This window comes from Stegostoma tigrinum, chromosome 6 (assembly GCF_030684315.1).
Source record: "Stegostoma tigrinum isolate sSteTig4 chromosome 6, sSteTig4.hap1, whole genome shotgun sequence".
NCBI lineage: Eukaryota > Metazoa > Chordata > Chondrichthyes > Orectolobiformes > Stegostomatidae > Stegostoma > Stegostoma tigrinum.
In genome coordinates this window covers 11911563-11970976 of record NC_081359.1, presented here as the reverse complement: position 1 = coordinate 11970976, position 59414 = coordinate 11911563, and the positions used below count along the sequence as shown (strand labels likewise).

The 59414-nt window shown below is 41.4% G+C and overlaps 1 protein-coding gene and 1 long non-coding RNA gene across 3 annotated transcripts; one reads left to right on the top strand and one right to left on the bottom strand.

The window, feature by feature from the left end:
* Positions 1-6338: 6338 nt before the first annotated feature.
* LOC125453354 (palmitoyl-protein thioesterase ABHD10, mitochondrial-like) lies at positions 6339-32691 on the bottom strand. Of its 2 annotated transcripts, XM_048532808.2 has the most exons (5): positions 32557-32691; positions 25242-25422; positions 20421-20532; positions 11269-11406; positions 6538-7775 (listed from the first exon to the last, which is right to left on the bottom strand). In XM_048532808.2, the coding sequence occupies exons 1-5, from the start codon at positions 32687-32689 to the stop codon at positions 7434-7436; spliced, it is 906 nt and encodes a 301-aa protein (XP_048388765.1). In that variant the 5' UTR covers positions 32690-32691; the 3' UTR covers positions 6538-7433. The 2 variants fall into 2 exon arrangements, with proteins under 2 accessions (XP_059502409.1, XP_048388765.1); XM_059646426.1 differs by lacking the exon at positions 11269-11406 and having other exon boundaries at positions 6339-7775.
* Positions 32692-33164: 473 nt separating this feature from the next.
* LOC125453356 (uncharacterized) lies at positions 33165-49090 on the top strand. The gene is made up of 2 exons (XR_007247756.1): positions 33165-33622; positions 47326-49090. It is a non-coding gene; the product is annotated as an uncharacterized LOC125453356 (long non-coding RNA).
* The last annotated feature ends 10324 nt before the right edge of the window (positions 49091-59414 follow it).

Here is a 59414-nt window from a genome sequence, read left to right as displayed (position 1 = left end):
ATTTATCAGCATTTGATCATATCCCTCTAAACCCTTCCTATTCATGTACCCATCCAGATGCCTTTTAAATGTAATTTTACCAGCTTTTGCTACATCCTCTGGCAGCTCATTCCATACATGCACCATCCTCTACATGAAAAAAAATTTGGTCCATTTAATGAAGAATCTGGAGAGTATATGGAAAAAAAATCCTATTTAATAAAAGGACCAAGAGCCAATGAACACAGAATTAAGGTAATTGGCAAAAGAAGTAATGAAAACAGGATGGAAAGCATTTTCATGGAGGCAAAGCTAGGATCTGCAGAGTCTAGCGGTGCAGTAGAAGCAAATTCATTCAAGCTATTCAACAGGGGATTGGATTATTATATGAAGCAGAGGAATGTACAAGGATGAAGAGAAAGTTGCAGAGTGACACTAGTTGACTGTTCCTTCAGAGACAGCATAGACATGTTGGAATGAATGGTTTTCTTTTGTGATGTGGCCATTCTGTGATTCTTGTTACTGCACAAATTCCTGAAGGACTCCATTACTAGGACCCGGCCAAATGGAGGACACACTCATTCTGTGTTTCCTACTCCCTAATGACTTCCTTCTTCATGTAAAAAAATTGTAGATGGCCTTTCATAGGTTAGGTGAATGGATGAAATTGCAGCACATGGCAAAATACAAGGCAATGCACTTCAGTCAGAATATTTTCTGATTACAGATACTAGGAAAGAGCAGAAAGACTGAGCGGTTGATGTGCCAAAGTTAATGGGCTGGTATAAGCTCATAATAATAATTAGAAGTCAGAGGATATTTGGGGAAGGCTAAAAGACATGTAGGACTCTCAAAAAAAAAGTTGCAACAAGGATCCTATAAAGTATTAATGAAATATTAGTTTCAACCTCTGAGCCAGGAGTTCAAAGAAGAGAAAGAGATAAATTATTTCCTTTCAGTGTGGGAGACCAGAACAAGATGGGGTAACCTTAAAATTAGAGTCAGGTTCTTTAGGGGTACTTCTCACAAAAAAGTGAAATTCTGGAACATTTCTTCCAAAAACATGCTTGAAGTTATGTCATTTGAGACAAATGAGATTCACAGACGAGCATTAAGAGAAATGAACTACAAGTGGGTCAAGAGGTTAATATCCAAACCATTTAGTTGAATGATGGAAGTCAATAGAGTAGAGCAGTGGTCTTTCTTGGATCAATGTTCTTACAATTGTCCTAAAAAATGTCTCTGCATTTAATTACCCATCAAACATAAGGTAACTCAGATAGCTGACTGAGGAATAAATTAAAACATTGCAAAGCAATTTTCAAACATATTTATTGAGAGTCATCTGGTCCTGTTGTTCTCTTCATTTGTTTAAAATTGTGACCTTTTCTTACTCTTCCCTCCTTTAAAAGAATTAGTTACTGCAGCTTGCACCATGATATTCTGGATGAGATCAGTTACACAACTATGTATCATTATATTTTCTAACCAACCTGTTCAGAGGTAGAACAAAGAACAAAGAAAATTACAGCACAGGAACAGGCCCTTCGGCCCTCCAAGCCTGTACTGACATGTTGATCGTCACAACCAAAACCCCCTACCCTTCCGGGGACCGTATCCCTGTATTCCCATCCTATTCATGTATCTGTTAAGACAACCTTTAAAAGTCACTACAGTATCTACTTCCATTAACTTCCCCAGCAGTGAGGTCCAGGCACCCACCACTCTTCTGTAAAAAAAAACCTGCTTCATACATCACCTTTAAATTTTTCCCCTCACATCTTTGTTATTATACATGTCTGAAGCAAGTGAGACTTTAACCCAAGTGTCTTGGCTCAGAGGTAGCGACATAGCAACTGCACCACAAAAGGCTTTTTGCACTATTGTATTCCGCGATAAAGTTACCTATTTCAGCTCACACATAATGCTGTGTCCTCCCCGAAATGAACTAATTTATTGAAGGATAACAAATTCAAACATTGGCAGAAGTCCGAATGAACATGCTCCTAACTCGTTTAACGCACAAGATATTTGTGGCCTTCTAAGTTTCTCAAGAGGTTGTATAATCAAGGATTTGCCCTTTCAGCCTTTCCCAGGTACCTTCTCGCTTCTTTTGTAACACCCGTCTTCCAGACAAACATGACGTAGAAAACCTGATTATGCTCAGCCAGAGTCTCCTTCATCCCCGCTCAGAGACAAAAGTCGTAATTATGAGTGCTGAGTTCATGTTCCCCTTTTGTCCAGCCAGATCCAGCAGCAATGCTATGTATTTAGAAGTGAAAAGCAACTCATTCCAGTTAGATAGGAAACTATGAGAATAAAGGGAGAGATAACAGCCTAGTGGTTCTATCAGTGGACTGCTAATCGAGGCCCAGAAAATGTGGGGATCCAGGTACGAAACCTGCCACAATTGATGGTGGAATTTCAATTTAATAGATATTCAGAAATAAGAGTCTAATAATAACCATGATTCCATTACTGATTTTTGGAATAAAAATATACATCTGGGTTCACTAAACAAAAAGCCACAGAACTGCAAATATTGGAAATTCTTTTGAAGGGTCATGGGACCAGAAAAGTTAACTGTTTTCTCTGCCAGACTTGCAGGGATTTTCCAACAATTTCTGATTTTGTTCTATCTGCTTCGTTAATCTCCTTTAGGGAAGGAAACTACCTGATCTGGCCTACACATGATTACAGACTCACAGCAATGTAGTCGACTCTTAACCATCCTCTGGGCAATTAGAGATGGGCAACAAATGCTGGTCTCGCCAGCAATGCCTTCATCTCATGAATTAATTTTTTTTAAAAAGTGGACTTCCCCAAGGCGTTGTAAATTGTTGCACACCCATTTTTTGCCTTGTTAAACACAGGCATTGTTTTATTTATATGATCTTTGATGGTGCTGGCCTGTTGGCAGTTCTATGCTTTTACAGTTCTTTGTGCTTGACTTTGAATAAGATGAGAGGTTGCTTCCATCAATGTAAACATTGAAACTCCAAAGTGCTGTCTGTGGGAAGATCAGCAAATATCTTTATTTTCCTTAACTGCTTGTTTGACTTAGTTTGTGTCCAAGTATTAATGTTTGATATACAAAAGTAACTCCTAATTGCCTGCTCTCCATCGTCCATCAGTGCACAGCAAGGAGGATGCTTTAATAAGAGAAAATGCTGAAAATATTCAGGTCAGATAGTACGTGTGGAAGGTGAGCTTACATTTCAGCACAATGGCCTATGGTCAGGACATTGTAATGTCAGTTGACGACATCAGGCATAAATGGACTCTTAATTGGCAGTCATTGGATTGTGATATTTTGACTATTTTGCTGACTCATCATGAGCATTTCAGTCGACTGATGATATGGATGATGATGGCAAGTTTGTTGGGAATCTAGAGTTCAATGAAAGAACGTCTGACAATAGTGAACTGTCATTATAACTTCAACAGTTCCATAGGAGGAGGATTTCTGCATGAAGCCACGATGTGTCTTAATTGGGAAAACTTGCTCAGAACACAAAAGAAAAGACATTTTTCCAAGTTGTCACTTGCCCATATAAATTAAACTCTGGTATACACCAGATGGCATTGAGCAGGAAATCTTCCTCTGGTCATGAAAAAGAGCAGAGACAAAAGGCTTTAATTTACTGGGTCTCAAATTAGGCATCTGTTTCTCCTCCAGCTGCTTTTATTCATTAAAGTGCATCCTTGGGTGTTTTTCATGCATATTTATTCATGCATGCTGCCTGCTCATTTTCTGATGCGAGTTGTAAACACAGGAAATGTTGATTTAGGTTCAATAATGCACTTTTATTGGGATCTAAAATGGTGATCTTGGTAAGCATGCATACTTCTGATGTGAGGTATGTTGGACACTGTTTTGGAGAAATCTTTAGCGTGTGTGATTAGCATCCATGAGTAGTATGCAGAATGTGCAGATTGCGATCTTAGTCAGCTTGCAAATTTCCCTCAATGTGAGCACTATTACTTTGGAGTTCTGCTGATACTCTCTTTTATGGTCACTGCAGTTGAAAATGTGCTAAAAAGCATAGAGGGCATTCTTTCACAACGTATACTCACCCGTAAGCAGCTTGCTGATGCTTGTTTAGGTTCCACATTGGCCACTCCGCTCTTGGCCTCACTGCGGCCTTAGTTCACACACAGCTAAAACACTGAATCCCAGAAGCAAAGAGAGAGTAACAGTCCTTGATATCAAGGCTGCATGTGACAACGTGTAACATCAAGGAGCCCTAGCAAAGCTGGAATCAATGATATCAGGATGATTTGTGAAGAGTTGAGACAGTAGGCATCATGGCTGTTACAGCAGATATCAGTATTGGTGTTGCAAGTTGAACAGTTGATTTTGAGATTCTGGACATTGTCTTTGGTCTTTTTGACAATGGCAAGTTGGCAGCACCTTGTGTAAAAACAATACAGGGGTCACAGGGGTGACTCCTAAGTGGTTCTTTGATTGTGATCTTCACAGCAAATTAGTGCTCACACCAGAACTCGTAATCATGATTAGCTTAGCTACTACCCTAATTCATCCCAAGCACGCCTTTTTATAAAACTGTTTATGGGATTTGGGGGTTACTAGTTAGGCCAACATTCATTGCCTATCGCTAATGGCTGAGAAGACATTTAAGTGTCGACAACTTTGCTGTGGATCTTAACTGAATTTTAACGCCTGGTTATATATTCTTAAAAAAAACACAGAATATGTCTCTAATTCAGACTTCTCACTGATCACGTTCACAGTTTGAGATAAGTCCTAGGAAAATACTCATCATTTTGCAGAGCATTTTCTTCTCGAAGTCCATACCCTCGCTGCTTATTTGACCCATTAGCTGGTATGAGACTTGAGTCTCTCGCTCTCCCTCCACACAGCAACTCAAGTTATACCTTATTTGCCTGTGTCCATGCACTTAAGAAAAGCACATGTTGCAATTCCAGATTGATATATCAATAATAGGCGATCCAGGGTTAGGAGCATTGATTTATGACAACTATCATTTTTTTTGTGCCAGGTATGACAACTGCTTGTGGACCGATTTCTCTTCTAGTCCCACAGGCATTTGTCATGCTCGGGTTCCTTGAGGCCACAGTCAACCAAATCCTGCCTTGATGCCAAGAATTAATATTCTCAACTCAGCCCATTAAGGCAAACTCCAACAAAATCCACACCTGCCATACTTGGGGACTTTTCATCTTCTGTTCTCTAAGGCACAAGACTATAAGGCCTGTTGGAAAACTTCGGCTCTCATCTTTGAACCTATCCTAAATTTCAAGAGCTACAGCACAGCCAGGAAGGGGCAATGCTATACACTGTTGGGTAATGGCACGGTTTGGAGCATAGGGCCATGGTTAGAATGCAAAAATGTTACCTATTTTGATATGCCCTTGTCCAACATGTTTGACCCACTTGCATGGTCTTAATGATGGTTTCACGAACAGGATCAATATTACAGGGATGCAAATAGGTAAAGGCCATTGAATATGTAACTCAATGCATGAAATGTTCACTTTCAATTAGAAGAATTTCAAATAGAAAGTGCTGTCAATATTAAAATTATCCAAATATGTTCTTGCATTGCACAATGGTAGACAATAGGAATCAAAAGTTGAACAGAAACAATGCTGCTGGAAAAGCTCAGCAGGTCTGGCAACTCTGTTTCTTCCCACATCACAGCTGCTAACATTTCGGGTCTGGTGACCCTTCCTCAGAACCCGAAATGTTAACTGTTTTTTCCTTCACAGATGCTGCCAGACCTGCTGAGATTTTCTAGCAATTTTGTTTTTGTTCCTGATTTACAGCATTTTTTTTTTTAAGTTTAGGAATCAAACGTTACTGAATTAACATTTCAAGTACAGAACACTTCATTGCAGGATAGTTTCTATTCATTTGGTAAAATGGAATTCTGATGTTATCGTTGGATCCTGTGAAACGAATTTAGCTTTGTTTTCTATTTCTCTTCTCTGCATAACTAAAAGTACAGTTGTTGACTTTTCCTCTGTAGTTAATCCAAATGTAATCCTGCTTTAAAACATTTTAAAATAAATCACAACTTGGGTCTCACATTGGTCATTCATGAACAGAAAATAGTACAGACCAAAAACAGGCTCTTTGGCCCATCATGTCTGTGCTGACCACATGATGGCATGTTACATTTATGAACTAATCAAAATTCAATCTCGTACAAGGCAAACTGACAACAATAGAAAACAAAAAAACTAGCAGTGTAATCTCAGTTTTTTCTCGGTTTAATTATTTGAGATTGGTAGTAGAAAGTTGCAATTTCCAGGGAGATGGAATAATAAACATGTTAAATCTAAACTATTATTATATAAACAAACTGAGCTATTCTGACAATGTGCTTGAAATTGCATAGGTTACTATCTGTAAAGTTATTAAGAGGTATTTTGAAAACAAATAAAAAAATCCCTTTCACGCAGGGCTGGCCTTCCAGTTTACACAGCAGACATTTTCATGGTTTCCTCTTATCAATTATCTAACCGAGAGTTGTTTATTTACTATGAAATCAAACTGCATCTAAGTCTCAGAAGGCAGGTGATATGTTATGCTGCAATATTTGATGTAACTCTGTAGTTTTCCTAAAAATATTGAAAAATTTTAGCAAATCCATTATAGCTGTTCAGGACAAAATATTTTATCTCAATATCTCCTCAATGCAACATTCTTGATGAGACACCAATCTTGAAGTTAATATGAAAGTATGGACAAAGTTCCAATGATTTATGAAATAGCATGTTTTTATATTACTTCTACAACCAGTTTTATAAAATATCAACATTAGCAATTTATTTTTTCCAGGGATGTTCCCAGCATATAGTAGTAGAAAACACAACTATTATACAATGCAAGTTTTGAGACTCAAAGCACAGATATTATAGAAATCAGTCACATTATCAAAAGTAATGCATAATATGTACACAGGAACAGAGAAAAAAAAACTGAATTGTAGTTAGCAAATATGTCTGGCAATAGTATTAGATTCTTTTGATTGAGACTGCTAGCATACCTATGTACAAATGCAGCAATTTGAGACGCATCTTATTAATCACGTATGGGATATTATTTCCATTTAAATGACCAATGGGAAAGTAAAATCAGTCCACCAGCTGTAGCATTACAAAGTAACAGGTATAGCTACATATCTTTAGGAATTAGATTACACAAGCAATGCTCACTGCTCAAATGGCGTGCGATCAGATATTGCCTCATGTTGGCCATTTACCAAAATGTGGGCATCATTTTCAGTTGCTGAGAACAAACTTTTTCTCTAAGGTACATTGCTCACAACAGATGTTGTGAGCAGTTTAAAAATGTTTTGCATAGAGTATTGACTTCACAGGAACCAACAATGAAAATGGCTTCCATTCATTCAGAGTACAGTTAACTATTTACATGTGTGGTACTAATTTCTAAACCTTCACAGTTATGCCATTGTTCTAAGTTTGTCTATTACATCATCAATTATGTTTACTATCAATTTGACATCGTCTTTTTCAGCCATTCGATGCTGACCATGTTTGCGAAGAATAAGATCAACATCCGAAGAAAGAACATTTTGTGCCACGTTCAGTGAGATCTGCCAAGGAATATGATCATCCTTCATACCATGTATAAGCCTCACAGGACAAGTTATTGGAATGGTACTATGCAACACACGGTGATTTTCAGCATCTTTAAGAAAGGTGTAAGGAATCTTGTGGAATTCTGAACCCTTTTGGAGGTTTGGCAAGTACCATTCTCCTTTTGCTTCTATTTCTTTCTGTGTCTATGAGAAACAACACGGAATTAGAAAACATTGGAAAATATCACACCAGATTATTACAACACATTGTGATTGCTCACGATCAGCATTACCTGATAATTGACTACATCACTTCACTATCCAGGGTCTATGTATAACCACTTATACTTAAACAGCTGCAGAACAAAAAAAAATCACTATCTGCTCACTAGGATTAACTAATGATGCCAGTGCTACTGTGTATTCTATGCACGTCTACATGGATTTGTCTCTTAAATGGTATTTCTAGTCAGACAAAATCCAAAGCATAGTATCTAATGCACACAAAACATTCATGTTGTTAATTAGCTTTTGCTAGTTTTCTAGGCTAGCAGTTATGGATTAGGGACATTGCCAACTTTAACATTCCATGTTGAACACAGGCATTAAAAGCCTTGTACAATTGTATTTCCTCTCTCAAATAATACTGTATATTCCAAAGACACCTTCAGACTTAATGAATTAAGTTTAGACATTTTTTTAGAGCCGACATTCCCTTCCGTAAATTGTTGCTTATCAGAAGAAGTAGTGAGCATAACTTTATTCCTCTCTCCACAGATGCTGTCTGACCTGCTGAGTATTTCCAATATTTTTAGTTTTTAATTTTAGATACAGATTCTTGTTCAGATTTTTAAAACAATTACACAATGTATTTCACTGCTTTGGAATGTACTATAGAACAGGAATATCAGAATTCACTCTTGATCCTTGTGTATTTACAGTATGCTTTGTACTGAAAATGTTAATAAATGTTGTTTCACTTGATTTTTCAAAAAAAAACAATATTTTATATCAGTAAGTGCTGACAACAACTTGAACTGCCTCGAAGTCTGATATGCCCAGTGGAAAGAAACTCAATCGAACAAAACTTTGTAAGATTTTATATTAATCTATTTATTTCAGCTGTACATTGTGTTGAAACCGTCTACAAAAGCATATATTAAACCAGCTGGTTTGTTGCATTTGCATTTTGGAACTTGTGTTTGAGACTAGCCAGTTAGGCAACAGAATAAGCTTCAGGTAGCTTTACACAAATAAATTTCACATAGTTCATAATCTCTGCAATCCAGCTTCCATTATGTCGACATTCTCACTTTTTAAAGTCCATAAAATAGTTAACAAAAAGGTAAAATTAAGTTTTCAAAGACTTTTAAAAAAAAAGACGTGGCCAATCAACTCTGAAAGTAAGATTAAATTATTTATTTCTATGTATATACAATAGCTAAACTTGCTACTCACACTAAGACAGCTAAGGAACTAAGTAGACAAAAAGAAGGTAGTGAGTCTGCAAAGGGATATAGATAGGTTACCGATCTTAGCAGATGGAGTATAACGTTAGAAAGTGATGTCCACTTTGGCAGAAGAAAAGAAGCATTTAAATATTTATTTCAGGACTTGGAGCTCACAGAATCATTAAATTATTATAACATAGATGACCATTCGGCCCACTGTATCTGCACTGGCTCTCCAAACAAGCATCTCACTTAGTGCTTAGTCCTCTGATGAAGGGTCTAGGCCCGAAATGTCAGCTTTTGTGCTCCTGAGATGCTGCTTGGCCTGCTGTGTTCATCCAGCTCCACACTTTGTTATCTTGGATTCTCCAGCATCTGCAGTTCCCATTATCACTCTCACTTAGTGCGATTCTCCCGTCTCCGCCCTGTAACCCTACATATTCTTCCCTTTCCAATATCTGTCTAATTCTACTTTGAATGCTTCAAAAGGATCTGCCTCCACTCCAGACCCTAACTACTTGTGTGAAAGCCTTTTCTCCTCATTTGATTTTTGTTAGAATCCTCGCGGATGTTTTATTTTTATTCTTTTGATCAATTTTGAACTGACAGCTGGAAGTGACTTGTGGACTTTGGAACTGTTTGTGACAAAAAGAAAAGAACAGACCAAACACGCCTTTCTGAGACGCCAAGCCTGGCAGCTGATTGCGAGTTGATTTCTGATTAAAAGGGATTCCAACAGACACACTGACCACAGGAAAGGCACTGTGTTCAAACTGGTAGCAGGAGATGGCTATTAATGAGGTCAGTAGCTGGGAATTGGTTTTAGCAAGTCTGGAAGAGACACAAGCATGTGACAGTTGTGGAATGGTAATTGAGTCTTTGTAAAGAGTTGATCAGCCTATCAGGTTGGAAACAGAATTAAAGTTTTTTTTTTAAAAACTTTGTTTTCTGAGAGATGGCTTTTGGACTGCTAATGGGGCAACATGAAGATTTGGAAGATCCCTGCCTAATCAGCACCAGCTTCCAGAAGTCCAAACAATAGAGAGCGGAGTTAGAAATATTAGAGATAATGGGAACTGCAGATGCTGGAGATTCCAAGATAATAAAATGTGAGGCTGGATGAACACAGCAGGCCAAGCAGCATCTCAGGAGCACAAAAGCTGGCCAAGCAGCATCTCAGGAGCACAAAAGGAGTTAGAAATATTGCTGCCTTTCCCTGGGTGAACTAAGGTAAGTCTAATTAACAGTTCAGAAAAGCACCATGAGTCCACATCTATGCCTGGGAAACAATGCATTGTGAAAGCCATTTAAGTAATTTGACCAGTTCTCTATTTTGTTTCATTTAACACTTAACTCTGTTTACGTGAAAGGGGCTGAAAACAAATGTTGAGTTGAAAGCACAGACATTTTTCAGCTTACCATTCAATTTAATTTTCTCTGCTAAAGTTTAGTGCATTTAACAAATAGTTAAGCCCTGTGTTTAAAATACAAACCAATGTCTGGAAATTAATTATTTGCAGAGCTGAGGATTGGCTATTTAAAAGTTTTGTTAGGAACCACAGGAGTCACTATTTGAGGGTCTTTGAAGGTTTAATTTTACTGTATAGCAAATGCTGAGGCAGAATGCCTGATATAGTTTGGCTAAATGTATATTTTAGACTGATTTAGTCTGTCTCTGTGTCATAACACTGTTGGTTCTTTTACTAATGAATTTAAATCCGTTCTCACTTGTTTTCAATCCAGTCACTGGTGGCAACATTTCCTCCCTATCTATTCCCTATCTGGTAAGATTCCACATGAATTTGAATCTTTCTGTCAGATCAGAGGATCAGAGAAGCGGAGCAATCTGCATATCCTAGTAGATGAATCACAAAAGGTTATTTTGAAGGTACAGTGAATAATTTGGAAGTAAAATGAAACATTAGCATTTATTGAAAAAGGAAGTGGAATACGAGAGTAGGTGAAAGAAGCTGAAAGTAGCTGAAGGCAACCTTGGTGAGTTAGCCACATTGGCAATTATTTTTTATTTTGGAAAAATGACTGTTTTAGTTGAAAGATGCGATTATTCTGACTTTACCATGTTCAAAAGCCATTAGTTCAGTTGGATGAGGTGTGATAGTGTGGAGGAGGAGAAAGGACAAAGATGAACCGTTAAGGGTAAAACATATTACGAGTTTATGGATTTCGAATAAACATATTGAGCAAAAATAATTAGAGAGTCCAAGTTAAAAATGCACTGCACTTACCTCCAAAGGAAGCTGTTTGAAAGCATTTATCAAATAATCAGCCCCTGTAGCTATGCCAATGAGTGCAGCTATTTTATCAGGGCGGGCTATTGCAGCTAGCAGCATCAGCCATCCACCCATACTGGAACCTACCAGAACCTAAATATTTAAAAAAAAAATGCATTTACTATTCCGGATGAATGAGATACATTCATATTTCTCTCCCAACTGTCTAATTATCAAAGAGAGAGTTTTAAGAGGGTTATTTTAGGAAATGAATGAAAAGAGACACTGGGGGGGTTACTACGTTAATAACATACGTTGTTTAATATTTGATTTTTGCTTGCAATTTGTAAACTAATTGGCAACTTCTACATTTTAGACTTGCCTAGAAGAGGTAAAATGGACAAGATGATTAGGAACAATTTTCATGTAGGAGTGGGACATTCACATTTCCTCTAAAGGTGTGAAGTGTATCAGCTTAGAGACAATGGTAAGTTTCAGGATAGCTCAAGGTCTGAAGGAGTGCTCACAGGTTACTGGATGTGGCACTGAAGCCCCTAGTGGAAGGAGTACAAAGGACGGAGAATGCTCTGTAATCACAGAATGTGCAAATAACATTGCATATCATGTGGGAGGAGATTGCTGAGATGCTGGCAGTTAGGAGCTCTGCACCACTAGAGTGTTGTAGAAAAATTGAACTATTTGACACAAATGGCAAACATGCTTCTCAATAATTGCACCACAATCTCAACATGCCTTTACCATTTAAGATTACAAAAATATTCAAAGAACCAACAATAATAGATTCTTTTTAGGCTTTACTCATACTAGACATACGCTATGATTCTTTACACACGAGACATCCCAGAAGACACGCACACAAACACCCATCAATACTCATTCATAATCTTCAGTTTTTAATCTACTGTGGCAATCACAAGACATAAAACATTTACCATTGTTACAGAGACAAAAATATAAAGGAGGATAGTGAAAGCTTTTTTAAATATGTGAAAAGAAAAAAAAGGTTAAGACGAAAATTGGGCCCTTGAGGTCAGAAACGGGTGAATTTATTATGGGGAACAAGGAAATGGCAGAAGAGTTGAATAGGTACTTTGGATCTGTCTTCAGTAGGGAAGACATAATCAATCTCCCAGATGTAATAGTGGCTGAAGGACCTAGGGTAATGCATGAACTGAAGGGAATTTGTATTAGGCAGGAAATGGTGTTAGATAGACTATTAGGTCTGAAGGCTGATAAGTCCCCAGGACCTGATAATCTGCATCCCGGGGTACGTAAGGAGGTGGCTCTAGAAATCGTGGATGCGTTGGTAATCATTTTCAAATGTTCTGTAGATTCAGGATCAGTTCCTGCAGATTGGAGGGTGGCTAATGTTGTCCCACTTTTCAAGAATGGAGGGAGAGAGAAAACAGGAAATTATAGACAGGTTAGCCTGACGTCAGTGGTGGGAAAGATGCTGGAGTCAATGATAAAAGATGAAATTACGACTCGTTTGGATAGCAGTAACAGGATAGGTCAGAGTCAGCACGGATTTACGAAGGGGAAATCGTGCTTGACTAATCTTCTGTAATTTTTTGAGGATGTATCGATGAAGATGGACAAGGGGGAACCAGTGGATGTAGTGTACCTGGACTTTCAGAAAGCCTTTGATAAAGTCCCACATAGGACATTGGTGAGCAAAATTAGGGGACATGGTATTGGGGGCAAAATACTGACTTGGATTGAAAATTGCCTGGCTGACAGGAAGCAAAGAGTAGTGATAAATGCGTCCCTTTCAAAATGGCAGGCGGTGACCAGTGGTGTACCACAAGGTTTGGTGCTGGGACTGCAGCTATTTACAATATACATTAATGATACAGACGAAGGCATTAGAAGTAATATGAGCAAATTTGCTGATGACACAAAGCTGGGTGGCAGTGTGAAATGTGAGGAGGATGTTATGAGAATACAGGGTGACTTGGACAGGCTAGGTGAGTGGGCGGAAGCATGGCAGATGCAGTTTAATGTGGATAACTGTGTGGTTATCTACTTTGGTGGCAAAAACAGGAAGGCAGGTTACTATCTCAATGGAGTCAAGTTAGGTAAAGGGGAAGTACAACGAGATCTAGGTGTTCTTGTACCCCAGTCAATGAAAGCAAGCGTGTAGGTACAGCAGGCAGTGAAGAAAGCTAGTGGCATGCTGGCCTTCATAACAAGAGGAATTGAGTATAGGAGCAAAGAGGTCCTGCTGCAGCTGTATAGGGCCCTGGTGAGACCGCACCTGGAGTATTGTGTGCAGTTTTGGTCTCCAAATTTGAGGAAGGACATTCTTGCTATTGAGGGAGTGCAGCATAGGTTCACGAGGTCAATTCCCAGAATGGCGGGATTATCATATGTTGAAAGATTGGAGCGACTGGGCTTGTATATATTTGAGTTTAGAAGGATGAGAGGGGATCTGATTGAGACGTATAAGATTATAAAGGGATCGGACACTCTGGAGGCAGGAAGCATGTTTCCGCCGATGGGTGAGTCCAGAACCAGAGGACACAGTTTAAAAATAAGGGGTAGGCCATTTAGAACTGAGTTGAGGAAAAACTTCTTCACCCAGAGAGTGGTGGATATATGGGATGCTCTGCCCCAGAAGGCAATGGAGGCCAAGTCTCTGGATACTTTCAAGAAAGAGATGGATAGAGCTCTTAAAGATAGTGGAATCAAGGGTTATGGGGATAAGGCAGGAACAGGATACTGATTGTGGAATGATCAGCCATGATCATAATGAATGGTGGTGCTGGCTCAAAAGGGCCGAATGGCCTAATCCAGCACCTATTGTCTATTGGGACATTTTACCAAGAGGTATGTGGTCACTCCTTTTCTTATTCATATTTATTCCTGAATCCTAATTCCCAAACAATCCTTACTTGCAAGCATCAGGTCATCCTATCAGAAACATGGTCCTACAGTGGCCAGACACACTGCACCCTAACTCTTCCAGATGCAGATTTTCAGAAGCAATATCCACTTTGATTCCTCCCGAAGGAAATGGAAAAGGAGGTACAGCCACACACCACAGAACAGGAAGTCAACAAGATAGTAAGTACTGTGTCAATTACTACCAGTGTCATAAGGAACAGCTCGAAGACCAGAACAGTGCATAAACTGGATAATATAGTGCATACAGGATCAAATGGAACCCCCTGGGTGCCAGCAGCCATCTAAGTGGAAGGCAAACCAAGCTGTCAGCTTGCCAAGAGGAAGAGTCATATATTAGCTCTGATGAACAGCTCACATGGGTAAGCCATAGAAGAAGGGTGATGTCCTATCAACTAGAACTCTTAGAGTAATGGACAGCTCATATGGTATCTTAGTAAGACTTTAGAGGTTAACAGTGGCTTCTATAAATGAGTCTGTCTCCAGCTATGACCTATGGTTCAATAGACAGCCTTGGACCCATTCTCTTCAGTGTCAAGAAATAATGGGAGCAGCAGTTCTGTCATGATGGATCAGATTGCAGAAGGAATCTGTGAAGCTACAGTTGAACAGGGACTGAAAGTAAGCAAATCCTAATCTCTGGGATCTTTTGGCTTACATCCTTGAGTTTTAAAGAAGTGACTACATGAATAACTGATGTCAATTTTGGAAGATCACAATAAATACTAGTATCTGTAATAATCCTACTGAGCAAATTAGAAGACAGCAAATGGAACAAATGAATGAGCATGCCGTGTGAGCAGTGGACGAGAGCAGTTCAGAGTTCATTAAACCAGCTAGGTCTGGCAGGGCAACTGATAAACGATTAGTGAGACAGTATTTTGCTCATTTATCTTTTGAAACACAGATAGTTTATTAGTAATTGCAGGAGCCCACCTAACAAAGAAGCAGTGCTTCTGAAAACTTGTGATTTCAAATAAGCCTCTTGGACTATCACCTGGTGTTATGTGATTTCTGACCTTGTGCAGCCCAATCCAACATTGTCACCTCCACATCATCTTAAACCTTGCATTACATGTTCGTAAAAAGGCTTTATTGCGAGATCTCTTCAGTTAGGTCCTCTCTCTCCTTTCAGGAACCACTAAGTAAAGATGATCACTTCAGATTGCACTGCAGGCTTAGATTGTGATTTTGGGGGAGGTGGTCAGCAAATTCTGATTGGAGGGATAAGGAGATCATGCAGTTTCCAGTTACTGACTTGGAGTTAATAAATGAGTTAATAAATGAATAGTGTAACAGGAATGATATATAACCGATACTAGGAAAGTTGCAACAGACCAAATGGACTGCAGAGGTTCAAGACGACAGTTCATCATCAACTACTCAAGAGTAATTAGGGATGGATAATAAACGTTGAGCCAGCCAGTGACGTCCAAATCCTGTGGGTGAATGTAAAGGACCGTTTATGAGCATATTGGCATACTGGTAATATTATTGAACTAGTAATCCAAAAACCTGACTTGACTTACGATCTACAGCCACCAAGTCAAATCAGGGAATTTCAAATGTATTAACTAAACCTGGAAGGATTGCTGAAAAATTCATTTGGTTTATTGGTCTCTTTCAGGGAAGGGAATGTGCCTCTATCAGGTCCGGTCTACATGTGCCTCAGACTTGCATTGATGTGGTTCTTTCTTAATTGTTTCAAAAATAGTTAAGCATGCCATCGATTACATCAAACCACAACAAATGTTGAATAAGAGTAAAATTGCACGGCACACCTAGCAGACTTTGGCACCAGGTCTGAGGTTCAGTGTCCAGTCGAGTCTGCAAAGTCCTTCTTATTAACATTTGAGAATGGGCTCGAATTAAAAGGCCTGTGCCTGATGGCCTCCTTCTGTACTATTAAAATTCAGTGATGCCAGGTAGTGAATGTGTAACATTATGGACAAAGTGGTAGATTGCAGTAGGAGTGAACTACACTTGTTAATTTTCCTCAATCTTTTTCACAAGAGGGAAAAATGACAGGGCACCTGCAATATATGCTTCTATTAATGACAACACTTACAGGAGTGACCATTGCCCACAGTCTCTATGGACATGTTGTCCCTTCTTCACACTGAGCACACTCACCATGTTGTGTGGCGCTAATACAGTGTTAGACGAAGTTCAGATCCAGCTGCTCATCAGAAATGGCAGAACTGTATTCAATCACAATCTGTAATTCCATGCCCTGGCATATCCTTCATGTTATAATTACAGTCAAAATATGGAAACTACACAATTTCACTAAGTGTGGGAAGACATGACAGGAGCAATACCATACATACCAAAGATTGTACTAACTGGATGAAACTACAAGACACGAGTACTTGCATGCTGAACAGTGGAAACAGCACGTCATGGTCATACTAAGCCAGGCAGGAATGAATTAAGTCAAAACTCTGCAGTCCTGTCACATAGTTATGAATGATGGTGAACAATTAAACAAATAACTGGACCAAGCTCCATAAACAACCACATCAGTGTTTAGCATGTTAAGGATTAAGGGACAAGGCTAAAGCTTTTGTGACATCTCAACCAGGTGTGATATTATAGATATCAGAACTTTAATAAGTGCTCATGGATTGAATGAACAAGAAGCAGCAGTAACCATGTCTGGGATAAAGTAATAAAGGACAAGGACAAACTTATACAGGAATTGAAAGCAATTAGCCATGTCTGGGGAAAGAGGGAGTTAAAACTGCATGAACAAAACTATTTTGACATCTGCTTGATTACGAACTGCTTTATACTACAAGGAGAACGGAATGCCAGAATTTAAAGAGTTAGTTTCAGGAAAATGGTGTCTTCAAACAGACAATAAAGGCCAAATGTGATAAGGAACAAATAAACTGCTTCTGTTGATAAGATAAACTGCAGACTTAGAGTAACTTGGATGAAAGGACTTAAAAAAAATCAATAATATCACACCTAGACCTGGAGGATTAAAATCTGTTTAAGAATTAAACACCAGATTCTCCTTTTAGCAGAACTTCAAAGAATAACACTGCACAGGGATCAAACCTTGGACACTTCCAGAGACAAACACTGTTGGCTGGAATCGTGGTCAAGTTCCACCATTAATCGGATAATAGCCAAGCTGAGTTGCAAGGCTTACCTTGCTTTCTTGAGGGGTCTTATTTTGGTTGCTAAAGGCAATGACGTTTACTCCAGTTTCAGTATTTGATTGACTGTAAGATTTCTTAATAAGTAGCAGAATTAAAAGTGACTTGTGGTTATTTACCCACAACACATGGATGCATAACCGAAGATCCATCTCAGCATCACAGATGTCTTCAACCAATTTGATTATTCTACACAATATCAAGAAACAGCTGAAGGCAGTGGATCTGGCAACGGGGCTACTTTGGGCCCCAACAACATCTCAGCTGTAATACTGAAGACCTGCAGTACAGACTTAGCTGCATTCCTAACCAAGCTGTTCCAACACTGACAACAATCCAATAAAGTGGAAGATTGCCCTAGAATGTCCCTTCCACAAAAAGCATGACAATCTAATCTAACCAATGAGTGCCCTTTCAGTTTGTTAATCAACAGCAAAGCGATGTAAGATATAATAGTATTATCACGTGACACTTTCACAGCTAATAATCTTCTTACAGATGCTCATTTTAGACCCTGCTAGGGCTACTCAGCTCCTGATCCCATCACAACTTTGGTCTAAACAAAGACAAAAAAAAAGTGAATTCAAGAGGCAAATCAAAACTGACTGCCCTGAACTCAAGGCAGTATCCAGGACCCTTCATAAAATTGCATTTAATTCCAATCAGGTCAAAATTCTTCACTAACTGGAGTTACATTAACACAAAGATGATGATTGTGTGGGTTGAAGACCCAACTATTTTCACCTACTTCAAATGATGTTCACTTCACATTAGGATAGGAAATGGAATGCTCTTTATTGAATATAAAGTACAGCATTCTATTCATAACTCCTCAGATGATGACTCAGTTCATACCTACCTGACAATAATAGGTTGGCAAATAAATTGGGGGGAGGGGAATAATATGTGCTGCTCAATTACTAAAGTCACCATCTCGAAAAAGAGAGAATCTAATCAATGTCCCTTTGACAATCAATGGCACTATTACTGCTTAAATTAATTTACATTCTAGATTTTACTGTTGATCAACTGGAAACTCTGGAGTAACTAACACACCACTTGATTCCCATAAGCATGCCCATGATTTTCAGCTCATGTCAATGGTCATAGTGTCAGAGATATAGAGCATGGAAAGAGGCCCTTCAGTCCCACTCATCCCTGACAACCAAATATCTTATATAAATCTGATCCCTTTTCACCCATATCCCTCCAAACACTTCCTATTCATAAACCCATCCAGATGCCTTTTAAATGTCATAATTGTACCAACCTCCAGCACCTCCTCTGGTAGCTCTATCCATACACACACCATCCTCTGTGTGAAAAGGTTGCCCCTTAGGTCCCTTCTATATCTTTCCCCTCTCAACGTAAACCAACGTCACCTAGTTTTAGACTCCCGTGTGATGGAATACTCTTCAATTGGCCGGATAAGTGCACCATTAGAAATACCTAACAAGCTCAATACAATCCAGGACAGTGCAATCCACTTGAATGGAATCCTATCCATCATGTTGAAATGTTTACTCCCCTCACCACAGGCACAACTGCAGCAATATGCACCATCTTCAAACTGCACTTCAATGTGGTCCATTGGTTGCACCTTCCAAACCTGTGACTTCTACCACTTGGAAGAAAATGGCAGTACCACATGCAAAGTTTCCCTCCAAGCCACCCATTATTCTGACTTGAAACTCTATGGCAGGCCTTTTACTGTGGTCTGGATTCCTAACATTACTGGCATGTAGCCATATCACGTGGACTGCAGTGTTTCAAGAATATTGCTCTCCTAACCCTCCCCTGAGAAATGAGGAATGAACAATATATGCTGGCTTCACCAGAGATGCCTACATTACATGACTGAATTAAAAGAAAATGGATGCAGGACTAAAGGAGGTAAAATTAGAAGCAGTGATTAAACATTTGGCCAGAAGGGGCTTCTCAGGATGATTTCAAAAGGAGAGAAACAGGGCGGTAGCAGGTACATTCTAGATCATAAAATATTGAAGCAGAGCGGTTTTCACAATGTTACAGTCAGAAGAATGGACAGTATTTTGAGATATAGGGCAACAAGACCATGAGGAACTGTGATCACAAGGATGAGAACTTTAATTTAAAGGCAATGCTGGGTGTGAGCCAATTGCAGTCAGCAAGACAGAGTGAAGGCTAAGTGAGGCTTTGTCTCGGATGCAATGTATTCATGGGTCAGTTTATAGCATTCTCACCTCAGTCAGGTTCTACATCAGGACTTGGAAGTAATGATCCAAACTGACACTCCAGCGCAATGCTTGGACATTTCAGGTCTGTGAGCATTCATCAAAACTCCTAATCCTGAGTTATGCCATGTGTCCTGGCCAATAATTCTTCGATCAACATCACAAAGCTAGATGATCTGGATGGAATCATACTCTTGTTTGAGAGAGAGTTCACGGTATACAACTCACCCTTGTGTTGCCTAGATTACAACAGTAGCTACAGCTCAAAAGTAATTCACTGGTTGAAAAGTGCTTTGGGGCATCTGGTGGTCACAAGTAGTGTGATAGAAAATGAAAACTCTTTCTTTACAAGAAAGAAAACTTTAGATGACTGAAAACAACAACTTGGGAGATATGCCATAAAGGCATTAGAACAGACAATTCAGAGATGAAGAGGGATGAGAGTTTCATCAGCAAATATACCAAGGAAGAAATGTGCAATCTTTGTGATGGACAAGATACATGGGCCAAAAATTCATCTCGGGATTGAAAACAATATCAAGTTGCAAACAGTCGAGTTCCAAAACATGCTGGGCACATGTGATACAGAAATGTCACATTTATGAATCACAGTGATGGGGTAAAGCAACAATTTGTCAGACAGCCAATTTTTCCTGACATGGATAACATTCTTACAGTTTGCTAGTCATCATCTCATAAAATACAAGTTGACCCTTATTGTTTTCTACATACCCAAATATACAGCAGTTGGCAATACAACCACTTGCCTTTTACAGTTACAGTCAATGGAAATTCTCGTCATGTACCTTTGAATCTACTGCAAAACAAGTCTGTTCCTAATAGTTTGGCATTAAAATCTTACTTGTGGTCCTTCTGACAGTTCATCAAGCACAGCCAAAACATCCTTCTTCCACTGTCCTATTGTACTCTCGCTGAACTTTCCTTCGGACGCACCACATCCTGAATAGTCAAACCTTGTAAGGATAAAACCAAAATGTTGTAAAACACAAGACAAATTTTCAGGTTTTTAAAATCACTTTAAAAGACAAAATTATGGAATATTATATCCGGAGAGATGTCTAAACTACTGCTACATAGCTGATAAGCAAAACACTTAAAAATCAAAAGATTTATGAATTGCTTCACACCCCAAAAACAAAATGAAGACTAACTATTGATTTCTAAATGGTAACAGCAACTTAGTTAATTCTTAATAAGGCCAGAACTCGTTACAAAATTTGTATTAATGCAAATCAAAATGCTTCACAAAAATAAAATCGACCAAGGCCCACTTGTTTTAATCAGTTTTTGAACCAGTCCCGAGAGGAGGGGATCGGTGTCATGTTTTCTTGTTAGAGGCCAATGAACCAGAAACAAAATACACTGGATGCTAGGAGAGGACAGGAATAAAACAGAAAGTGTTGGAAATAATCAGCAGATCTGGCAGCACTGTGGAGACAGGAACAAAAATAATGTTTCAAGTCTGTAATCATTCATCAGAAGTTGTGGTGCAAGGTCACAGACTGAGATGGCAACTCTCTTCCAGTTTCCACTAAGTGTCAATACTGTTAATGCATCCTGAATGTTCTGCTTTTATTTTAGAGTTCCAGCAGTGTCAGCGTTTTGCTCTTAAAAACAAGGGAGGGGAGGGGAGGGGAGTTTTTTTTTAAATCATGCTCATGTATTCATTTGTATTATTCTATTAGTTAGATCACTGTTTTTGTAATCATATGAATTGGACTATAAATCTTAATTTTGGCCACAATTGTAAGTATTTCCACCAGTTAACAATGTTCTTATATTTGCATTGCCTGTAGGTGTATGTATGCATTTATTTATCTGATTTTACTTCCATGCATATTGTATGCAAGTTAATCATAGCATTTATGTATCTCTGTCAATTGTACTTAAAACTTAATTTTCTAGTCATGTACAATTTAAACAACTCTCACGATTTGTGTACTGACCTATTTTCTATCTTTTCTTCCCAACATATTTCATCTATTCCTACCCGTTAGCTTGTTGAAATTGCCCCAAGTAAAATATATTTATTATTGACTGTGCTCATTACATTTCAACTTTTATTTAAGCCTAATAAAGGTTCAGCCATTGCGTCCCAGACTGCACTCTTGCAGAAGTAAATTCTTACTTCTCAAAGAAATTTAGCATCAATACTATGTATAATAAGTCACCGAGTTTTTAAACATGTAAAGTCTGGAAGCACAACACCCTGCCCACACAGCACTGAATCCCAGATTGTAATATTCCCAATGTTCACATGGCCGCATTCAGCCCATCAACAGTAACCCGTCCTTCAGCTTTTTTTATTCCTGAAGACTACGGGCTCTGACAATATTCTGGCCATCATAGTAAAAATGTGTGCTTCAGATCTTTATAATTTTCACGCTAAGCTGTTCAAATATAGTAGAATACTGGCCCCTGAAAGGGTGACTTTAACCCTTTGATTCCTCCGACTAGACTCCATTATCCAATCACATTTGAACTAATACACATGACTATATTAAACAATTACCCAGACGTTCACATCTTCTAGTAGTTAGTACATCTAATTGTTGGTACATAATTTGCGATTACAGAAAACCTACAGTTTATTTTCCCCCCTGTCCAATACTATTTATTTCCCATTTCAGTCCCTCCTATTGCCTATTTTCTCTTTTAGCATCTACCAGACACTGGAAAATTGCTCAGCTATATCCCATCCACAAACAGTATGCCAAATGCAAGTGACCTGTGAGAGACATTTTTTCTCCTTTTGCTTCATCTCTTGGCTGTCTACAGCAAAATTTACTTTACTAGTTTTTTTTAATATTGTCACTTTAAGGACTGACATAAACAAGCTGTCAAAATTAAACAAAAGAAAAAAAAAGGTTTACTTTACATAACACCCAAAATGTAAATGTAATGAAAATTCTCTCCCTCAAAACACAGATGCAGGAACTCCAGAGTTCTGGAGATGACACTTGAACAGAGATTAATAACTAAATAATCAGAAACAAATCTCACATCTTACAAGATGAACATGCTGCAAGCCTGAAGGATTTCCCACTGTTTCTTGGAAGATAACTGGAGGTTTGAAGCTTCTGTATTTTCATGCAAAGTGTCACCGAGCATGTATTTGAAGTGATGTAATATTGTAGTTGAAAACAAATGAGCCCTCTGTTCACTGTTTGAACTGACTGTACATTCAGACAAGACTGCTGGGAGTTAATTACCAGACTTTGGAATGGTACAAATTGATATCTCATGTCAGGTTTGATTGTGTGACTATAGTATCAATATTACTATTGTTCACACAAATGATTCTGTCATGAGCCATCCTGATGCAATAAACCATTAAATGTCAACAAGACAGTTGCCTGTGATAAAACAGTTTCTCCGAACTTCACTACTGATCCTGAAAAGTTCTCAGTTTACCTCAACCCTGGAAGAGTTAGTTAATCTCAAAAGTTTGAGTAGCAGGTAAAGTCAGATGTTTCACACTGTCTGTATGTAATTGCAACATGAGGGGTGCTCAACACTAACAGGATGCTGCAGTTAAGCTGAAAAGACATTCTGCCTTTTGCACAAATGAGAATTGCAGAATATGAATTTCAGTTTGGTGTGATGATAGGTATGGAGGCCATACATTTCAAAGATGGTGACCATCTCAAATAAAATATCCTTTCAACTGTTTGCCGTAAGGAAGCTGTTGACTACAGTCAACCAGCTCACGCTTGCAGAAATCATTTTGGCCATTATTCTGATGACACGATTGGGTATTATCTGCTAAAGAAGCCAGAGTGTGAGAAAAATTATACTGACAACCAATTTAGGTTGAGCTAGGGTCAGAGATATTATACTTGCATGCACTGGGAAGCTACATATATTAGTATAAAAAGGGCCCTGCTCTTTACAAATAGAAAGAAAACGCACGCTATGCCAATTTCAACTCAATCAAATAGGTTTTGGCTTTTCTCTGGTCAAGACTTTGCCCAGAGAAATGAATCAAAGATGACCTGCCTGATTTCAAATTTAAACAAAGCTTGGCAGTTAATTATCTGTCACCATTAACTAGTGCATCCTCCATAGCAACGGCTCAACCAATCACAGTCATCTTGCCAACCGATCAGCACTCTCCTCTCAGAGTATGAAACATTGCTTTCCTTTCACTTTGATATTTCTTGTGAACTGTCAAGATGAGTGCAAGGTGAAATGCTTTGACAAAATATATCTTTTTGCAGCAATATCCAAGCTTTGTACTGCTAAATGACAATTTCTAAACGTCTCTGTTAGGTTTTGAGTTTGCAGACTCCATGTATGCCGTGACGACTGTATTTGAGTTTCCATAAATACTTAAAAGTGCCGTAAACTCCACAAGTAATCTTGGACCCTGAATGTCTTTTCAACGGGGAGTCATTCATTTAGACATTTGTTTTAATGATTTTCTAGGAAAAAAGTTCATTCCAGTCTATACAGAAATCACAAAATGTAACCAAATCTCTTGGACTCAATCTTGGATCAAAGCTAATTGTCCAGATTCCATACTACTTTAAAACATAAAATAAAATAGCCATTGTCTTTATAGGCTCAGGCTTAAATGATGTGAGCTTAATAAACCCAATCAATCTACTCTCAATCAAACTGATGGAAGTGATCATTGACAGTGCTGTCAAGTAGCATTTACATAGTAATAAACTGTTTCCTGATGCTCAGCTTGGGTAATACCAGGGCTACTCTGATCCTGATCTGTCTTGCTCCAAAAAATGGACAAGGTGAGAGTGACTTGTGATTAAGGTAGCCTTTGACCAATGATGACTTTAAACAGTCAAAGTCAATGAGAACCACAAAAAAAGGTCTCAGACAGTTGGAGAAATATCCAATACAAAAGGAAGACGGTGGGTTGTTGGAAGTTAAATCATTTCAGTCCCAGGAGATTGTTTCAGGAGCTCCTTGGGTGGTGCCCTAGACCTAATCATCCTTAGTTGCTTCAGGAATAATGTGCGCTCCATCATTAAGTTAGAAGCAGGAATGGTTGCTGAGAATTGAACAATACCCAGCGTTCACAATACGTGCAACTTTTCAGATGTGTAAGCATTCATGCTTAGGCTGATGTGACAAATAAAGATACATTTGCACAATACACGGGCCAGATAATGACCTCAAACAAGGGAGATAATCTGACCATCACCCTTTCATATTCAATGGCATTACCATTCCTGAATTCAGTCGCTACCCTTAACAAAAGAAGAAAATACATGTCATTACATTTTAGGCATATATTAGAAATTGTCTTGCATATACTTAATTCCAATAACCAACTGATTTTTTTTGGAACAGGATTGCAAAAGAAAAAAAACACTCCCAATTATTCAGAAAAGAAAAATGGAACAGATCACAATTTGCTGCCTTTCCACTGTTCGGGCCACAGTTGAGTTCAGAAAATAAACTGAAATGAAATCAGAACTGTATTGTACAACATCGACTTCATTTCACATGAGACGTTAGTTTTAATTTAAATCACGGCAGCAGAGAACAGAGAAAAGATGGGAAACTATACTGCACCTGAACAGTAAATCGAGATTGGTCATTCCTTTCGAATAAAATACATTTAATGTAACAAAACATTGCCGTTGCTTTTCTTAAGAGCAATATGTGATTCTATTGTAACTATTTCTATACAGACCTGATAAATGAATGCCCAAGTGATTTGCAGAAATCCTCAAGCTCCAATCCTTTCTGTGCCTTCATAGTTGAGGCAAAACCAGGCAGGAAAATGACTCCTGGGCTTCTACCTTTTATTTTCTTATATGCTAACTTAGGTTGATCTGGACGAGCTAGGTATTTGGTGGATTTCTTACAGCACCCTAGAACACCAAAACATGGATCAACATTGACAGTCAATCTTTACAGTGGTTAAATAAAAGTCTGCTCAAATGCACTGATAAAGAACAAAGGATTGAATTTAACTGGAAGACTGTGTCCCCACTTCCAGCTAAAATGTTGAGGGTGAACTCGCTCCAGCTCTGGTAGGTACGTAGCTAGAGTGGACAGTCAGGAGGGGAAGGTAACCTGGGAGTCTCGCCTATGGACTCAGAGCTATTTAAATAGGCACGCAGGGAATCTGCTACCTGCAACAGCCCTTACAAAATAGTCATTATTTACCCATGAGATAATGGGAACTGCAGATGCTGGAGATTCCAAGATAATAAAATGTGAGGCTGGATGAACACAGCAGGCCAAGCAGCATCTCAGGAGCACAAAAGCTGACGTTTCGGGCCTAGACCCTTCATCAGAGAGGGGGATGGGGGGAGGGAACTGGAATAAATAGGGAGAGAGGGGGAGGCGGACCGAAGATGGAGAGTAAAGAAGATAGGTGGAGAGGTCCGCCTCCCCCTCTCTCCCTATTTATTCCAGTTCCCTCCCCCCATCCCCCTCTCTGATGAAGGGTCTAGGCCCGAAACGTCAGCTTTTGTGCTCCTGAGATGCTGCTTGGCCTGCTGTGTTCATCCAGCCTCACATTTTATTATCTTGGAATCTCCAGCATCTGCAGTTCCCATTATCTCTCACCCCCAACCTGTCTCTGCCTCCCTAACCGGTTCTTCCTCTCACCCATCCCTTCCTCCCACCCCAAGCCGCACCCCCCGCTACCTACTAACCTCATCCCACCTCCTTGACCTGTCCGTCTTCCCTGGACTGACCTATCCCCTCCCTACCTCCCCACCTACACTCTCTCCACCTATCTTCTTTACTCTCCATCTTCGGTCCGCCTCCCCCTCTCTCCCTATTTATTCCAGTTCCCTCCCCCCATCCCCCTCTCTGATGAAGGGTCTCGGCCCGAAACGTCAGCTTTTGTGCTCCCGAGATGCTGCTTGGCCTGCTGTGTTCATCCAGCCTCACATTTTATTATTATTTACCCATGGATGGGTGGGCTTCCTGATGCCTTCCCCATCAGTGAAGAACTTTATACATTTATTGTTACCTGAAAGCTCATGATATTGGAAATAGATATTTTTACCTCCATGTTGTCCATCTTCTCATAACATTTCCTTTTCACTTAGTTTTTGTTTAGATCTAAGTTTCACTTCTTCCTGTTTTTATCATACTTTTTCTCATTGCTCTTAGTGTGCCCATCTCCAACTCCTAATACATGCTTTCTCCCTTTCAACAACCAACTAAACGTTGTTTCTTCTTTTACACAAAGGCTTAAATTTTAGAGTCAGCTGACAAAGGACAGTGCACAACACAAAATTCAAAAAGTTCCATTTAAATTTTTAAATGGGTTCTAACATGTAAATTTCTTCTACTCCAAAATGCCACTGAATTTGGCATTACCTTCAGCATCTAGCAATAAGGAAAGAAGCCAGCAGGCTGTTGAGTCAATCAGATTGAAGGGAGGGAGTGCATACAGAAGGCTTTAAAGTAAAGCACAGGGGCAAGGGATCATATTTGGGATGGCGTGTTAAATTGAATAGACATGATAAAGTAAGAGAGCTAGATGATAAGAGCATGCGAGGTGGTGATCTATTACCATAGGTAAAGATCATGACAATGCTACTCGCACTTTTCCCAGTACTGGTAATGTGTCAGTATTGAATCAACAATTGCCTAAAGGTGGGAGCTAGGTATTACGCCCCAAACCAGAAACTGTGACAACAAAGTCTTCATTATTGCGTTGAAATGTCACACTATATTATGTTCTCAGCTGTTCAGCGAGATATCAATTGCAAAGTTGCAGATTCCAAGGGAAGATATCAGAAAAGAAGAACAATATTCTTCAGAGCAACAAGATTACATTCTTGGCAACTAACACGTTATTTATGACACAGTGCAACCTTTAGTATTTGTACAATTAATGGGCCTGCTTGACAGTTATTGAAAATTGGCTGGGTCACAAGAGCCTCAATCATCTGATCTTGGTCATGCAGCACAGAAGTGCATGAAGCAAAGCAAAGCAACAGGGCCTATGAAATACAAACAATAATAAAACATATGCAACTTGTTCAACATTTTCAGTGGAATTTTAGATAAAACAGAATAATGCATTAAACTTTTGAGAGAATGGCAAACATGTACGTGAATTAAAATTCTGATGGATAAATGCTTTGATGAACAAGCAACATTTAAAAATAACACAATTACTCCCTCATAAAAACAGCAAAACAGACAGCTGAATAGCTATGTTGGCAGTCAACATAGATATTTCACAGTTTGTTCAAGAACGTAAATTATGATTAATTTTGCAGCTCTAGAAATCCCTGTTCTGACGTGAGGGAGAATACGGGCTTCCACTCACATCAATGATGCATCATTTATATTCCCCTTACCTCTCCAACGCTCTCTCAACACTGCCGACATGCTCTGCACACCATTCTCTGCTCTGGAAACGTTCAAGAAGGGCATGGTCTATGAAGATGCCTATATTACGTTGGCAGAAAGGCGAGTCATAGAAACATACAGCATGGAAAGAGACTCTTTGTGGAGGGAGAAAACTATTATTGAGGCTAATTTTATACTGCTGCACAGAGCCACAATCCAGATAAATGACAACGTTAGCTAAAGCTGTGAATATTTCTGAAGAAGGGTCTCGACCCAAAACGTCAAGTTTTCCTGCTGCTCTGATGCTGCTTGGCCTGCTGTGTTCATCCAACTTCACACCGTGTTATCTCAGATCCTCCAACATCAGCAGTTCCTACTATCTCTGTAATTATTTTTGTATTGCCCAGTTTCTGAATTTGGTCGTTTCCATACAAATCTTCCACAATCAACTACCAGAGAATTGGCCTTCTAATTTACAAGAAACTGCTCTTTTGTGAGGTTCAACTAAGTTAAATGGGACTGGTGAAAATTTTCAGGATGATGTCATCAGACCTGGCTAGACTAACATCTTTCAACGATGTTTTCATGAAAAAAATAGATTCGGGAAGTGGGGTAAAAGCAGTGATCCAACATATCCTTAGCTAGGTGACATCATAACCGTATCAACCCACATAAGAAAGCTGAGCCACGTCCAAGGATAGGAATTTCAGCCCCCAATAAAAATACCGATGCTCACAAATCTGTTTTACTTAAACAACTTTCATGACTTTATATTGTCACTATAGCTCACCACCATCTGTCTCTTCAACTTCTATCTCTGCAACCCCCCCCATTTATTCCAGAGCCCCCTTCCCCCTCCCCCATTTCTGAAGAAGGGCCTAGTCCTGAAACGTCAGCTTTCCTGCTCCTATGATGCTGCTTGGCCTGCTGTGTTCGTCCAGCTCTACATCTTGTTATCTCACTTTGGCACCTCTCCTTTTTTCATGCTTCATGTAGTATTCAAAACTATCAGTTTATTGTTTTCCAATGCTAACTTCTTTCCCAAAATATTCTTCATCCACTCTTTCTTCAGCCTCTCTTCCTCATTGATTTAAACCTACACTTGAATTCTCAAAAGCAACTCTCCTCAGATTTCACTACTGTCATGTTCTTCTCAATCTTATCCTTCATGTTCACTCTCCAAGCATACCCCTGCTAAGTTTTAGATAACAAGGTGTGGAGCTGGATGAACAGAGCAGGCCAGGCAGCATCAGAGGGACAGGAAAGCTGACGTTCTGGGTCTGGACCCTTCTTCAGAGGGGGAGGGGGAAGGGGGCTCTGGAATAAATAGAGACGGGGGAGGCGGAGATTGAAGATGGTATGCACGAAGGTGTCAGTTTGTTTTGTTTCATCTCGTCTGAGGGGGCCTGGTATACTTTGTGATCTATGGGAGGTCATTCTGGAAGGCACTTGTTTGATCAGGCTTCTGCAGATTCATTGGTGACATAGATTTAGCAACAAATTACTGTACATATGCAGCTCATGCAGTGAACAAACATTACACATTATAAATGTTGGTCACAAGTAATCACCTCTCACCACCTGCCCCTCTCTCCTTTCTATTTCTGAGCCCCCCTTCCCCTCCCCCATTTCTGAACTAGGGTCCGGACCTGAAACATCAGCTTCCCTGCTCCTCTGATGCTGCCAGGCCTGCTGTATTTATCCAGCTCCACACCTTGTTCACTCAGACTCCAGAATCAGCAGTTCCTACTATCCCTGATAAGTTTTAGTTGTCTTTCAGATGCCGCTGGATCTTCAATCAGTGACAAAGTCATTTCTGACTTCATTATTTCCTTATCTAATATTAATCCTCTCCTTCCTTTATTCAGATTTCCCTCACCTCAATAAAGCATGTTAGTTATCTCAAACGCTTTCTTTAATTATAGATTTTCATTCCTTTGGCTCTCCAACCACCATGATAGCTCTGGTGTTGTTACCCTGCTTAAATGCTCTGTCACCTCAATTATTGATACCATTAATCCAAATCTAACAAAATCATTGTCCCTCATCTGTGTGCCCTACAACACAGCTTTATCAAGATCTAAGAGCACAAAAATTGTTTTAACTTTTCGACAGAGCTTGGGATTCAGTCTCAGGAGTGCAGTCTCAATACCTTCCATTTTCTCCAAGTCTCAGCTGCACAATTATAAGATGAAAAGGGGCTTTGAGCATGCACGAGGGTGGTGTCAGTTTGTTTTATTTCATCTCATGAGGGGGCCAGGTATACTTTGTGGGCAATGGGAAGCACTTGCATTGATCAGGCTTCCATAGGTTCAATGATGACGTACATTTAGCGTCAAATTACCGTGCACGTGCAGCTCATGGAGTGAACTATTAAACATCACAAATGTCAGTCACAAGTAATCATGCAAATGTCAATCATGACAAATTCATCCAATTTAGCTTTGTGAAGCGGAAATGATTGAAAACCATCTTAAGGGTCGCTTGCACTCTAATTCATAAATACCTTCCAAACATCCCACTGCTGCAGGAACATGGGGGCTCCTCTCCTCTCAAATGAAGCGCAAGAATGTAAGAACATGGATCCTTATTTGAAATGTTGCTTTGTGTGCCTGATGGGCACGGAGGAAAGCATAGGTGGGGGGAAGCAAGTGGCACCACTATCACCATCACAATATCCAAATGAATTGGTGCCACAACACATATGATACATTATCTGCATAAAAGGTAAAATCCCAGAGATTCATTTGAAGGTAATTTCATGGCCGTACTAAGAGGTCCCCATGTCCTTCTGTGTGGCAGCCTGTGTTAAAGTCTCATTTGAGTTTGATACAACTGCTCAGAAAATCATATCACTGTTAAGATACTATATTGCTGATGTTCCCTACAAAGGTTCATTGAGCCATTCTGAATGGGTCCAGCAACGTGGATGGATATCATCATGTCACTGTCATTCAAAGACAGTATTGATTTACAGAAGGGAATCAAAGGCATCAGCAATTGCAGGAGTAAAGCAAGCTTCACTGGATGCTGAACACATTACAAAAGAAAAAGCAACAACATAAGTCCCCCTTAGGATGGGGAGGAGGTTTAAAAGGCCAAGAGCTTACAGTCTAGCTGTCATTTCCTCCAGACGACAAAATTTCAGTGCAGCAACAGACTAAGGATGTCTTAAGAACCCACAGGAGAACTGAGCTATCACTTGGAGCAGGACTTGTAGTTGTGTATACCATACCATCCCAGAGACTGATTATTAACATGTGTGACTGGCTTGCCCCAAGTTTTCATTGGGAAGCTGCACGGAATCTCCCAGACCTCATCTCACAAAAAAACAATCAAGGATATTATCAATTCAATTTGTGCAAGATCTCATCACTTCATCTCTTTTCCCCTGCAGGATTTGCAAACATCACTGGTTTTACCTCAGTGAAGGCTCTTAAAACTATCACGGAGCACCATTTATAATAGACCTCAATTCATAGGCAGAAAAAGGTTTGCTCAATCAAGATCTACTTCACCAGTGATCAGTATTACTGCATCTTAGAGATCTGCACCAGGTATCTTGGCAGTCTTGTCCCTCTCCCACTAACTCAAAATTATGTCCTGCTTATGCTGGCTGAGGAGATGAATGTCAGTCACCCAGCCACCTGTCTTTGCCCTTTTGGCCCTATTATAAGGAAGCATGTCTTGAATGAGGTAATCAGGACAGATGCAGGGTGGGGATGCACAAAAGAGAGCTGTTACTGATGGTGCAGTTTCAGGAAAGGTGGGATGGTTCTCAAACAAATGCATAGGATAGGAAGATTTCATACTTTAGCAGAATGATGTGGGTGAGAGTCATTGAACTTAAGATGCTGCCTAGTGACAACTGCAGACCAGCAGCCTTTGTGAGAAGTGTGCAACGGCTGACTTAGATTGAGTACAAGGTAGCAGAGAAAATGGTGTCACGTACTCTTGCAAAGCACAAACTTGGCTAGCCACTTTGCAGCACTGCTCTGGGTCATGCACACTACACTGACCCAGCCTATTATTCCAATTATGTTCACAGGATATGGCACCTAAGGGAAAAAAAAGGCATCATTCTCCACCAACCTATTTACAAAGCAAGGTGCCAACTTTCAATACTTGGCCATCTACTTCCAAGAAGTGATGCGAGCAGCAGAAAGCACAGACAGCAGTGGCACTAACATCTCAGCCAGTGCAAGATTCAACAAGAAGGTGCCATGGGGGCTGGTTGCATAATTAACAAGGGGGAATGGCACAGGATTGGCAGGGAAAAAGCCACCAGGGCTCACAGAGAAAATCTTTCCATGAAACACTGATACTGACACTTAGCTAAAATATGGAAAGATGCAGATATCATGGTTCTCCAAGGATTAGTATGGGCCTGACTGATCACAGAACTTTCTCCACTTAGGGGCTAGGGTCTATCTGTTGGATACTGATTTTCCCATGACGATTAGGCAGTACTACGTTAAGAAAGCAGGAGGACTCAGGTCATCATACGCTCCCCAACCCAGCTCGAATTCCCAATGCGAACTGAAGGGCTTTTACCCTGGACACCCTAACCCCGCCCCCCCAACACCCCCAAGACCAGGGGCCACCTGCTCAGGCTTTAAATCAAACGTGTCCATTTCTCACAGTCGGATTTGCCCCGACCACAGGAACCTTCATCAACTCACCCACAGCATGAGGCCAGGGTACCGGCCGCCACAAGGCGCTGCTTCCTACAGCGATCAGGCCCGGCAACCGACGCAGTACTGCAGCCGCCATAACACCAAGAGGGGCGAATGGGAAGGGACACTGAATATTCATGAGAGGATAGGCGGGGTCTCGTAAATATTCGTCAGTTGGAGGGCGGTGCTTCGTGGGTATTAACATGAGGGTGGAGCCTTTTGGTTTCGCCTTTGAGAGAGCGGTGCTTCGTGGTTGTACATAAAGGGGCGGTCACTGAATATTAATTCAGGGGGCGTGGAAATCAACTGAATATTAATAAATGGGCGGCCACTTTTATGAATATTAAACAGAGGAGCCTGTCAGTGTGTGGGTAATCAAAAACAAAAATAAACAAAGAACTTCCCATACCAGAAATCAGAAACTAAAAGCTAGAAAAACACAGCAGGTAGAGGGAAACAAAATTAACATTTCAGATCTCCTGACCGTGCTGAAGAATTTCAGATTGAGAGTCACCGGGCTCGAAACGTTAACCCGGTTTCACACCTCCGGAAATGCTGCCTGACCTGCTGAGATTTTCCAGCAACTTTTTTTATTTTTGAAGGATTAACGAAAGTGGACGCCCCACGACGTGGTCCCGGCATCAGTTTTGCAATAACATCCGGGAATGGGCAGTCGACCGTTGACCTTTGTGGGGTGGGGGGGTGCGACCCCAAAGAAACACGTAGTGCGGGCGGCGGTCTCCATGGATACCGTTTCGGGCTGAAACCCGGGTCCTAATGAAGGGTTTCTGTCTGTAATGTTGACTTCGCTGCTCCCCGAGCAAGTACCGTGCTTTTCCCCAGCTCCGCATTTATTGACTCTAGCTTCCAGCGTCTGCAGCTCTTCCTGTCTCCATGGATACCGGCTCGCTGGGCGGGCCGTGGCGGCGGCGGGGAAAGTGGAGCCGCCCCGGATCGGGACAGAAGAGTGCGGTCACCATTTGGACTGGGTCAGTGAGTTTGGCCCAACCTTCAATCAGCAGGAAACCGGTCCGGTGATGGTACTGACCGCGTGAATTCTCCAAATGTCGGGGTGAGTGGGCCGGTGGGGTAGTTACTCATGGTCCGAGGAATATGAACAACTTTGAAAGTCCTGTGGATGCTGGAGGCCTGACGTTTCAAACAAAATGTGTTGGAGGACCCCCACCCCAGCGGCGAGGGGAATAGGGTGAAAGTTCCGATTCTGGAGATTACTTCCCCGCTGCAGATGCCGGGCATCTGAGCTAAAAGAGAAAGTGCTGGAGAAACTGTCACAGTTCTGAAGATAAATCGTATCGGACTGAAACATTAACCCTATGCTAAATTAAAGACGGGAAGAACTGCGGATGCCGTAAATCAGGAAGAAAAAGAGTTGTTGGAAAAACTCAGCAGGTCTGGCAACATCTGTGTAGGAGTAAACAACGTTAACGTTGCGGGCCGGTGACCCGTCCTCCCAGCTGAGCAAGGGTCACCAGATTCGAAACGTTAACTCTGTTTTCTCCTTCACAGATGCTGCCAGACCTGCTGAGCTTTTCCAGCAACTTTGTTTTTGTTATTAACCCTGTGCTGTCAGACCTGTTGAGTTTCTCCGGCCATTTCTGTTTTGACTCCGTCAACGATTAATGCTAACTTACCAATAACTACAAAGGTTTAATGTCTATTATAAGTATACAATAACTCACTGAAATACTGAATGATAATTGCACAAATATCTGACTTGTATCTGAATAATATACTGATATTCGATCAAAACCATAGCCACAAGTTCCTTTGATAACAAAGTGTGTAGCTGGATGAACACAGCAGGCCAAGCAGCATCTCAGGAGCACAAAAGCTGACGTTTTGGGCCTAGACCCTTCATCAGAGAAGGGGATGGGGAGAGGGTTCTGAAATAAATAGGGAGACAGGGGGAGGTGGATGGATAGAAGAGAAGATAGTTGGAGAGGAGAGTATATGTGGGGAGGCAGGGAGGGGATAGGTCAGTCCGGAGAGGACGGACAGGTCAACGAGGCGGGATGACTTTGTTATCTCGGATTCTCCAGCATCTGCAGTTCCCATTATCTCTGGCCACAAGTTCCTCTCACTGCATAGTTTGATCAGTCTTCTTAGTTAATATTACTTTTAATTGGCTGTCTACATAGCATCATGGTGTTGGTTTACATTCTGATTTTGTGTAAAGGTGCCGACTTTGAACTGATCTCCGTCAGTGAGAGCTGACCTGAACCTGAACTTGTCCAATCGAAGCTGGCTGATACAGGCTGACTTAAACCAAATTGAGAAAATTTAGCAGCAGTGGGTTCGCTTGCTGGGGAACTTTAATTAATTCATTCACTGGATATTTGTGTCTTTGGCTAGGCAAATATTTATTGCCCATTTCTAATTGCCAAAGAGGTGTTAGTAGTGAGCTGTCGTTTTGAACTACTACAATACATGTGATGCAGGTATGAGTACAGTGCTGTTATGGAGGGAATTCCAAGATGATGTCCCAGTGATTGAAGGAATCATGAAATAATTCCAAGTTGTTGCAGGGATACTTGACAAATGATAGAGCACTCCAGGAGAACAGTTAATGACAGTTGGAGAGAAGCTTTAATCTGGATCAAAGCTCAGTCTCTACGTGAAATAGAGCATCCAGGATTGTTTATCAGTTTGTCAACTACCTTTATGATAGCCTAGTACAGTTGGCCAAATCTTGTGTTATTCCTCCAGGACAGCATTCGGGTGAGTATACTTTAATTCACTAGCCGTGGTTAGATCAGAGAGCTGTACTGGACAGAGGTGGGCATAATCCAAAGAATCTGAAGGAGGGAGGGAGGGAGAGAGAGAGATAATGGGAACTGCAGATGCTGGAGAATTCCAAGATAATAAAATGTGAGGCTGGATGAACATAGCAGGCCAAGCAGCATCTCAGGAGCACAAAAGCTGACGTTTCGGGCCTAGACCCTTCATCAGAGAGGGGGATGGGGAGAGGGAACTGGAATAAATAGGGAGAGAGGGGGAGGCGGACCGAAGATGGAGAGTAAAGAAGATAGGTGGAGAGAGTATAGGTGAGGAGGTAGGGAGGGGATAGGCCAGTCCAGGGAAGACGGACAGGTCAAGGATGTGGGATGAGGTTAGTAGGTAGATGGGGGTGCGGCTTGGGGTGGGAGGAAGGGATGGGTGAGAGGAAGAACCGGTTAGGGAGGCAGAGACAGGTTGGACTGGTTTTGGGATGCAGTGGGTGGCGGGGGGAAGAGCTGGGCTGGTTGTGTGGTGCAGTGGGGGGGAGGGGACGAACTGGGCTGGTTTAGGGATGCAGTAGGGGAAGGGGAGATTTTGAAACTGGTGAAGTCCACATTGATACCATTAGGCTGCAGGGTTCCCAGGCGGAATATGAGTTGCTGTTCCTGCAACCTTCGGGTATCACCTGAAGGAGGACTTGGGACGATAGGCACTGGGTTAGGAAGCAGAGCTGCACTGTCAGGATAGGAGAATGTTAAATGAGTGGCCAGAATTCCACATAGAGAGGTCAGACCCCTCAAGGTTTACTAATGGAGAAATAGCCATCCAGTCACAGGGATCCACAGCACACAAAAATGTCCTTCAGCAAATTGTGTCTGTACTGGTCAAGAACTACCAACCAACTATTCTAATCCCATTTCCCAGCACTTGGCCCATAACCTTGTATGATTTGGGATTGTGAGTGGGCATCTAAATTCTTTTTAAATGTTACGAGTGTTTCTATCTCTACCATCCTTACAGGGCAGTGAATTCCATATTCCCACCAGCTTCTTGATGTTAATGTTCTTGCTCACATCTCCTTGAAACCTTCTACTTCTTGCCTTAAATCTATGCCCCTGGTTATTGATCACTTCAAGGGGGTAAGTTTCTTCCTGTTACCCTATCTAAGCCCATACTTGTGCAAAAGGGAACTTAAAAGAAAGATTGAACGAGTTTATAGGAGATATGAGAGGGTACTGGCAGGTAAAGGAAAATCTTTAGTTATTTTAAGTCCAAGAATGCCCTGTGCACAAAATGCAGGACAAATCCAAAGAACAGGTCCTTCAGCCCTCCAACTGACAATTATAGTTTATTGATCTTAATTATCAGCTGCAATGGAAGGGGTGGGGATAGTGCTAACAAGAAACACTTGCAAAGAAAATCTGCCCACTGATATTCAGTTTGGTTCCACCTGGGGCACTCTGCTCCTGACCTAATTAAAACCTTAGTCTAAACGTAGACAAAAACAACTCAGCATCAGAGTGAATTGACGTCCAGCCTGCACTTGACCAAGTGTGGCATTAAGAAACTCTTGCATCCCGTGTATGAGTGCAAATAAAAACCCAGTGAATTTGCAGGTGATGCCACACATCTAGAGAAGTGTCTGGACATTTGTGGCTGAAACATAGAGCTAATTCCTTTGACTAATAGACTTAATGGGAGGGTGGTCAATGATTTTGTCGGGAAGTGGTTTGAATGCTGTTTGGATGAGACATTAATTCCTGTCTCTCTGTCTGTCTGACTCTTTCTGTTTCTGCTTGATAAAACAGATTTAAAGATCCCATGAAAAGTATTTGAAAAGAGGTGAGCTTGCCTACTACCTTGGCCGTCACTCAGATTAATTGGATTTTCATCTTATTTCCTGATATGAAACTGTATATATGCAAAATGGCCTCCCCGCATTGTAGTGGAGCTGGAGGCCTCTTGGTTCACCGTGTTGGTGCCAGCTCCCTGATAACTATCTATTTCATTGTGTTTCCCTGAACTCTCCCCACATCTTGCTAAATCTGACTTAATAAGTAGCTTAAGAATTTCAACTATGAGGCTTGTGAGGATGGGCCAAAGCAGGCAAACTCTTTAAAATGGAAATCTCCAGTTGTTCTCATCGCTAAAGTCTCTCAACTCTGGTAGTGAATACTTTCTGTAGCTTGCATCCTTTTAAAGTAATTTCCTGTGTCAAGTGTTAGAAACAGTTTTGAAAATGGCAATCCAGAAGTCACTCAGCAACTTATAGGGTGACTCTAATACAGCAAACATATTTACATGTTCATCCACAAGATGTTGTAACCATTTCAAAAGCAAAAATCACTTTTTAATGCACAATTGCTGTCATGTGGAAAACATTGGCTGATAACTTATGCATAAAGAGTAAACTAGGTGTAATCGGGACTGCTTGAATATTTTTAACTTTGCTTCAAATCTAAAAATAAATAAGCAGCCCTTTACCCTTGATGTTAGCAGCACAATGGAGAGAAACTGAACTGTATTTGTAGCTGTGAAGAACAGGCAGTTTGGGAACTCAAATACAGAGAATACGTAGACTGTTGGTTGCTAAGAGACCTTCATATTGAAGAGGCTGGGAAACTGAGAATTAAAAGCTGGAAGTGAGGTTAGTAATCTAATAACAAGCTCTGACATTCCTGAGAGGAACAAATGGGTCATACCATTATTCCGAGGATGAAACAACTACAGTACATGGCCCCTGTGAAGTGAACTAACATAGTCAATGTGGGATAAACAAGACACAACAATGGTAACCAAATAATACTAACCTAAATATGAAATACTGAAGATGCTGGAAATCTGTAATTAAAATTCAAAAGTGCTAGAAATAGCAGAGATATACAAGGTGTAGAGCTGGATGAACACAGCAGGCCAAGCAGCATCAGAGGAGCAGGAAGGCTGACATTTCAGGCCTAGACCCTTCTTCATCTAGGCCTGAAATGTCAGCCTTCCTTGCTCCTCAGATGCTGCTTGGCCTGCTGTGTTCATCCAGCTGAACACCTTGAATATCTCAGGTTCTCCAGCATCTGCAGGTCCTACTATCTCTGCTAGAATTGACAAGTCAGGCAACATCCATAGAGAGACAGAGTTAATGTTTCAGGTCAGTACTATGATCTTGAAATTGCTGGATTGTCATATTAAAAGAAAGGTTCACTCATGTCCTGCATGGGAAGAAACTGCTGTCTCCAACTGGTCTGACATGCATGGGACTTTACACACTGCAATTTATGTGGTTGACCCTTAAATGCCTCTGCTTTGGGCAAACAAGCCAGTCAGTCGTATCAAACTACTGCAGAAAAATCAATTCAATTCACCAAAAATGACAAAAGCACATCTTGCCCATTTGACTCAGCCGGGTTTTCCTCATAGTATTTGAGGACTTGTGTAAATTAATTGGGAGAGGTGTCCCACGGACTAGCAACTTGATACAGTCATTCTCATGATATCTAATCAACAACCAAAGCTCAATACACCTCTGCCACCATCCCTTGGTATGCCCTGTCCTATCCGACCAGCAGAAGGGATGGGAGAGTGAAATAGAAACGCAAGTTAATGCCCCAAAGAATCCTCAGCATTGACTCCAAACCCCATGATGTCTCAACAATAAAACCTGATTATCGACTGTTTTCCCACGTTAACTGATGGATCAGACTTTTTATATTGAACACCATTTGGGAGAAGCACCAAGTATAGCAAGAAGTCGGAATATGCTTTGGGGGATTTCACTGACCAAAAGTAACTTGATACTCTATTACTGGCAAGTAAGTCCTGAAGAACACATCTGTCAGACAACAGATATCTGATGTCAGGTCCTTGTGAGAAAAGCAGCAAATGAGGAAATCCCCTTCTTCTCCAGTATACCTGTTGCTGATGGATCTGTCCAAAACAAATCAAGTAGTCTGAATGCTTAACATCCACCACTACTGCACAACAGCAGACACTTGTAATGTTTATTAGATACTTTGCAGGTCTTCACCAAAGTTCCTTAGACAGAACCTTCAAAACCCAAAACCACTCCCATCTGGAGGGACAAGGGCAGCAGCTGCATGGGGACACCTACCACTTGCAAGTTCCCCTCCAAGCCGCTCACCATCCTGACTTGAAAATATACTCCCATTCTTCAGTTTCTTGGGGTCAAAATCCTGGAATCTTTCCCTAACAATGTTGTAGCTGTACCTATAACAAATGACCTGCAGCATTTCAAGAAGGCAGCTTATAACCTTCTCAAGAACAAACAGGGATGGACAATAAATACTAGCGAAGTCAGTGAAGCCTGCATTCCTGAATGAATAAATAAAATGAAGTACAATGGTATTGAAGGGATCGTCACTCTACAGTCCTTGGGTGATCAAGTCCTGGCTGCATGGCACAAAGATTGTGCTGTGTGGGATAGATTCAGAACTCATCAAAACTGGGTATCCATGGTGCACTGTCAGTGGCAGCAGAATTACACAAAATCACAATCTAGCCTCTTGGCCTGACACATCTTTCGATTTGAGATAACAAGGTGTAGAGCTGGATGACCACCGCAGGCCAAGCAGCATCAGATGGGCAGGAAAGCTGGTGTTCCGGGCCTAGATCCTTCTTCGTTTTCTGAAGAAGGGTCCAGGCTCAAAACTTTAGCATTCTTCCTCCTCTGATGCTGCCTGGCCTGCTGTGCTCATTCGGCTCTATACCCTGTTATCTCCGAAATATCTTTCTATTTGTCCATTTCATCAAGTTCAGGGATCAACTCCGTCAGAAGTACAGGAGAGCATGCTAAAAGCAACACCAGGTATCCCTGATGTCTCAGATTGGTAAAGTTACAACACAGGATTGTCTTCCTCCTAGGCAGCACAAGCCACATGAAATGGACAGAACTAAGCAATTCCATAACCAACGAATTAGATCAAAGCTGTGCAGTATTATTTCATGCAGTTATAGATGGTGGTGGACAATTAAACAACTAACAGAGAAGGAGTCTTCACACACATCCCAATTCCCAACCAAAAGGAAAGCCCCACACTAATGTAAAAAAAGGCTGAAGCATTTGCAACTGCTTCAACTAGAAGTGCTGTGAATAATCCATTGTGACCTTCTCTGAGATTCCTAGCATTACACATGCCAGTCTTCAGTCAACTCAATTCATTCTACCAGGTATAAGTAATGACTGAATGCACTGGATGTTGTTTTATAATTCCTCATAGACCAATAATAATGGAAGGAAATCCCCACAATGGCAATATAAAGAAAACTGCCAATATTTCACCTTTTCTAAAACTTTTCCGGTAACAATCAAACAAAATCAGCATTAAAAGTATTTACCGGGTAAACAAAACTTCAAACAAAATGTAAATTTCACTAGTCATTACATCACAAGCACTTCTCTCATGGTTACTTGCATCACTTCTCACACAATTGAAGCACCATGTACAATTTCACCACTTCTTGCTTTGGCCCCTAGCAGCAGTATTTTACCTGATGTTCCTAACCGGGTACACTTTTAGGAACCCTCTCGTCCTTGGGTCACAAACACCCTGATGGTTTAGTCTTCCAGAGTTTCTTTTCAGTCAAGAAGCAACCTGCAACCCGGGTCACAGTCTGGTTTTCCAATCCAAATACTACCTTGCTCACAAGTTGTTTCGCCAAAAAAGCTTGAAGTTGTTTCCTTTTACTTTGAAACAGGAAACTGCTTCATTCGCAGAGGCTCAGTTGTTAGCACAACCACCTCACAGCACCAGGGACCCAGGTTCAATTCTACCCTTGGGTGACTGTGTGGAGTTTGCACATTCTCCCCGTGTTTGCGTGGGTTTTCTCTGTGTGCTACGGTTTCCTCCCACAGTCCAAAGATGTGCAGGCTAGGTGGATTGGCCATACTAAATTGCCCGCAGTGTTCAGGGATGAGTGAGTAGGGGGATGGGCCTGGATTCGATGATCTGAGGTTAGGTGTGGACTTGTTGGGCCAAAGAGCCTGTTTCCACACTGTAGGGATTCAATGGACTATGAACATATTTGCTTCCCCTCATGTGAATTCTGTATTCTGAAATATAGGTTCAGATACCAGCTGCAATTCCATTGGATTATCTCTCTGTTGACTATTGTTTGAGCTTTATGGCAACCTAGATCACATGAGCACTTCCAAAAAGTTTAAAAACACATTGGTAAATTTAGCTTCACATGCACGATGAAGGTAAAACATTTACAGATGCTGGAGTATCTCTGAAGAGAAGAGCAGTGTTGACATTTCAGGTCCAGTTACCCTTAATCAGAACTGAAAGTTAAAGATAGGGTTGGTGGCAGGGGAGGGAGAACAAGTGAGATGAGATGGGGATGGTGCAGAGAGAGAGAGAGAGAGAGTGAGAAATGGGCCTCTTTCACTGAACATCATCTCCAGCTATCTCACTTCACCCAATCTTGTTATTGGTACAAATACCACTATTTCCTAGCTACTTTCAGTTCTGACCAAGGGTCACTGTACTCAAAAAGTTAACACCATTTTTCTTTCCAAAGGTATTGCCAGACCTGCAGAGTTTCTTTGGAAATTTCTGTTTTTGATTTGATGCAACATGATGACACAGGCTTTTCCCCAAAGCACAAAGGTCAACTCAACTTCAAACCCTTAGCTCTGACAACATCCCAGCTGTACTCCATGACTCACCAGTTTCTGTTTTTAAGCTAAATTTCTAACCATCCTGACATTATTCATCTTATTCCATGAGCCTCAATTTGCAAACCAACATTTATCTGTTTTACAGTGTCAGATGCTTTCTTAAGAGCATATGGACAACAACCATTGCACTCTTTTCGTGAACATTCTGTTACTTCATCAAAAATCTCCTTTAGATAGGCTGAACACAACCTGGTTTCTAGAAATCAGTGCTGACGCTCCTGAATGAACTCAAGCCTCCTGGTCCTGAACCAAGGTGTCACATTTGCCTGATAATAATCCTCTGGCACCAATCCCTTAGCAAGATTGGAAGTTTATGGCATGTCTTTCTGCTATAATAACTTTGCTGTTCTTCAAAACGTTGCGATGGAACTTTTGTTGCCATCTAAGCAGGCAGATGGGCCCTGTGGTTTTAACACTTCATTGAAAGATGACACCCCTTATATTGAGGTGTTTCCTCATTACAGCACTAGAGGTTCAGCTCTGATTTTTATATCCAAGGCCTGGAATGGAACTTTAGAAACAGTGTGATTCAGACTTGAGACTGAACCAACTACTAAATAAGCGAAATAAATAAGTATTTGAGGTGAGAACCAGAGGCATAATAAGGTAGCAGTTTTTTTTCTACATCAAGTAATTGATCTGTAATGTGGTGGAAGTACATTTAATAGGAGCATTCTAAAAAAAATAAATAAAATACTTGAAGGGGAAACATGACCAGGCACATGAAAAGCGCAAGAGACTGGGATTAATTAGATAGCTATTAAAGAGTTGGCACAAGAACGCTGATCAAAAATGGCTTCCTTCCTGTATCATTCTATGATTTAGATGGGATGCAACATGACAGATGGATTTTGATGTGAGTAAATCTAGATTGATATGCTTAGGAATAAGTAGGAGTAAAAATATGTGGAACATGAAAGGTCCTTTGGCAGAAAATGAATAGGAGAGCAAATTTTGGAAGTAATGATTAACCATACTCAAAACACCTGGTCAGTTTGACATAATTGGTAATAAAACGGGTGGAGTCGTGAGATACACCTGTAAAGTATTAGATTGGAAGTCAGAACAAATTGTACTAACACTCTACAGATCCATGGTGAGACCGATGTGGTGTACAGTTTCAATCATTATTAGAGAAAGATGCAATAACAAAGAAAAGATCCAGTTAATAAGCCTACTTTCAGGATAAAGAACTGAGGACAGACATAATGCAGATTATTAAAGTAATGAAAATTTGGAATTCTCAGATGGTTACAACTGATGGAATGAATAGTAACATGCTAGAATAGAATTGAGCAGAAGTGATATTTTCGATCGCAAGTACTCTTATATCTAAAGAGTTTACTTAAATGTAATAGGGCTGGAGTGACAATTACTTTTTCTTCTGCTACTCATTATCTTTTTTTTAAACAGACGTTGTAATTGAAAGAAGTAGAGGGAGGCTTTTTGGAAGAGGTTACTAAGGAAACTAATGAAATCATCCAATGAAAGTGACATAACATTGATGAGTCAAGGATAATGAGGTTAATAAGTTAGTCTCTTGATGTTGAAGTTAGGATGGCAGAGTTGGCCAAGGTTTACCAGGCAAGGGGATTAAACCAGTAGGAATTTAAATAAAATAAAACCTGGTGAATTTAAGGAGTACTTTGGTCTGTTAAGGTGACAGCAGCATCAGCAGTGATCCAACAGCTGAACCAGAGTTGGTTTATGAAAGTTCATTAGTAATTAACTAAAGGAGAAAAGGAGGGCTAATTTGCAGAATCTGCCTTTCAGTGTTATTGTGTAACTTTCAAATCAAAGATGTCTACAATAGAGAACCAATTTCAATGTGTGGGATATGCGAAAGTTTGGAACAATTAGAGAGAAGAGATAAAAAGCAGATTATAAACAAGCCAACTTATTGCATTTACACAGCAGTGTGAGACCACCTAGGTGAAAAGAGTGAGAAGAAGGACATAAACTTTGGTGTTAAATGAGGTAACAGTTAAGAGGTTTCAGAGCTGCCAAGTTGCCCATGATAGATGATTGGCCTATTCCACAAAAATTTCAGCAATAATGTGTCAAAATAAAATAGCAAGGACTTGAGGTAATAGGCTGCAAGAAGAGACCTGCTGAATTTGACACTTTCTATGAATTAAAGAACAGGAGCAGCAAGGCATACAGCTGGTGAGAAATCCTGACCCTCCAACAAAGGGGGATAACAATGAGGAAAGGTATAAAAGAATGAGCTTCCACTAAGAAGGTGTCAAAACCATCTCTTTTTAGACCTCAGGTGGAACTGTTTCTGGACATAACGCCTGTCAGTCACAGTGTATCACGCTAGATAATGTCCTCAAAATGATAGTTAGCAAAATAATTCTTCCTTTATAAAATGCCTTGTTTATGTTAATGTTTGAATTTTGTAATAAAAAGAATTTACATTTGATTAATATGTTTTAGTTGCGCCCACTTCAACCCTGAATCCAAATTATTTTCAGGGGTATGGTATAAAGCGAGGTGTTCCCAAACTTTAATTGGAGACTGCCACAAGCCTGACAGCATTGTCACAGTGGTGACGTTGAGAGATGTGTTAGAAAGAGAGAGCTAAGTGTTGTCTATGGATGTTTGTATGGAAATTGACTGCATCTTTTGATTCTGCAGCCAATGAGAAGCGGAAGAGACCAATTGTAAATCCATCGCAGACTCCAGAGGTAACAGTGCACAATGGAATGAGAAGTCACTTTTCTGGAGGTAGTCTGATAATAGCTAGAGAGGTTTGGAAAGGATGGTGATTGAATGTGTTCAAGCTTGCTGAGAAGATGAGAAAGTCAAGAAATTAAAATGTGTCAAGCTCATACTCATCGAGGTTATCTTTTCCAACAACTATTATGTTGTTTAAATGCAGTGGCAAATGTTTGATTTCAAAGATATAAATAAGATATTGCGCTCCCCCATCTTTTTTTTTATAGCCATGTAACCTCCCAGGAGATGTGGAAAAGTACAAGACCATTAAGAAGAGGGAGAAAATGCTGTAAAAGCATCACAGTGTCAAATAAGGCTCACAGATCATGTTCCAGGCACAAACTGGTCCAGTTTTCTCTTCAAGTATTCAGGGAGTGCTCACCCACTACATCAGCCAGCAACATATTCCAGTGGCCCACAATTCTTTGGGAAAAGAAGAAACAAAACTTGTGTTTTATACAGAGCCTTTGTTAAAGGGCAACACGGTAGATGGCTAAAATGTCCCAATGTTCTTCACAGGAGCATTATAGTGCAAAATTTGACAGTCGGCTACAAAAAAGACTTCTTAGGTTGTTTAGGCAAATACGCAGGTTTTAAGGAGCATCTTAAAGGATAAAACAGGTAGAAAGATTTAGGTAGGGGATTCCATCGCTTGAGGTTGGTATAAGAAGGCAGGGCCACCAATGGTGGAGTGATGAAAATTGGAGAATGCTGAAGAAATCTGAACTAGAGAACGGCTTGCGCCTTAGAGGGCTGTGAGACTGACGGAGATGATAAGATGAGAACTGAGGTCTTGGAGGAGTTTGAAAATGAAGATAAGAATTTTAAAATTGAGCATCTGCTTTACTGCAACCCAGTGTAAATCATTGAACAAATGCATGATGAGTGAATGGAACTTGGTGCCCTGAATGGTATGGGCAGCAAAATTTGGATTACATTATGTTGGCTGAGGATAGAATGAGGAATGCTGCCCAGGAATATGCTGTCAAGTCTTGAGGTAACAAAAGGCATGGCTGAGGGTTTAAGCAGCAGGTAAACTAGAATTAACCTTTGTTACCAAGGCAGATTTAGTTGGTGTTAGAGATGATGTGGATGCAGTCAATGGCAAGATTTTGAAGAACCTGGGTCAAACTCGGACAATTGTCATGAAGACAGATGTTTGTCACGTGGACCAAAGACCCGGAGCTTCAGTGTACCTGATACTTAATTGTAGAAAATTTTTGCTTATCTACTACAAGATGTTGAACAAGCAGTCTGGCAATTTAAAGACGGTGAAGGAGTTTGGAGAGGTGGTGTGGAAGTAGAACAACGTGTTATCTCCTTATCTGCAAACTGATGCTTTGTTTTTGCTGAGGGACGGCCTAATCTGTTCCTACTCTTGCACAATTTGAATGTCTGCTCCCTGATTCTCCTTCACAATCAGTTAAACTGGAATAATATCTAAATAGGGGTACCATTTAATGGACCTCTAAGACGACCCCTAAATCTCTGCTACTTTAATTTAAATTGATTTAACATCTGCTTCCTACCTGCCATTTTAAGAGGCCCCCAGATTTGGCCTGATACCAGAAAAATCAGCCTGGTTATTTGGAACTATTTTCAAAAGAAAGTTCTACTCCACACTCCCCTCCAGCTCCACCACACCCAGCACTTTCCCCTGCAACCGCAGGAAGTGCTACACTTGCACCCACACCTCCTCCCTCACCCCATCCCAGGCCCCAAGAAGACTTTCTACATCAAGCAGATGCTGACCTGTCCATCTGCCAATTTGTTATGCTGCATCCACTGTACCCGTTGTGGCTGCCTGTACATCGGAGAAACCAAGCAGAGGCTTGGGGACCGCTTTGCAGAACACCTACACTTGACTCGCAACAAACAACTGCACCTCCCAGTCGTGAACCATTTTAACTCCCCCTCCCATTCCTCAGACAACATGCCCATCCTGGGCCTCCTGCAGTGCCACAACGATGCCACCTGAAGGTTGCAGGAACAGCAACTCATATTCCGCTTGGGAACCCTGCAGCCCAATGATATCAATGTGGATTTCACAAGCTTCAAAATCTCCCCTCCCTCCACTGCATCCCAAAACCAGCACAGCTCGTCCCTGCCTCCATAACCTGTTCTTCCTCTCACCTATCCCCTCCCCCCACCTCAAGCCGCACCTCCATTTCCTACCTACTAACCTCATCCCGCCTCCTTAATCTGTCCGTCCTCCCCGGACTGACCTATCCCCTCCCTACCTCCCCACTTATACTCACCTTCCCAGGCTCCATCCCCACCCCTTTAACTTATCTATCTCCTTTCCACTTATCTTCTCCTCAATCCATCTTCGATCCACCTCTCCCTCTCTCCTTATTTATTTTAGAACCCTCGCCCGAAACATCAGCTTTTGTGCTCCTAAGATGCTGCTTGGCCTGCTGTGTTCATCCAGCTCCACACTTTGTTATCTTGGATCTTAAAAGAACTGACTGGTGAGATGCTGATGCATTGGATTTAATTTTCCAAATCTCAACTCTGATGCTGCTTGGCCTGCTGTGTTCATCCAGCTTCACACCGTGTTATCTCAATTCGGTGAAGCTTCCTTTTGATTGGAGAAATGCTAACGCAACTCTTTTATTTTGGAGGTCCATCGGTGTTTTTGCTCATCTGGCAGAGCCCTCTGGCAGAGTCCAAGGGAGCAGTGGTATGAAGTTTAGCAGAATTGACAAGCTCCAGAAGGAAAGTGAATAGTACAATCAGGCAGAAGAGCAATGTTGGGTGAGGACAAGGATTGAAAAGGAAGGTCGCTGAAAGGAAAGGATGGCCAGAGGAGCGTCCCTGGCAAGAAGAACATACAAACATATAAATAAGGAGCAAGGGTACACCACCTGGTCCCTTGTGCTTGCTCTACATTTCAATAGGAGCATGGCTAATCTGTTTACTTCACATTCATGTAAACTCTGATAACCTTTCACTCCTTGTTTGTTAAGAATCTTTCTTCCTCTGTCATAAAAAGTATTCATTGACTCTGCATTCACTGCATTCTGTGAAAGATCATTTCAAAGACCATGACCCTCCTGAAAAACCATTTCTCCTTATCTCTGTCTTGAGTGGGCGACCCCTTTATTTTTAAACAGAGACTCCTAGTTCTAGATTCTCTGTCAAGAGGAAACATACATTCCACATCCACCCAGCAAAGACCCTTCAGAATTTTGCACACTTTAATTAAGTCACCACTTACATTTCTAAACTCCACCACACATCCAAGCTTAGCCCTATCAACCTTTCGTCATTGCACAACCCTTTGCACAATGTAGCCAATCTTCTCTGAAATGCTTTCAACACAGTAACATTTTTTTTAAGTAGGAAAACTGAGATTGCATAGTACTTCACATTTGTTCTCCTCAATGCCCTATATAACTAAAGGATAGAGAACGACTTTGATATTCAATGTCTCTTGCAGTAAGCAACAATGTTCTATACACTTTCCTAATTATTTGATGTAGTACATACCAGCCTTTTGCAATTCAGGTACGAGTAAACCTAGATCTTCCTGTACCTTCACGCTCTGCAGTTCTCTTGCCATTTGGAAATTCTGCATAATTTTTATTCTCAGCTAAAATAGACAATGTCGCATGTTTGCACATTATATTCCATATTCGAGATCATTGATGGTTCACCTGACCTAGTTCTATCCTTTTGTAGCTTCCTCATGTCCTCTTCAAAACTTACATGCCTATCTACTTTTATGTCATCAACAAATTCAACAACCATACTTCTGATTTCTTCTTCCAAGCCATTTATATAAATTGTAAAATCGTAAGGTTTAGCACTGATCCCTGTGACACACCATTCATAACATCTTGCCTTCAACTTATAACTACTCTGATTCCTGTTACTGAGCCAATCCTCTATTCATGTTAGTATGTTATCCCTTACAGCAAGAGTTGTTTTGTTGCAGTAGTGGCATCATATCAAGTGAGGAGATAGGAAAAAAGGGCTCAAGGCAAGGTGATTTTGGTATTTTGTAAGAAACTACCAGCACACTCGCTGAAACTTTGTGCCCATTTAAATGATTGACACCTGCAGCATCTCTGCCTGCTTATAGCACAAGATCACGGAGATTCTATTTGCTTTTGTACCAATTTTAAATGGAATAAATTAACATCATGTGTGAGTGCTGTAAATGCAGAATGAAGCGTAATGTTCCACTTTTATTGATGGTCACCACAGTTAACGAGCTAAGCCACGCCTTCTAATATACACATTAAAAGTAATAACTCTCAAGAGGATTGGGCAAAAGTTGCCACCTGCCTAATTAAAAAAAAGCAATCTCATGATCACTATAATGTACAAATATGTGTCTGCATTATACTTCACATGTAAAACAAATAAACCCTCCAAATGTCAGAGTGTATATAAGTTTATAATATTTTGAGATTACCGTGTCATCTATTGGTGATCGAGAGATTAATAGTTAATATTTAAATCAGCTCAAAACGTTATATGGAATAAAAATGGTACTGGCACCAAGCAAGAAAGCATGTGGAATGTTGGCACTTATTTTGAACGAAATGGAGTGTTAAAGTAGGCAGATTTTGCTACATTCTTTCGTGATTAAACTTGCAGGTTATTAATACATTCAAAACCTGGCGGTAAGAGAATGGTTTGTAACACACATTCTCACAGATGCACATGTGCCCAAGAAAGGAAAGGATTGCAGTTACAAATTATTTAAAATCAAAGACATTGGCTTGAGTTCATATGAATTCAAGTCCAGCTGGTCAAGTTCCAATGCGGTTTCTTTCAGTTGGCTGGATTCTGAAGTCCCTTTCACAAGAGCACAGGTGCAATTGAATTGCGGATGAAGGGGCAACAGTTGTAAAATGGGAAAAGAATCACTCATTTTTGTGGGCAAATGATATCCAGCAGTCAGTGATATAAAAATGCTGCGTTTGATCATTGAAACTCTGGGTAGGTATAAGGCCAGTTGTCTGGGATGAAAGCATGCCTGAGGACATGCTGAGTACAGGAGCCAAATAAGTGACCGTTGTTGATTGGGTCAATGCTGCTGCAATGTTGCAGCCTTAGGCCATTAAGTGTCTTTCATAAGACCCTGCAAATATCTCTGGCAGAGCCCTGGGATAAGGATGTGGGCAATGGATACTTTGACAGTTCATGCTGAAGTTTAAGCAACAGGTCCAGCTGACAGCGGGTCTTGCCCCAGATAACTTCGAATGTCTGTCATCACCTGACATGATACTCTGGTCCTCAAGAGTGTGTTCAGGCATGGGCGATCCCATGTCTGGCGTGGCCTCCTCTGAATTGCACCTCTCCTCAGCTCCCCACCGTCCCATGAAGCTGCATGAGTGTGAGTAGGTGGTTCTTCCTGCTCCTGGCACTGCAGGTGCTGCTGATACTTTTGCTGGTAACCTTTGTGTCCATTTTAGATTTATTCTAAAACAGTATAAATGCCGATCTAATGAGTCAGAGTTTCAAGTTACAAATCGGTTCTACAGGATTGCCATCCTACTAGGTATCAACTTCAAAGCATTGCAGAACTAAAATGCGGAGAGAAACCTCTAAAGGTTAAGTATGCAAACCATTCCACACTCCTGCTAAATAAGCAGCTGCATGCACTGTGTTGAGTAATCATATTTTGTGCTGAAATGTATTCAAATTTTTTGAGTATTGTCTCCAGTTCTCTGATTTGCTGCTGTGCCTTCCGTGGGGAGTTTCCTGAGCACTAATTCCCCAATTTGAGATAGAAAAACATACTCCAGAACAGTTGATTGTATGCAGCCTAACATGCTACATGAGATCTGGAAGGTAGCAAATCAGTCTTAGCCTTCTGTATATTCCGAGACTTGCATGCCCTTGTATAATAAAGTTCAAGCCGAGATCCCCAGATTACGGAATGGTATTCATTGCACCTTGTGTAGCTTCAAGATATAACAGTACTGTTCCTAAATTATTTGCAATTATGTATTCCCTCAAACCGTTGAGGAACACTAGAGGTCTGACGGATAATGCTTTAAAACAACATGACTGAATGAATTATTTGCATTTTTGTGGATGTTATCTAAATAAATTACTAAATCTGGCTCACTGCTCATCAGTAATTACTAAAATTAAAACTAACTAGTTCATTTAAGATGATCAATAATGCCAGTAAATGCAACAAATCCCGCCTCTCAACATTTTCAAAACTTCATGGCAAAGTAGATGCACTTTCTGTTATGTACCACTAGAGGGTAGTAAAAGATCACACTCTTCTTCACAAGTCAGTCAAACAAGAAATTGTTCTCGATAAAACGTGGAGCTGGAAGAGCAGCTGTGATGAAGGGCCCAGACGTGAAACGTCAACTTTCCTGCTCCTCTGATGCTGTCTGACCTGCTGTGCTCCTGCAGCTCCTCATTTTATCGATTCTGACTTCCAGCACCTGCAGTCCTTTCTATTTTCTATACAAAAAAAACTTGCAGAATTTTAATATTTGTTTAAAAGTTACGCTGGTACAAATTGAACTTTGCCATTGATAAGTTTTGAAAATTAATTCCAAGTTATTAATTTCAAATGATTAGTTTTTATGGAAAAGTCTTGATAAACATTTGCCCTATTTTCAAGTGGGGGAGAAGTGCCAACTTTTTGGCATGATTTAATGAGTCATGAACAAAACCACTGTACATGGTTTGAAATATGATAACGTGACATTGTGAGTGGCATTTACAAAATAAGGCACCCATTTGATGTACAGCATCAGTGGTCGTTGAACACTTCTCAAGCATCTAATAAGCTGGATTTTATGGCAAACATTTTGTTAATGGAATCACAGACTGCACATTCAAAGTGTGAAAAAACCCAACATTTTGGCGAGTGCTCTAATGTAGCATCTATTTACATAATGGAGGAATTTGATAGGGGAGGTTGATTCCAACTCTTTCCAAATGTTTAAGCAGCTGGGAGAAGGTCTGGAAGAAGTAGAATGGCTGAAGTAAAACTTAGCATATAAATATGAATGAACTACAAATACAATAAAGTTTTTCATTTATTTGGTACCTTTTACATCTTCAGAACATGCCTTGGTGCTCCATCACGAATACATTTTGAAGGCATAAATAGCAGGCAATTTGTGTACAGCAAGGTCCCACAAACCAGTAAAGAAACAAATGATCAGTTGCACTTTCTTTTTGATCTTTGGTTGAAGACTGAACTGAAATGTTAAATGACTGGGACAGCTCCCTGTTTTCCTTTAAGACCGTATCTCTTGCCAAAGTACTAGTTCCGAAAATTGATCCCGTCTGTGCGAGCCCAGTGCTCTGGAACCAGATCATGAACCTGTTATTGCCCCTTGCCACCTATTCTCTGCGTTTGCTGCTCCCCCATTATCAGCTCCCAACACTGCCCTGCACTCTGCAGTTCCCCACTCTCTGCTCCCCTCATTGCTTTGTTAACTGGCTCTGGTGTTATTTTAAAAGAAAGCAAAGAAAAAAAACAGGCTTGCAATTTTGAAATTCATGGTACAGACCAGCTGCTGTAGCTCAGCTTTGTAATTCCAACACTCCTCACAGTCAGTACATAGAGTGGAGAGTGCAGATGCATTGCTTGCTTCAAATTCTTTTTCAATGTGGTTTTAAGAGACTAAGCAATTGTGGTGTTCTTCTGTAAGAAATTATTGCAAAGTTTTGTGGAATGCAAAGGTGTCACCGATACTGGTAACATATGTATTGAATGTGCACCCTACAGTGCATTGGCAGTGAGCAGAGCCTTAGAACATAGAACGTACGGCACAGTACAGGCCCTATGGCCCACGATGTTGTGCCGAACCTTTACCCTAAACCTAAGGTCTATGTAACCTCCACCCCTACATTATACTATCATCCATATGCCTATCTAATAGCTGCTTAAATGCCCCTAATGAGGCTGACTCCATTACCCTCTCCGGCAATGCATTCCATGCCGCGACCACACTCTGAGTAAAGAACCTACCTCTAATGTCTCCCCTATATCTACCTCCACTCACTTTAAAACTATGTTCCCTCATAAAAGCTAACTCCATCCTAGGAAAAAGTCTCTGGCTGTCTACTCTATCTATACCTCTGATCATTTTGCACACCTCTATCAAGTCACCTTTCATCCTTCATCGTACTAAAGAGAAAAGCCCTAGGTCTCTCAACCTTACCTCGTAAGACCTTCCCTCTATTCCAAGCAACATCCTGGTAAATCTCCTCTGCACCTTTTCTATTGTTTCCACATCTTTCCTCTCATGAGGTGACCAGAACAGGACACAATACTCCAGATGCGGACGAACCAGTCTTTTGTATAGCTGGAGCATAACTTCACGGCTCTTGAACTCAATCCCTCTATTAATGAAAGCTAACACACCATACGCTTTCTTAACAACCCTATCCCACATGGGAGGCAGCTTTCAGGGAACTGTGAACATGAACCCCAAGATCACTCTACTCCTCCACACTGCCAAGAATCTTTCCGTTAACCCTGCATTCTGCTTTCAAGTTTTTCCTTCCAAAATGAATCACCTCACACTTTTCAGGGTTAAACGCCATCTGCCACTTCTCAGCTCAGCTCTGCATTCTATCAATGTCCCTCTGTAACCTAGAACAGCCCTCCGCACTGTCCACAATGCGACCCCTCTTCATATTGTCTGTGAACTTGCTAATCCACCCTTCCATTTCTTCATCCAAATCATTTACAAAAATCACAAATGGAAGAGGACCCAGAACAGATCCTTGTGGTACACAACTCGTAACTGAACACCATATTGAATATTTTCTGTCCACTACCACCCTTTGTCTTCTAAGCATCAGCCAATTCTGAATCCAATCTGCCACATTTCCCCCTATCCCATGCCTCCTTACCTTCTGCATGAGCCCACAATGGGGAACCCTATCAAATGCCTTACTGAAATCCATGTATACCACATCCACGCGTTTGGTCACCTCTTCAAAGAATTCAATAAGGTTTGTGAGGCATGATCTACCCCTCACAAATCCATGCTGACTATCACAAAGCAAACTGTGTCTTTCCAACTGATCATAAATCCTGTCTCTCAGAGCACTTTCCAATAATTGCCCACAACTGAGGTAAAACTAACTGGCCTGTAATTTCCAGGGATATCCCTGTTCCTTGTTTTGAACAAGGGAATGTGTAAATATTTTACCTGATGGACACTGAACAAGACTAGCAATAAGTACAACTCTCAACATTATATTTATCCATAAGATCACCAATGCATCTACAGTGGCAGAAGAAATCAAGAATACTCACATTGATGTAATATGAATTAGGGAACCGTGGATGCTGGAAATCAAACAAAAAACAAATTGCTGGAGAAATTCAGCAGATCTGGCAGCATCTGTGGATAAAAGCCGAGTTAATGTTTAAGTCCCAGTAATCCTTCTTCAGAACACTAGATTCAAACCATTAACTCTGCTTTCTCTCTCCACAGATACTGCCAGACCTGCGGAGTTTCTCTGGCAATTTCTGTTTTTGTTTCAATACCCACATTGAGTCTGTTCTGGAATTGAATGATTAAATTGAATTAGGTTTATTGTCACTTTTGCTGACATGAGTACATCGAGAAGTTTACAACTTATCAGGGCACTACCTTAGGTGTGCAAAGGGTTCTAGGTACAGAATCTTGGTACAAAGCAGAAAAATAAAGAAAACAATATCCTTTTTAAAAAGTAGGAAAACAAAGAAGCACGGTTAACAGTTCAACATGATAGTCCATTAGTGCCTCAGCATGCTGGGTTCACACTCCTCATAATGATTCAACCTCCCCCATCTCCGGGCACGACCTTCCCCCTACCCCAGGGTGCCTGCTCTCGCTCTTGTCACTGTTGACCACCTCAGGCTGCACTTTCCTGCTCTCGTCACCACTTGGGATGACCACCACCGATACTGGAAACTCTCTGCCACATTCGGCTCACCCTCCTACACTGGCTGGATCTTCTCTGCCACGATCTCCTCCGCACTGCACAAACCCACACCTCACACAAGGTAAGCACATTAAACCACAATTTTAAAAAAAAGTCACGAAAGAAGCAAAAAAAGGTAAATGAAAGGGGGAGAATGTCACAATCAGAATATATCTATGATGAGACCTCAAAACTTCTCACTAATTGATGCCCATAAAAGATTCCAACAACAGACAGGTGAAATCTCAAGTTCACAGGAGCCAAATTCCTCACGAGCATGATGCCAAACCTAGATATTTGCCAATGCACTTAACCTCAGAAAGCCACTGCCTTCAGAACACCATTTGGAAAATATTTGGCTCCAGAGAATTACTTTAGCTTTATCTTTTGTTAAGATTCTACCCGAGCAGCATCTGGCAGAATTACAGAAGATAAGTCTGGATGAATATACGCTGCCAGTGATGTTACAGTAAAGGGCAAAGCCAAAGTAGGGTGTGATTAGAACCTTCACTCTCACTGGCAACTTGTTGCAAAAGGCTCATTCTCTACACTAAACCGTACCAGGTGAATGTAAAACGGATCCATTTTTCTTTGGCACTTCTGCTCGTGGAAGACAGCTTTATAGTGTATGTATGTTAATGCACACAGTGTGGAGAATAAGGATGGTGAGTTACAAACATGACCAGTGTGTGACAACACAATGTTGTTGTAATAATGGAAACATGATATAAAGGCATGAATGAGACACTTGTCTTTCCTAACCACCCTAATAAATAAGAGAGATAGGGTGACAATACTGACAAGGGAAAACACAATTGTGTTGAAAGCTGGAATGTTTGAGAAAGCATTTGGATAAAGAAGCAAAAAGGGTATGATCACACTGTTGACGTATAGTTCTCCAAATTTTCTGTGAGAGAGAGGAACAAATCTGCAGAGAAATCACAAGTAAGTAAGAACTACAGAAAGTGATATTTGGGAACTTTCATTACCAAAATCAATTAGGATAATTAGGGGGGTGGGGCACAACACCTGAAATATGTTTGGGCAAACTTCCTCAGTATAGAAAGGAAGTGTGATGGATTGGATGTTGAGGAATGAGATGAACCATGTGGATCAACTATTAAATAAGTGTGTTCATTGTATGATATGGTTTAAATTATTAATGCAGGAAAGCAGGGTGATATAAACCCACGATGAGGCATTCCACTCCCGCACATCCCAGATGTCCAAGTTCTTCAAGGACCGCAACTTTCCCCCCACAGTGGTCGAGAACGCCCTTGACCGCGTCTCCCGCATTTCCCGCAACACATCCCTCACACCCCGCCACCGCCACAACCGCCCAAAGAGGATCCCCCTCGTTCTCACACATCACCCCACCAACCTCCGGATACAACGCATCATCCTCCGACACTTCCGCCATCTACAATCCGACCCCACCACCCAAGACATTTTTCCATCCCCACCCCTGTCTGCTTTCCGGAGAGACCACTCTCTCCGTGACTCCCATGTTCGCTCCACACTGCCCTCCAACCCCACCACACCCAGCACCTCCCCCTACAACCGCAGGAAATGCTACACTTGCCCCCACACCTCCTCCCTCACCCCTATCCCAGGCCCCAAGATGACATTCCACTTTAAGCAGAGGTTCACCTGCACATCGGCCAATGTGGTATACTGCATCCACTGTACCCGGAGTGGCTTCCTCTACATTGGGGACACCAAGCGGAGGCTTGGGGACCGCTTTGCAGAACACCTCCGCTCAGTTCGCAATAAACAACTGCACCTCCCAGTCGCAAACCATTTCCACTCCCCCTCCCATTCTTTAGATGACATGTCCATCATGGGCCCCCTGCAGTGCCACAATGATGCCACCCGAAGGTTGCAGGAACAGCAACTCATATTCCGCTTGGGTACCCTGCAGCCCAATGGTATCAATGTGGACTTCACCAGCTTCAGAATCTCCCCTTCCCCCACCGCATCCCAAAACCAGCCCAGTTCGTCCCCTCCCTCCACTGCACCACACAACCAGCCCAGCTCTTCCCCTCCACCCACTGCATCCCAAAACCAGTCCAACCTGCCTCTGCCTCCCTAACCTGTTCTTCCTCTCACCCATCCCTTCCTCCCACCCCAAGCCGCACCTCCATCTCCTACCTACTAACCTCATCCCACCTCCTAAACCTATCCCCTCCGTACCTCCCCACCTATACTCTCCTCTCCACCTATCTTCTTTTCTCTCCATCTTCGGTCCGCCTCCCCCTCTTTCCCTATTTATTCCAGAACCCTCACCCCAACCCCCTCTCTGATGAAGGGTCTAGGCCCGAAACGTCAGCTTTTGTGCTCCTGAGATGCTGCTGGGCCTGCTGTGTTCGTCCAGCCTCACATTTTATTATCTTGGATTCTCCAGCATCTGCAGTTCCCATTATCACTTATATAAAGTTAAACTTCTAGATTGAAACAGAGCTGATTTCATTGGGATACTTCATCCCCAAATAGATTTAGAAGGCAGATGAAGATGAAAATAAGACTGACATGAGAATTGCAAGAGAACCCCTAAATATTCTTCAGCATGTAAGTAATTAAAAAGGGTTTCAGCAGTACAGAGGCCTCGACTTGGAACAAGCATTAGACATATATGCACAAGTTCAGAATTCTTAATAAACATTTTGTGCAGCTGTTTAAAAATCTAAAAAAGGTGTTGATAGAGTCAGCTGGTAGAAGCGAGAGATTGGGTGAAATTTGAGGGGAGAGGTATTGGAAAAGTTGGCTATAAACATGTTCTGTAGGTCATCTATAGATGGCCTGCATCGCAGATTGCTGAACAAACTGAGGATTAAGGAAATGAAAATGTTGCTGTAATTTATTAATCTTCACTAGGTACAAGGGAGGTGTCAGAAGAAAGAGAGTGGTGTAACATTATTTTATTCAAAAAAAAAGTATTTAAGAACTGTCCCAGAAGGGACAGACCAGATCTGGCCAGAAACCTTAAGAAATAGGAGCAGAATGGCCTTGTGACACCTGTAGCCATTCGACCATTCAATAAGATGATATCTAAACTAATTGTCTCACTTGCACATTTTTCCATTTAATTCTCAGAACACTCGACTTCCTTGTTTTTCAAAAATCTGTCGAACTCTAATTTGAATATTATTTTATGATCCAGTGATCATGGTAGAGTTCAAAAGATTTTTAAAACAATAATTGTGGGGAGGGGCAAAACAACAGGCACTTCAAGATGATAAAATGTGAGGCTGGGTGAACACAGCAGGCCAAGCAACATCTCAGGAGCACAAAAGCTGACGTTTCGGGCCTAGACCCTTCATAAGAGAGGGGGATGGGGAGAGGGTTCTGGAATAAATAGGGAGAGAGGGGGAGGCGGACCGAAGATGGAGAGAAAAGAAGATAGGTGGAGAGAGTATAGGTGGGGAGGTAGGGAGGGGATAGGTCAGTCCAGGGAAGACGGACGGGTCAAGGAGGTGGGATGAGGTTAGTAGGTAGCTGGGGGTGCGGCTTGGGGTGGGAGGAAGGGATGGGTGAGAGGAAGAACCGGTTAGGGAGGCAGAGACAGGTTGGACTGGTTTTGGGATGCAGTGGGTGGAGGGGAAGAGCTGGGCTGGTTGTGTGGTGCAGTGGAGGGAGGGGACGAACTGGGCTGGTTTTGGGATGCGGTGGGGGAAGGGGAGATTCTGAAGCTGGTGAAGTCCACATTGATACCATTGGGCTGCAGGGTTCCCAAGCGGAATATGAGATGCTGTTCCTGCAACCTTCGGGTGGCATCATTGTGGCACTGCAGGAGGCCCATGATGGACATGTCATCTAGAGAATGGGAGGGGGAGTGGAAATGGTTTGCGACTGGGAGGTGCAGTTGTTTATTGCGAACTGAGCGGAGGTGTTCTGCAAAGTGGTCCCCAAGCCTCCGCTTGGTTACCCCAATGTAGAGGAAGCCACACCGGGTACAGTGGATGCAGTATACCACATTGGCAGATGTGCAGGTGAACCTCTGCTTAATGTGGAATGTCATCTTGGGGCCTGGGATAGGGGTGAGGGAGGAGGTGTGGGGGCAAGTGTAGCATTTCCTGCGATTGCAGGGGAAGGTGCCGGGTGTGGTGGGGTTGGAGGGCAGTGTGGAGCGAACAAGGGAGTCACGGAGAGAGTGGTCTCGCCGGAAAGCAGACAGGGGGTGGGGATGGAAAAATGTTTTGGCTGGTGGGGTCGGATTGTAGATGGCGGAAGTGTCGGAGGATGATGCGTTGTATCCGGAGGTTGGTAGGGTGGTGTGTGAGAATGAGGGGGATCCTCTTTGGGCGGTTGTGGCGGTGGCGGGGTGTGAGGGATGTGTTGCGGGAAATGCGGGAGACGCGGTCAAGGGCGTTCTCCACCACCCAAGACATTTTTCCATCCCCACCCCTGTCTGCTTTCCGGCGAGACCACTCCCTCCGTGACTCCCTTGTTCGCTCCACACTGCCCTCCAACCCCACCACACCCGGCACCTTCCCCTGCAATCGCAGGAAATGCTACACTTGCCCCCACACCTCCTCCCTCACCCCTGTCCCAGGCCCCAAAGTGACATTCCACATTAAGCAGAGGTTCACCTGCACATCTGCCAATGTGGTATACTGCATCCACTGTACCCGGTGTGGCTTCCTCTACATTGGGGAAACCAAGCGGAGGCTTGGGGACCGCTTTGCAGAACACCTCCGCTCAGTTCGCAACAAACAACTGCACCTCCCAGTCGCAAACCATTTCCACTCCCCCTCCCATTCTTTAGATGACATGTCCATCATGGGCCTCCTGCAGT

Bases quoted from the DNA above. Each gene is read 5' to 3' on its own strand.
- LOC125453354 (XM_048532808.2), bottom strand. From the start codon at position 32,689: ATGAATATTCAGTGTCCCTTCCCATTCGCCCCTCTTGGTGTTATGGCG. The intron at 20,533-25,241 runs GTCTGTATAGAA...TATCCTTACAAG, and splicing joins CTTGGGCATTCATTTATCAG to GTTTGACTATTCAGGATGTG. The intron at 7,776-11,268 runs GTAAGTGCAGTG...TGTTTCTCATAG, and splicing joins TCAAACAGCTTCCTTTGGAG to ACACAGAAAGAAATAGAAGC.